General features: G+C 38.6%; 4 protein-coding genes and 1 pseudogene across 7 annotated transcripts in view; 3 read left to right on the top strand and 2 right to left on the bottom strand.

The window, feature by feature from the left end:
* LOC120424552 (serine/threonine-protein kinase GL21140) overlaps positions 1 to 2,417 on the top strand; it is a 100,022-nt gene extending 97,605 nt beyond the window's left edge. For 2 of the 3 annotated variants that reach the window (XM_039588719.2, XM_039588717.2), the window contains exon 9: positions 637 to 2,417. In XM_039588719.2, coding sequence (XP_039444653.1) covers positions 637 to 945 — 309 coding nt within the window. In that variant the 3' untranslated portion in view covers positions 946 to 2,417. The remainder of the gene's footprint in view (positions 1 to 636) is intronic. The other variant, XM_039588718.2, reaches the window with a different exon arrangement.
* Positions 2,418 to 14,723: 12,306 nt separating this feature from the next.
* LOC120424556 (peroxidase) lies at positions 14,724 to 17,144 on the top strand. Its single transcript, XM_039588723.2, has one exon. The coding sequence runs from the start codon at positions 14,919 to 14,921 to the stop codon at positions 16,932 to 16,934; it is 2,016 nt and encodes a 671-aa protein (XP_039444657.1). The 5' UTR covers positions 14,724 to 14,918; the 3' UTR covers positions 16,935 to 17,144.
* A 5,014-nt stretch (positions 17,145 to 22,158) lies between these two features.
* On the bottom strand, positions 22,159 to 52,849 carry LOC120424553 (uncharacterized). 2 transcript variants are annotated; one of them, XM_039588721.2, is made up of 8 exons: positions 52,166 to 52,849; positions 43,193 to 43,356; positions 42,936 to 43,125; positions 42,777 to 42,880; positions 42,551 to 42,714; positions 36,065 to 36,207; positions 32,329 to 36,002; positions 22,159 to 23,530 (listed from the first exon to the last, which is right to left on the bottom strand). In XM_039588721.2, exons 1-8 carry the CDS (start codon positions 52,221 to 52,223, stop codon positions 23,228 to 23,230), a joined length of 4,800 nt encoding a protein of 1,599 aa, XP_039444655.1. In that variant the 5' UTR covers positions 52,224 to 52,849; the 3' UTR covers positions 22,159 to 23,227. The 2 variants fall into 2 exon arrangements, with proteins under 2 accessions (XP_039444655.1, XP_039444654.1); XM_039588720.2 differs by having other exon boundaries at positions 22,159 to 23,533; positions 52,166 to 52,847.
* A 3,240-nt stretch (positions 52,850 to 56,089) lies between these two features.
* LOC120424551 (60S ribosomal protein L7-like) lies at positions 56,090 to 56,884 on the bottom strand (annotated as a pseudogene).
* Positions 56,885 to 60,964: 4,080 nt separating this feature from the next.
* LOC120424559 (stress-activated map kinase-interacting protein 1) lies at positions 60,965 to 63,178 on the top strand. Its single transcript, XM_039588727.2, has 2 exons — positions 60,965 to 61,330; positions 61,410 to 63,178. Exon 2 carries the CDS (start codon positions 61,415 to 61,417, stop codon positions 62,891 to 62,893), a length of 1,479 nt encoding a protein of 492 aa, XP_039444661.1. The 5' UTR covers positions 60,965 to 61,330; positions 61,410 to 61,414; the 3' UTR covers positions 62,894 to 63,178.
* The last annotated feature ends 8,911 nt before the right edge of the window (positions 63,179 to 72,089 follow it).

Here is a 72,089-nt window from a genome sequence, read left to right as displayed (position 1 = left end):
TGCTTTTTGATTTCTTCAAAAATATTTAGAGAGGGCCGAATGGTTTTTCTCTGAAGTTAGTGCAATTTTTTTTTTTTTAGGCCTGATGGGTCATATATGACCCAAGCATGAAAATTTTCAAAAGAAGCCTAGAATTTTCGTATGGTCATAAGAATCATTTTCCCATAATTTATTCATTTTTTTTTAAATTGAGGCTTGAAAGGGTTATATGAATTTAATTTTGAAAATAATTTTAAGAAAAAAAAGAAAAGAAAAAAAGGGAAAAAAAGAAAAAACATGAATATAATTTCCAGTTTTTGCTTTTTGGGTGTTTTTGAAACAGCCGTCAGGAGTATTAAAAAACACCCAAAAAGCAAAAAAAAAAATGAAAAAAAAACTCCAGATACAAACTTTGGAAAAAAAACATTCGACTCTGTCTAAAACAATTTTGAAAAATTCAAAGTGCCCCAAACTTCATGCTTCCACAATGTTATTCGAAGTTTCGATCATCCGAAATGAAATGTTGCCAAAGCCTTCGGATAATCGAGTCTCTACTGTACCGGAAAATCTGCCATTATTTTTTTCTAATAAACAATTAAAAACACATTAAAAAAACGTAAACAACTACAAATACTATATTGAATTCATCCTCCACAGATTGACGTCTGGGCGGCCGGCATCATCCTGTACATTCTGCTGTGCGGCTTCCCGCCGTTCGTGTCGCCGGACAACCAGCAGGAGCAGCTGTTTGACGCGATCCTCAACGGGTTCTTCGACTTCCCGGCACCGTACTGGAACAACATCGGGGACAGCGTGCGCGATCTGATCATCAACATGCTGCAGTCGGACCCGGAGCTGCGGTTCTCGAGCGAGGACATCCTGGACCATCCGTGGCTGACGAGTGACGTCGTGGACGACACGCGGGATCCCAACGGGTATCGGATCATCTCCAATCTGGTCTACTAGAGGGATATTGCTATTCCACAAACACACTCACACTCACACCTCTCCTTCTTTCGTTTGGCCTAGTTTTAGTTGAACGCACACACCGTAGACACTTCTGTTATCTATTGATGATTTTTGGTTCGTCTCTGTAGCACGCGCACAACATCTTTTACTTTACGCTCTTTGTGTTTAGAGGGTAGAAATATTATATTATTTTCTGTGATTATTTAAAAGCATTGAACTTAGCAATTTTCCTGTAGCTTTCGGTACTGCGCGTTACGTTTAGTTGCAACATTAGGTAGAACCAACTGAATAGTGTACATATATAGCATGGCAAATAGTCGATCCCCTGTCTCTTTCCCCCCTCACCCTCCTCTTTGTGTCGTTATCTCTAGATTATTCAAATTATTGTGTTTTTTCTTTTGTCTCTTCCCAATAATTTTGTCTCTCCAAACTTCTTATTCCATATCAAGTACGGCATGAATGTGAAAAACAAGCGTGTGAATGAAACGTACGAGGATGAAGCGCGCGCCCGGAACAGTTTAGTGAAGACAGAGAACGCCAAAAAAGTGAGTGAATATCATTGTTTGACGACGACGACGACCGTGAACCGTGTCGTGACGGTTTTGTGGCATCGAATTCCAAAACTCTATTTAATTAATCAACACAAAATGAAGCTGCATATTTATACACTACCCACTTCTGTCCCCCTCCTGCTCCGCCCCCAAACCCAACTTTTGTAAATAGACATTTTAAGATATTCTTAAACCAAGCAACTGCTGCTTAGAGCTACTGTGTAACTATTAAGAAAACAACAAGAATCACACACACACACACATGATTGGTATTATTTGTCCTGATTATCATGAACTACTAGCGAGAGAACGAGACGACAAGGATAATCACGTTTTGCAGAGGTTTTATTCGATTTGAATAACGTAAGCAAGCTTATTTAATTAGTTTAGTTGATGGTTAGCTCAATTGTTGGCGCGTCGAAATTAGTCCCGCACACGAGAAGCGTCGCGAAAGCAAAAATCAATTCCTATTTATTACCCGTTCTTTGAATTGTGACTATTTTGTTTTCATTTACTTTTTTTTTGTTTGTTTTCGTATGCGTAAGAGTCACCCCCCTAAACCACAACCTTCCTGGAAGATCAAATAAGCACCGCGTGTTGAAAAGAAAAGATAGAAAAAAACTGTTTATTGATAGTGTAACATTTTTTTTCGTTTTCCTGTTTGTTTAAGTTTGATTAAGTTAATGCATTCGCACCGAGAAATAACCGCGAGAGAGAGAGAGAAATAATTAAGTAATACAATCAGAGTCGAATGATGGAACGATACACTCCTACACACAAACACCCATAAACACAGACACACATTCTAGAGATTAAGGCGAGAGGCAATGTCGGAAAATTTGACGATCAGAGCTAGTTTGGTTTATAAATTATGATAGAGAGAAAGAGAATACACACACATTATACACAACAAGCCTGCCTACAAATGTTTGGTTTATTGGTTTCATTACGAATTCTTTCGAAAACTCCCTCATTAACCACCACCAGGATGACTCACAAACACGCACACTTGCCCTCCAAAAATTTTCGTTTTGATTTCTTTAGGCCTTTGATTTTAAATTATAATATAATCAATCTTTTACTTACTTACTTTCCTTTTACTGCTCGAACAACCCATGAGTCTTCAGATGCGTTGCCATCTAACTTGGTTCTCGGCTGCTTCTCTCCAATTCCGACACTTTCCGGATCTTCCTCCACCCTGCACGTCCGGCATTCTTGCGACATGTCCGGCCCACCGAATTCCGAATACTTGGCTTGCCGTAGAGTTGCGCCAGCTCGTGGTTCATCTCCTCCGAACAGTGATCTCACGCACGCCGCTAAAGATCGTCCAAAGCACTCGCCGTTCGAAAACTTCAAGCGCTTGCAGGTCTTCTTCGAGCATCGTCCACGTCTCGTGCCCGTAGAGAACGTTCGGTCTTATAAGCTTTTCGTACATGGTGTACTATGAACGGCGAGAAAGGGTACCAGACCTTAAGGACTTGTGGAGTCCATAGTAGGCACCAGGCCTGCAAAATGTTTCCAACCCAGCGTACACATGAAGCAAACCAAAATGTCAGTTCACTGCTAGCATCTGACTGTAAGCCTACTGTGTCCGTTCAACCACTGCCGCCTGACTCGTGCCGGTCGGCTGCTGGAGAATGAGAGACGTGAAAAAATGAGCTACACTCACTCAATTCGTGTCGTATGACTGACTCGTAAAATCCTCTCTAAACACTATTTTGACTATTTTTAAACAATTGAATGGTTCTAGACTATGCAAAACACTTAAAACAACCATAACTTATATTCAAAATTACATTTCCACGCATAAATACCAACTTTTTGTGTAAAAACTTGTTTCTTTATGTGTGTGCATGCAACGTCGAATGAGCGTTGGTCGACTACTGCCTCGCATTGCAGCTGCTCAGTGAGCTAGGGCACTCACGACTGAGTCGGGTTTGTTTATGTCACGGTTTTGCGGTTCAGTGAATGGATCTGAAAAAATCGTGTATGCGTCGCCGATTTTCGTGTCAGGACCCCTGACATTTTCAGCTCTGGTAGGCACGACTGCCGGTGACGCCTCCAAATTTCTCTGCTGCAGTTGCTGTCCAACGTCACCAACGATCCGAGGTACCCAAAGTCCTCCACGACCTCGAACTCGTCCCCGTTGAACGTCACGCTCGGTCTTATGCGAGTCGGGACTCGTTTTTTTATGCCAGCAGATACTTCGTATAACAATTTCAAGCCAAATGTTGAAACAGAAACTGGAGATGTCGTCGCCTTGTCGCAGTCCCTTGCGCGATTCGATCGGGTCGGAAATCGCCCCCGAGATATTCACGCTGCACCGTCCATCGTTGATGTCACCATTCTGATCAACTTCCCGGGAAAACCGTTCAACCGATAGAAGATGATCTGAGACAGCACTTTGTAGGCCGCGTTGAGAATAGTGATGGTACGGTAGTTCTCACATTCCAACTTATCCCCTTTCTTGTAGAACGGGCAGATAACTCCCTTTTTCCACTCCTCCGATAGCTGTTCTGTGTCTCAGAACATGAGTATCAGTATCATCTTGATGAGTTCCGCACCAATACCATCCTTACCCGCTGCTTTGTTGTTCTTCAGCTTCTTGGTGGCATCCTTAACTTCCCTCATCGTGGGTGCTGGCTCGTCCCCGTCATCCACCATACCGCAGACATCGTATCTTCCGTCGTCCTGGTACTCCGCTTCTGTGCCGTTCAAGTGTTCGTCGAAGTGCTGCTTCCACCTCCACCGATCACCTCACGCTCGTCCGTCAAGATTCCCCCGTCCTTATCACCGCGGCATGCAGCCTTCCGGGTTTGGCTAAGTTTCTTGTAGAACCTACGCGTTGGAGCGAATCAGCTGTTCCATGTCCTTGAACTCCAACTCTTTTCGGTCCTAACCAGGTCCCAGTACCGAAAAGGACCTAATAAAAGTAATTTTATGAAAAAAAAAAAAAAAAAAAACTCCAGCTCTTCCAATCGCCGCTTCTTATACCGTGAGAGATGGGTTGTTTGTACGACTCTTTGTCCCCACGGGTGTTATGCAGCAGCTACTTGTCCCGCGCTGCTTTCTTGCGGTCTATAATCGCCTGACATTCCTCGTCGAACCAGCCGACCCGTCGAACTCGGTCCACGTACCCGTGCGCGGTGTTCGGAATGGCTAAACTAAGTGGAATAAATTGATAACTCCTTTATTTGACGTCCTAGCCAAATGGTGTCTTCGGAAGAGTTGTTGTACTTGATAAGGGCTATCTTTTGAAGTTAGTGACATACAGGGTGACGACCTTCCAGGGTGTCAACCAAAAACTAACTTTATTGGAGGACGTTTAAGGGCTTTGGTGTCTTCGGCAAAGTTGTAGAGGAGAAAATTTCATGAAAGTCTGTCGAAGACGTCAAATTTGTAGCTCTTTATCTTCTCGAGATATATGCCATTTTTGCAAAAATGGTCCTAAAAAGCACTTTTTTGGTGATAACTCAAAATGTTAGCATTTTAGCGGCCTACTATGTTCTGAAGAGTTGAGTTGTATGACATAAAATTACATACCTTTGCCGAAGACAGCAAAATGCTTTGAGCCTTTATTGAGGAGTTATAACCGTTTTTAAGTGATTTTAAGCCTATTTTCAAGTTGGTATGGTTTCAAAATGGCGCATTTTCGCGCAAAACCGAACAATGCACCTGAAAGTACACACTTTCAACTACATTCCCTGAAAATATCTCCGTGTCTTTTTTTAGATATCTTAATTTAAATTTGATGGTTCAATTTATTTATAAATGTTATTCGAAATCATATCTAAAACGAGTTGAAAATTGAACTTACTTTGATTGATCGATTTTTATAGAAAATACATTGTCCATGAAAAAATACGGCAACCAGTGTTGCAAATGAGTGATAGAAAAGCTATCAATTGATTATCTCTGCACCAAAACATCCGAGAGTATAGCGGCCGTCACTATGGCTTGTGAGATCTCTTCTTGTGTCTCGTGATTCCCAGCGATGTCATTCTCTCTCTATCACTCCTCCCCTTTTCCTCGACTATGCGCTCTCACCGCTGAGTCTCTCAATCTCTCCGAAAACTGCAATGAGAGAACGCGAGATGGCGATTAGGAGCCGACCACGCATGACGTCTCGTTAAACTGCGTTTGCGAAATTGGTTTTGTGGCGGCTTTTGTGGTTAAACGCTGTTGCGGTAGGATGATCGTGGAAGCGGGAATGAGAGAGAAAAGGAAAATGTATTGTCAATCGCGAGTGTGTAAACACGAAAACGTGTTCGGCTATTTTCGGCGTGAGCTAAACATGTTTTATTAATTATTTTGGAAAGTGTGTCATAGTTTTAAGCATAAATAATGTATTTTCCATAAAAATAGATCAATTTACTATTCAATTTACCCATTTTCACCTCGTTTTTGATATGATTTCGAATGACATTTATAAATAAATTGATTAAAAACCGTCAAATTCAAATTGAGATATCTAAAAATAGACACCGACAGACACGGAGATATTTTCAGGAAATATAGTTGAAAGTGTGTACTTTTAGATGCTTTGTTCAGTTTTGTGCCAAAATGCGCCATTTTGAAAACAAAGCAACTTGAAAATAGGCTCAAAATCACTTTAAAATGGTTATAACTCCTCAGTAAAGGCTCAAAACATTTTGCTGTCTTCGGCAAAGATGTGTAATTTTATGACATAAACAATTCTTCTTGGACCATTTTTGCAAAAATTGCGTATATCTCGAGTAGATTAAGAACTACAAATTTGACGTCTTGGACAAACTTTTATGAAATTTTTTCCTCTACAACTTTGCCCAAGACACCAAAGCCCTACAACGTCATCCAACAAAGTTAGTTTTTGGTTGACACCCTGGAATGCCGTCACCCTGTATGTCAATAACTTCAAAAGATAGCCTTTATCAAGTACAACAACTCTTCGGAAGACACCATTTGGCTAGGACGTCAAATAAAGGAGTTATCAATTTATTCCACTTAATTTTGCCATTCCGAACACTGTGCCGTGTGAATTAAATCTGCACCGGTTTGGCTGAAATTTCACAAGGGTTATATTATAACGCAAAAAGAAACCTACCTTGAATCAAACAATGGTTTTTGTTTTTTTTTTATGTTTAGTGCGTTGCAAATATTTTTTATGTAAACATTGAAATTTATGAGCCATTGTTTTAGCATTTGAATAAAAAAAGTTAGAGGTGGTCAAACCGCTATTTTTAAGAATGGTGTATTTTTTAGTTTCTTTTTATTGGACTTTTAGGCTGATACAAATTTTATTTGAAGTTTTTTTTAGTTATATTAGTTTGAAAACATTTAAGTGGTGTTCAAATATTGGCATCGATGCTATTTAGAGTCCTTCAATATATATTAATGAGAAAGTTACAATAGACCTCCAACGAAATATGATGATTCAAAGCTTTAAAAATTTCGGGAAAGCACTTGAAAAAGTACACCGTGGGACAATTTTGGAATTATTTTAATATTGGCATTGAAATATTTGAAATTGCATTTTCAATGCTAAAAACAAATTCAATACTACAACTTTTTGGTAATTCAATGAATTATATTTATAAACATAAAAAAAAAACAAGTTTAAAAATCATTCCATCTAGGAACGGTTCTTTCAAAAGACCGGAGTTTAAAAAAGCGGCTCTTTTTTCTGAGCTATGGTTCATTCACTCTTTTTAGTGAATCGGCTCTTTGAGCGGCTCGCTCTTTTTTTTGCCCACCTCTAAAAAAAATTGTTTTAAAATGCTAAATACACTTGGCTAGATGTTTTGCAATCATTCGTTTCCAAAATTTCTAAGTTTTGAGGATTTTTTTTTCGCTGAAAAAAGTTTTTGCGGTGCTGTTTTTTTTATAGGGGAAATATGCCCATTTTAAGCCTAATAAGCGGTCGTGTTTGAATGATGCTGGATAATCTGGATTGTTCCTTGAAATTTACTAAAACCAAGTACATCAACGAGTAGAGCAACTTTTTGTGAACATTTCTGTTTATTTTCACTTTTATTAAAAGTTATGCTATTCCTTTACAAGCATTAAAAAAAATATTTCAAAAATGAATTCTAATCAGTCGAGTGCAGTGGGTCACGTCCATTTTTCTATTTTCAGTTTAGTGCTTTTTTTCTTCCAGCGCTCTTTTGGGTCTGCTTAGTGCTGCCAAAATTGATGAAATTTTAAGCGAACACTCACGAAAAGTAGCATTTATAGCGAATGTTTCCTGGCAGCACTTGCTCACTCCAACAGGCGCTGCACCAGAATGTTGGTGGTGTTGGTGGCCATCCTTTGTTCTTTATTTGCCTTCGCTCCTCGCTCGGTTTTCGATTGGAATGGGTATTCAAAATTCAAACGTCAGAAGACTTAGCGCGTTTGTTTTTTTGATGGTGCTTGCTAATCAGTTGCATTTTTCGGGATTATTTTTGAAGTGAGTGACTAACTAATGTGCAAAAGAACATGTTGCCGGTAGTTGGAAGCAATTTTATATCTTAAGCGCTTTGAAATCGTTAGCGCAAGTAAAAAGATATTGATGGCGACTTTCAATAAGCAGTTAACCTCTGATCTTGCGTTTAGATGTGTGTGCCAACAAAATGATGAAAAATGGTCTCGCAAAATAGAAATTATGATCAAAGTGCATAAATTTGATCTTTTTGGCCAGTAAGTGGCATACATTTGCGTACTTACTCGAGGCGGTGCTGTTGCTGGTAAGTTTATAGCCTAAATAGTATTTTTGGAGCTTTAATCGAGCATCAAGCTCTCCATATGACGAAGATAGGTGTTTGATTAGAAAGGGTATATTCCCCCTACATATTTTTAAACGATCCCAAACAAGACAATCCCACTGTCTTTGCGACTGAATACTAATATTAAACGTGACAAACATTGAAGGAAAAGCTCCAGAAGGATAAGGTGGGAATCGAACCCGTGCCCCATAGCAACTCGGCAGCCGAAGCCGCTAACCACGGAGCCCTTCAAAAAGTATGGTTTCAGTTGATTAGACTTCTATTTTCAGTGAAATGTTGTAGTTTTTTTTTAATTTTTTTGCCCCCTGATTTTTTGAACGAATTTTGTTCGAATACTTTGTTCAGCAGCCGTTTAATTCGTTCACTTCATAGTCATTACACAACAACTTACGTAGCAGTTCAGAACACTAGCTGCTAATTAGATGATTGTTGCGCAAAACCGTTTCAAACGACCATCGAGGGAGTATTTGCATGTGCCTCGGAGGAGGACACCAAACATCAACAACAACAACAATCAAGACATAACCAGAGAAGAGAAAACTGTTTAGCTTTTGCTAAATTGATAAATTGTTACAACCGACACAAAAATTAAAATCTATGCAGCTTACTGACAGGACCAGCAACAGCAAATGTGAGTGAAAATTTGAATGAATGCATCGAGTGTCAATTATTGCTAAATAAAAACAAATCGTAGGAATTTTCGCTTTTGTCGCAATGCTTCAGGTTGCAATTCGGAAATAAAAAAAAAAACAGTTAAGAAACAGCATAGGACAATAATCATGAAACGAAACACTCTCTTCATGCTTCAAATCAAAGCCACTTCATCGCTGAGCATTTCTTCTTCTATAGCAATAGCTCATTCATCCTATGCATTCGATTCCTGCCAAGATTGAAACTGATCATAAACAACATAGAATCATTTAATAGTAAACGCACGTTCTATTAATCGTCACGCATAACAGCGCATAACCAAAGTATTCTAGCTTCCTTCCATTACCTGTAATCACATAATCATCAGTAGATTAAGCATGCATTTCACACACACACCTAGAGGATAGGGCTTAAACGCAGCGCAAAGTAACAACCATGATAGATAAAGGATCAGAAACATGTAAAAGTGCAACAATATAAAACAAAACCTGGTTCAACGAAATTTTGATAAGGGAAGTTGGAGAAAATAATGGATGGAAATCAGGAACACAAACTGAAAGCAAGCAAAATTGAACAATGAATCAGAATATATGTTATTATGTTTACTGAAATATACTATACATAGTTTGTACAAAAAATATACTATACACAGTAATAATATGAAGCAAAGCTAATTTATTTTTATCACCCTCCATTGTTGCACGTAAATAAGATTCTCTTACTAACATCAAGTAGATCACCATGTCATCGAAAGTAAGACTCACCTAAGGACTCAACGATTAGCAATGCGCTAGTAAACTTATCAGTCACGTAAAATGTCTAGTTGTTTACTGACAAAGGAACTGGATCAATTTGTCAATTATAAAATAAAAAAAAATGTTTTTATTTTTTTATCAGACTACTCAAAATAAATCAAAAATTTCAATCAACTTCGATCAACGTGCCACAATTGCCAATCTCCCCGGATCGATTATAACGATTGTGTGCCCTGTGTCATTTCTAGAAAATTAGCATTACTCGATACTCGAACCACAACAAATTCCATGCCGTCCGTTGTGATTCATTCGAAATGCAACGTGCTCAAAGTGCACCTCCAGCCGGCAAGAACAGCAAAGTGCGCATCCATAACGATAAATAAGGCAATTTTCATTATAACGATCAGGCCGCGGACTCCCCCCCTCCCCTCCCCATGTGGAATCGTTTAAAAGTTCGCTCATTTTTTCTCTCTCTCTCTGCTGATGAGCAGCCGATTCTCCCAGCCAAGTCACGTTCGCAATCGCGCAAAGCTTAACGTTTAGCGAGGCGACGTATTCAAATCACGCACATACACACACATACAAACGCGTCTTCGCGATGCGAGAGGGAGAGACAGGTAAGAGTGTGTGACGACACCGATTGACGCACCTTGCTTTGGGGAAGATGTTAATTTCAGTGGACAAGGCGCGTACGGAGATGGCTCTCCTGATGGGCGGTACCATATAGTGAGTTCAGGTTAAACAGGATTGAAGTGCCAGCAGAAAGTTATGTTATGTACTTCTAGACTGTTGTAAACTACACAAGATTGCGATTTGAATCGATTCAAAAACGTTATTTCTTGATTTTTAAATTATATTCTCAATTACTTAAAGATTACAGGGAAAATTTTTCGTATTTTTGGCATGTTAAGGATTCGGTCCTAACTTCATCCAATTTGCAAGTTCTCACTTTTCAACAAATTGTTTTGCAAAAAAATCGATGTAAACTTGCTTGCTCACTTCCCATTTATCTATTAATTGCTTGATATGGGATGAAAACGCTTTTCAGAAGCTGTAATCGAACGCCAAGTAATCTGAAGTCCCATACAAACCTTCGGATAATCGAGTCCAAAGCCCAAAATAGCACAATTTTTCTCAAAATCAAATTTTCACTTAATTTTGCGACCTGTCTATATCTCGGGAAGGGATTTTTTTTTATCAATTTTGTGTTTTTTGCAAAGTTGTAGGCCATGATAATGATTATTCAGAAAAAATAAAGACTAAAAAATTACTATTACTAATTTTAAAATAATATCTTCAAATTTTAAAAAGACCAAAATAAATATTGTAGCCTTTTGGAAATGTTATGATTGATTTTGATGCGAAAATTTATTGAGGTTTCATTTTGAAGGCTGATACGGAGCTCGAAAGGAACGCAAAACTCCATATAAAAAACGCCCAAGAAACAGTCAAGGAAAGGGTACCGATTTTTTTTTTCTTAAGCGGTACGCAGCTGAAAAGGAACAGAAACAAAAGTGGCGTTTAACGTTTTTTTCCAGCGATGCTTGATTGCAAAATGTTTTGATGAAAAAATAAAATAATTTGGATTTTCTTATTTGAATGCCACTAATAATCACAAACGAATCAATCATTTTAAAAATTCGGAATTGCCTTAAGATGCCAAATCTCAAAACACAGAATTTTAAAATTAAAAGGAAAGATTTTGTTTTTTGCTCAAAATGAAGTAAACCAGATGGAAAAGCCTAACAATTTATCTTTAATTGTATCAACTGACAAAAAAATTAATAATAAACATACACTTTAAAATTTTGAATCACAAATTTATAAATTCAGAAATTTAGACATTTTAAAATTTCTATTAAAAAATTGATAATAGGTTAGAAAAAATTAAAATGAGGAATTTAAAAATGAAAATAACCAAATTAAAAAAAATAACAATTAAAAAAATTAATATTGAAAAATTCCGAAATATAAAAAACACAAGTAACCAAACAATTTGAAAACTAATAAAATCTCAATTTTATAGTTTTGGCAGTTCATAACATCAAAAACTCAAATATGCTGCTACAATTGAAACCTTTAAAAAAAATCATAATTTAAAGAAAAAAAAAAAACAAATTAAAATAAAAAAAATGAAATTATGGTTTTTTTTAATTATAAGGCCGTTGCAAATATTTTTCAAAGTTTATGTCCCTTCAACATTTGTCCGAAAAACCAGGGAGCAAAAAAAATTGTTTTCCAAAAACTTCAAAATTTCAATGAAAATAGAAGTTAAATCAACTGAAAACAATTTAAAATGCATTTTTCTGCATTGATTATCATATTTAGCATGTTTGGGCGGGATTAAAAATATTTTGAATTGTTATGAAATTCCAATGCACCGCAAAAACTTTTTTTTTCGCAAAACATAAAATTTTCGTCAGTATAGACATTTTAAAAACTAATGACTGCAAAACGACTGGACAGGTGTATAATGCATGCAAAACAATTTTATCATTCAAATGTTGAGACCATGGCTCGTAAATTCAATTTTAAAACTTTGTTATTTTTGGCAAAGGCCTAAATATGACTCCAACAATGTCTGATTTTCTTGCGGAATTGAGGAATTTTAAAATTAAAAAAAATCAAAATTCAATAAATTTATAATTTAATAATGTTATAATTATATTTTTTTTTTACTTTAGACTCTTATAATTTTAATATTTTAGAATTTGAATTTTTTTTAATTCCCTTATATTAGAATTCAAGAATTTCATGATTTTTGCATTTAGAAATTTTTGAATTTTAGCATTTTCTTAATTTAGAAATTTAAGAATTTATGGATTAAGGAACTCATAAATTTGAGTATTCAAGGATCTTTAAATAAATAAAAAATAAATTTTGGATTCGGGCTTTCCTTTTTTGCCAGAAATATGTTCTTGATTTGGCCGGAGGTACCACTGTAATGTATACCGTCAGTGGGGGTGACTATGGGTCAAAAAATACACCTCTCGTAATTTCTTAGTAACAAAAACAATTTAAATAACATCTAAAATCTTTCAACGTAGATTTGTTCTTAGATAGTTTACTAACATTTTCCCAAAATATTGTGGATCTTGATGAACACTACCTTAAATGCAAATAGTTTGAAAATTGACCCAATCTCACCCCTTAGAGGGGGTGACATTGGATCAAATGAAACTAAAATGATCCTCAAATACAACGATGTGGTAAAAACAAGTCATCCAACAGTGTTTCTTGTTCAAGGGAATCGTATTGACACGCTACAATGTTTGAAGTGGAGATTTTCAAACATTTGGGTAGTTTTCGAGCAATTCCAACAAAAATATTAGAAAAATGATTTTTCGAGAGGTCATTTTTGGCCAAAAACGTACCTCAACTTTGGACAGCTGCCAAAATAACAGGATTTGTTCTAGGAACGAGATTTTTTTCAGAGAAGTCATCTTAAGATGTCCCCTACACAATCCTTTTAAGGGGTTACATACATGTAAATCGTCAAAAATGTCCGAGGTTGGTATGAGCACACATTTAAACTATTTTTGAAATCTTTTTGCAGGGCATTAAAATATAAATTTTCATCTAATAACAAAATAAATATGAAGATATTTGGATATACCTTTGCCGAGATATAACTATTTTAAGTTAGCAGTTTCAAAAAACGGGTGCCACGATATCTCAACACTGCTTTGACCAAATCGGCTCAAAATTTTGGTGAAGACTCATTAAACCGGTCCTGTGTGCATGACGAAGGCCGATTTTCAAAAACTAAATTCTAAAAAAAAGATAAAATATTTTTAATGTTTTTCATATAAAAAGTCGTCAGTTTTTGATTTTTGTATTTTTTAAAAAAGCAAAATTTCAAAATCGGGCTTCGTCATGCACACGGAATTTGTCTTGAGAGTCTTCACCTCAAATTTCAGCCAATTTGGTCCATCCCATCTCGAGATATCGTAAACGAAACTATTGGCACTACGCCCCCCGGGGCATGGCCTTCCTCTAACGTGGGATTTCTGCTCCAGCGCCTCTGACGAGACAGGAGAAACCGGGACCGACGTTTTACTTCACCATCCGATAGAAGCTCAGTGGATAAGGCGGGAATCGAACCCGCGTCTCATAGCATCATCGGGATCGGCAGCCGAAGCCGCTACCCCTGCGCCACGAGACCCACGTCGAGATATCGTGGCACCCGTAAATCAACTCGGTGTTTCGAGAAAAACGCTCAGAAAGTTTGACAGTTCGCTTTGCGCACGGCAAAATGTTGAGCTTAAATCGTCTCTAACTCAGTTTATGCATGTAATATCTTCATGAAACTTTCAGGAGTGATTTAAAATTATCTTTTTAGTGAATTAAGTGAATTTTCTGTAATATGAAATTTTGTGATTTTCTACATGTATGTAACCCCTTAACAGAATTTAGTTTCATTGAGAAGTACCTGAGAAATGGTAAAATCCGTAAAAAAATACTTTGACCCAATCTCACCCTCCAGACCCAATGTCACCCCCACTGACGGTACGTGAAGATTTATCTAGGAGGCTTATTTTAGAAGTACATGTTTCCTCAATGAGGGAGTCTATGTTTTATAAAAACAAGTACACTCGATTGTAAACTGTTTGTAATGCATTTTTAACATTTTTCCATTTTTAACTAAATGTGAGTTTTAAAATTTTCTCTAAGATTTTGATTTTGGAACGCAGCTGTGCACAGATTGGACAATAATGTTAAACAATAGTAAAACAATATTCCTCTATTCTTTCAAATTGATATTTTTGCAATCATGCCATAGGCATTTTGTGATACCTAATGATTGATTTTTTGAAAATAGTGATTGAAATTTGTTTTGTTTTTGCCCTCAAGACAATTTGAATTCAATTCAGAAATCAAAATAAACACCTTTAAAATTATTCCAAACAACTTAATTAAGAAAGCTAAACAAAAAGCTCAAACCTTCACCCATTCCACGGTTATCACCAGCCGGTCGCGTGAAAAAAAATCACATCTTTTAAAAACAAACAAACTCCTCACACAGTGCCGGCTCTGAGATAGCGGCGCTACTCTCGCGACTTGACTCAGAGCCAGACAAACAGGCCGGTTTCGTTCGATCGATCGTTCAGTTCTCCGAGCGTCGTTCGAACGGCGAGAAGCAAAAAGCAAACCGCGCAGTTCCACAAGTCGATTCAGCGAAGCGCCCCGATTAAGTGCGATCATAAATGTAAATTTCTTTATTTTATTGGTGCAAGAACGAGTGTGGAATCCTGAGATTTTTTTTGAGGATGTTGGTTCGAGTGATGTTGGTGGCGGCCTGCCTTGGGCTGGTGGTTCAGGGTAGACAGACGCCTACCGGAATCGATGGCAGAGTGCTGGCCAAGCTGGACGGGATGGCCACGGAGCAGCACCTGGCGGATGCGGTCCGATTTGGAGAGGATGTCGTCGAGATGGCCAAGCGGATGGAGAGTATGATCGCGGGATCTCGGGTTAAGGTTGTGAAGGGGTCGATAACGCACGCGCAGATCATCGATGGGTCTTCGACGGCGAGTTCGCAGAAGCAGGACTATGTGGCGAGGACGGTGCTGAAGGCGAGTTCGTTCTTTTTGAACAGTTACTGCAAGCCGGGGGGGATCCCGTCGGGGGATTGTGGTGCGTACTTGGAGGGTGAGACGATTCCTACTAGTAAGTTGCTGGACAAGTGCCAGAAGATCGTCGATCGCAAGACGTACAACGATGAGTATCGTCGACTGTTGGCGGCGAGCTATCACGATGGAATTTACGAATTTAGGAAGAGTGTGAAAGGTGGAGAGTTGCCCGATCCGAGGAGTATTTCGAGCAAGTTTCATGGGGCTAAGGAAAAGAAGGACTCTACGCGTACTGTTGCGTTGGTTCAGTGGACGCAGTTTATCGAGCAGGATTTGGCCAAGACTACGGTCCAGACCATGCACGATGGGACGGATATTGAGTGCTGCACTGGTGATCATAGCCCGGTGCTGCCGAGGTATCGCCATCCTGCCTGCGCACCGTTGATGATCGCGGAAAACGATCCTCACTACAAGACTCAGGGCGTGACCTGTTTGAACTACGTACGCAGCGCGCTGTCTCTGGGAAGTTCCTGTCATCTCGGCGCGGCAAATCAGCTGAACCAGGCCACCAACCGGTTAGATCTGTCCCAACTGTACGGTAACCACAAAACGGAAACGATGCCCCTCCGTACTCTACGCGGTGGTAAGCTCAAGTCCCAGGCATTCGACTCGACGGAATTCCTCAGCGAAAGTCTCGATCGCAAGCTTTGCATGACCAACGGAACGTTTGACGCGACCTGTTACCTATCCGGCGATACCCGCGTCAACGTGAACCCGTACGTCACCCTACTCCACACCCTATTTCTTCGATCGCACAATCGCATCGCCAAACACCTGGCCCTCGCAAATCCGGCCTGGACCGACGAACAGCTGTTCGAAGTGGCTCGAAAGGTCAACATAAAGATCTATCAAAGCATCGTTCGCGACTGGTCACGGGCGGTTTTGGGCAGTTCGATCAGCACCGTTGATCACACGGCGGAGCCACGCGTAAGCAACGAATTCGCATCGGTCGGCATTCGTTTCTACAACACGATGATGCCCGGAGAAATCGCCAATCCGGTTGCGTCCGGTCGATACGAGTTGGACGACCTGTTTTACAAACCGAAAGACCTCCGCAAGAAGGAGTACTTCGCCCATCTGATCGCTTCCGTGCTGCAGCAAAACGCCATGGCCGTCGACACCAGCTACGTTGACGATCTCGCCCAGCAGCTGTTCAAAACCAAGAACGTGGGAACCGACGGACTCGCGCTGGACATCCAGCGAGGTCGCGATCACGGCCTCAGTCCCTACACCAAGTATTACAACCTGTGCAACGCTCCTCGATCGATCAACTCCTGGTCCGACCTATCTCCCCTCATGACCCCGGAAGACATCACCGCCCTACAATCCGCATACTCCTCCGTCCACGACATCGACCTGATCATCGGATCACTTGCCGAGAAACCAACCCACCCAGAAGCAACCGTTGGCCCAACGCTGGCCTGCATCATCAAGGACCAGCTCGCCAACTCCCTCACCCCAACCCACAAACAACACCCCGTCGACGACGCCGTGGCCAACTACTCGCCGGCACGGTTCCTCTGCGACACCGCCCAGCTGAAGCAGGTCCAGCGGGACATCTTCCGCCTCCCGTCCGAATCCACCAACAACCCGATCGTACCCTGTTCGCAGCTTCCCGCGCTCGATCTGAGCGGTCTGCGAGACGCCAAAGTGTGAAGATCAATAATTTATGAGCGACGACGACGATCGCGCAGTCAACAACAACAAAACAATTTTCTCGTTTGTTTACGCGCGTTCACCTTCAAAGCATTTTTAGAGAGTAGCGATCATGACTGCAAGACAACGTGGTGTTGTCTAGAACTTAAGCTAGCTTTACGAATTTAATTTAAAGACATTTCAAATAAAGCCCGTATTGTAATCTGTAAACCACCAAACTTGTTTGCTTGTTGTCCATCTTATCGTCGATTGGCGATCGCTTGTTGTGGATTCTCTCTCTTCTGTGTAATTGACGGCATTCGAAGGTTCGAAGTTTCAAGCTGATAAGGGAGAGGAGGTTGCTTGCAAACAAATCACCAAACACGTCGTCGCTCGGAGGAAGCTGATAGTTTGGTGTGGTATGGTTCACTAGTTCTTCCACCACCAGCCACCAGGTCATTTACGTCAATGGCCCGGGAGGGGGTTCCGGTGAAATGCGCGCGCGAGCGCACAGACAACACGGCTAACCAACTGCATCCGGATTCGCCGTCAATCAAGGGGAGCGAGTTGTTGAACAGATTTTGTGGCAAACAAACGTGAAACTAAACTTAAACAACATAAAATGTTGAAAAACATTCGTTTTGACAACAATCGAGATTATCATGAAATTTTTCAAGCAGAAATTATGACAAAACACTGTTGACACGATGTTTTTTTTTTTTCATTTTGCAACATGTTGCATAAACTGCAATTTTAAAGTAATTTTTGCCCTTTATTATTTTTATAAAATTTTAAAGAAACAAAAACTTAAAAATATTATATTTGACCTAAAGTAGGTCAGTAAAAACTGTCAAGATGAGCAATTTTTTGAAACTTCGGACAATGATTGTCTATTGCATTTTTATTTTTTTATTTTGATAGAACTTTTTGGTTACTTTTTCTGTGACCAAAGAAGTCATTTTGCATTAGTTGTTCGTTCATACAAGTCTCCATTCAATTTAGGCAAGCGTCTATACAAAAAGGCTTTAAAATATTTAAAAACCTGTATCATGAGAACACATTTTAAGATCAATTTGGTGTAGGCTGAACTTTCACACAAAAAAAACACAACAATTTTTTGGCAGTGTTGCCTTTTTTTTATATGCTTAAATCTAATTTGCAATCGAGACATAAATTTCAATATCGTGCACCGTTTAAAGCCGTTGCAAATATTTTTTGAATTTTATGTCCCTCGACTTAAAAAAAAATAAAAAAATAAAATTACATGCCATGGTCTCAACATTTGAATGAAAAAAGTTTTTTTTTAAATGCATTTTACACCTGCCCAGTCATTAGTTTTCAAGTATTAGTTTAGTATCCAAGTATTGAAGAGATTTTTTGTTTCATCGAAAAACATTTTTTTTTGCGGTGTACAATATCATAAAAAAATAAAATATTTTTGATCGATCCCAGACCTGCTAAATCTAATTTTAAACGCAGAAAAATGCATTTCTTATTGTTTTCAGTTTGTTAGACTTCGACATCCTTTAGAATTTTGAAGTTTTTCGAAAACAAAATTTTTGCTCCCTTACTTTACGGACCGATTTTGAAGGAGGAGCGACATAAACTTTAAAAAATGTTTGCAACGGACTTAATTTTGTTTTCAATATTTAGAAAAAATGTAAGCTTTTCAATGATTAAAAAATTATGTTTTTTAATGTTGAAATTTGTAATGTTCTTAATTTTTTTAAATTTTGAAGTTTTAGACATTTTTGGATATTTAAATTTGTTTACAAAATATAAATAAAAAAAATTAAAAAATTTACAAAAATTTGTTCAGTTTTAAACATTTGCAGCTGATTTTTTTTATTTTTTCCAGTTTTTGAAATTTTTAGCTCCTTAAATTTAAAAAAAAGTTGAATATTTGAAAACTTTTCATATTCCGTTATCAGGGGTGACATTGGGTCTGGGGGGTGAGATTGGGTCATACAAATTTCAGCATTTTTGTATGACCCAATTTCACCCCCCAGACCCAATGTCACCCCTGATGACGGTTCTTTAAATTTTGAATAGAAAAAAAATGTCTTGTGGTTTTTAAATTTTTTTAAATTTTTGAAACTTTTAAAACTTCTTAAAATGATTCAAAAACGTTTAGTTTATGATAAGGTTTTGTATTTGTTTATTTAAAAAAAATGGTTGTTTTTAGAATTTTTGATGTATTTGAAATTCTTAATTTGTTTTATTCTTATTCTATAAAACGTTTAATTTTTGAAAAGTTTTCACATCTTAATTTTTTTAAGTTTTAAGGGTGCACAGCAACCAAGGAAGTTGTTGTCTTCTTATTCCAAAATTGTCAAACTTACGGACCCAATTCTGCAACAATCTGATTGTAAAAATAGTCAAACTTTGCTGTAAATTATTCTGTAGACAGTACTTTAGGGGATGAATCAAAAATTATATCGAGTGCTCCCGTAGTTTTGAAGATACTAAAATGTCTGTAACAAAAATCTTGGTGCAAAAGCTCTGCGTGATGTGTACCGTTAAGTTTAAAAACTGTTTTTGAAAGTTGTAGACCCTTTTTTAAACGTAAATTTTTTAAAAAAATTACATACTTTAAACTTTGAAATAAAAGCTTTTTTGTTGTTTTAAAAAAAATTTAAACTTTTAAAACTTCTTTTTTTAAACGTTAAATCATTTAGAAGTGTTGTCATTTTTAAATTTTATTTTTTTTATGTTTTTGACATTTTTGAAATTTGTAAATCCTTTGATTGAAAAAACCCTTAAATTTTAAGGATGTTTTAAAATATTTAATAATTTATTTTAATAAAAAATTTAACTTATTTTGAAATTTTTCCCGTTATTGAAATTTTTAGATCCTTTATTTTATAAATGTAATTTTTTTTTAAATTCATATGTTCAACATGTTCAAAAATTTAGAATTTTGTTAAGCTTTTAGATTTTTAAAAATTTTTCGTTTTCGTTTTACGGAGCAAGGTGGGGGACGCGGCCTCAAGTCAGTCCAAGTCCGGTTTCTTGTGGAAAAAAGGGTAGTGGCCGAACTAGTATTGCATACAAAATGAACACCACCGGAAGATATAGGGGATCAGGAGGGGGAAGGTGAAAGAAAATTAGTGTAGGTGTGAGTAGTAAGAACTTGGATGACTTGAGCAGTTACGTTAATCTAACTTTAAAACTGAATAAAGGAAATATGAAATTATGATTCAATCAAAAACTAATTTGAGATTTATACAAAGGGAACCTATAATGTATTTCAAATCTAAAGGAAATCAAATAAATTTACTGGAAAATAAAAGATGAAAATTAACTTGTCAAGGGAACATAAATCTTGAGGCCTTTATTCTGGCCCCCGTTCTGTCGCGTCCGTCAGTAGTCTTGTCGTACATTACAACTAGAAGCAGATCTGCCAATGAAATAGTACACTTTGACCAATTTAACTAAACATTTATGCCCAATTATTCATTTCAGGAAAGCTAACTAACTTGAATCAACAACCTCAACTAAACTGTCCGAAAGTAACTTGAATCTCAAATCCCCGAAATTTTAATTACAAAGCCAAACATTCTTATACCTAGTTTTTAAACCTGTCTTGCCGCCTCAAAACCAATAACCATAAATTAACTGTTCATATTTTACAAGTTGAACACTCGTCGTTAAGACGACTATTTCGTGCCTTCCATTTTATTAGGACACACAAGCTTTGCAAACAGGAGCGTATCCCTATCATACCTTATGTAAACTGTTATTTGAGTGGAAGAGACACACTCCTGTTTACAAATCCCATGTGTCCCTTTGAAATGTTAGGCTCCATTTGATCGTCAAACCTCCAGTAGATCCTCGATTCGCAACAATGGTCGATACAACCATAATCCGAAAACCGTTAGTTCAACAGATTAACGAATTTTGTCCGATATCATTTCATTATTGATTGATCGAGACTCTATGGATTTTTTGACAACTCAAAATTGGTAGTGTACCACTTCAATTGAAATCAGTGATTTTGATAGCATTACTAAACTGGCTTACACATAACTGGAGTCTGGAATTATAAAACAACCTAAAAAAAGTTACAAAAACTACTAACTATTCCTCCCCATTATCAAACAGATTTAAACCTGTTCCTAACAGATTTTACGAACAAGAATATTGAGATTCAAATAAAAAAATTCAATATCTTGCAATTTTACATATTATAAAAGCTGTGATTTCTATCAACACAAGTATATAAATATAAAATAAATGTGTGATATATATCAACATCGGAACCATCTTGGATAAAAGCCCTGAAACGACGGCAACGTGTGGCTCCATCTCCAGGGAGCTTTTAGATTTTTAAAAATTTTTGATATTAAAATTAAAATAAAAACGTTAAATTTTGGATACTAGAAAAATGCTATTTTTTTCGTTTTTTACATTTTTATGACTTTGTTTTTTTTTAAATTTTGATGTTTTTCAAGTTTTGTTTTGAATTTTTGCATTTTTTGAAATTTTTTATCCTTAAATTTAAAAAAAAAAACGTTTAAAGAAGTTTTCAAAACCTTATGTTTTTAAAAAATTTATGTAGTTTTTGGATTTTTTTAAATTTTTAAATCCATAAACCTTAAATTTTTGAAAAGTTTTTGTATTTTTTAAATCTAAGAAAATCGATGTTTCAGCGAATTTACTTGTTTTGAAAATGTTCGATGCTTTTGAATTTTTTTGAACTGCTATTACAAATAACGATCGTAATTTCTCGATTAGCGATCCCTTTGTTCCCCCTTTCGGCTTATTGTTTTTGAGAAGAAAGAATTTGTTTCCCTGATTTATCTTGATTGTCTTGGCCACCAGCAACAGAGAAATTTGTTCAATTTATGCGTGGCGGTGACGGTTACGCCGAAATGAGTCGATCGCCACGCGGTTGATTTCCATGTTTCGTAGTGATTTTTATGTTTTTTGCTGTTTTTAAATATAGTTTTCGATTGATTGGAAGAAACGCTGGCGAATATGTTTTGGAGTTGATGATATTGCACAAATCATTTTAATGAATGCAGTCCTTCCCATAGCATCGCTGATCGGAAGGCACGCCGACGAATAATTTTTGAAGATTCGCTTCAGAGTCGATAGAATCGGAGTCCATGTCAGCAAATTCCATGAAGCCGTTTCAAAAGCTGCCCGACTCCACAGCCCTGTTGTCTCCCTCATAGATAGACAAAAAGAATGACTAACCAAAAAAGGACTGTCATCGTTAAAATTCACCACGCACCATCGCTAAACTTATAACGTTCAACCACTTTATTTCCTACAGTTTTAACTCAATCACTAATAAGGCACACTATCTGTCTTTAGGGGACACAATCCTACACACTGTTAAATCTAGCCATAAGAAGGTTGTGTGAGCTCGCGGTTTTGCTCGCGCTGTATTAGAATAACACGGTTTTGGCAAACACGTTTTATGCTGTGTTGTTTTAAATAGTTTTATATATAATATATTGGTTCTACTTTCTGGTGTTTCATCGTTTTTCACATCACTCCCACACTCCCTCCCTCACACGGAATGTTTCGGACTTTCCGAGCCGCTCCTCCGTCTCTTACGCATCATCATATCAAAGGGTTCGTGAAATATCGTGTCTGGTTTTTTTGTTGTTTATATAAGTAGATGCTTAATGCTTATACAAATATTATAGAGCGGGGAGTTTACTCTCGCAGCTATTTGTTGGAGGCGTCTAATAAAACTCTAATCAATTAAAAAACTTGGTTTATAATGATGTTTGTTGTTTCTCTCATAAGTCGATGCGGGAATTAGGAGGGGATTTCCCATTTGATTTTTTATTTTTCTACCAATATTCAATAAATTTTAAATTTAATAACTATTAGGATCACAATTGATGTATTATTTTTTGCGGTTTATAAACATGCAAATCATATAAATCTTCGACTTTTGAATTTAAAAAAATATTTTCATCTCTTTCTACACGGCGCTACGAAAATAGTTTGATAAATAAGGGATAATTTTTTTTTCTCGCGGTTTCTATCATACAACTACGCAGTAACAAGTCTTTAAAAATACGTTCACACATACACATTGTACAGCACCTTCTGATCAATCGGAATTTTGTATAACAGATTACAAGATAATATCTTTCATTTTCTTACTTTTTGTTTTGTAGCATGTTGTAATGATGATCACACACCTCTTTCTGCGAGGTGTTTCATGTGATAAGTAGTAGATTTGTAATAGGTAGTAATGTGGCACAAACAAATGTCTTTCTCCGAACTTACCCGCAGCACTCGTGCTCCCGGAGGGTGGCCAGCCGCCGTTTGCCCCGTCCCGTCGTTCGTCATTTCTGGCTGGAGTGATTTTGGCGTCGCTTGAGCAGCGTCATGCCCGGATCGGTGAGCGAGTACGTTTCCGCCTCGAACACCGGCGGGTACTCCATGTTGGGATAGTCCGGCGAGGTTCCCCGGTTGGACAGGTTGCTGCTGGTTAGGATGGAGGTGGCGCTTCCGGGGCCGCTTCCGCCGTTGGTTGTGGTCGTGCTGCTGCTGGTGGTGGTCGTCATCATGGTCGACTGCAGCCCACCGACGGTGATCGTGCTGGTCATCGTCGTCGAGTTGGACCGTTCGTCCGCCGGGAGGTTGCTCTGCTGTTGGGGAAAGGGAAGAAGAGGTATAAAGATTTGTCCACATTATCCGAGGTGTAAATCCAATCATAAAGGCCGTCTCCACAGCTGAAGGCAAACATCGAAGCAAATCAAACTTTTCACCTGAAGGCAAGCTCACCGCGTAACCTGTGGTGGTTGCAAATTAGCACCCACTTCATCGGGACTTTGTTAGCCGGTATTCTGCAACTATCACCAGAAATGGAATCTAAGGGGTCTCCCGAGCACAAATTTACACCCGAAAACTTCACTTAAAGAAGAAATGGCCTATTTTATTTTAAACTACCTTAACCTAACTGTTCTCATTCTCATATGGTATCTCTCTAGGTTAAAGTCACGTTAATAAAATAAACAACAACAACATATGGTAGTCCCAGTTTTGATTTTTTAAACATTAAACTATTTTTCCTTAAAATGCTTTCTTATAACCTTTCATTTGCGTTCAAGACAGCTGAAATCGGTTGAAATGGCGCGTAGTTATGATTTTTAAAAAAATGTGGTTTGGCGAAAATCGACGAAATTGGCAATTTTTCGTACCACCCTAACGCGGCGTAGGTCATCCTAATGGCTTATAAAAAAAAACGGGTCTAATTATTTCGGCCAAGAAACCTCCAGAAAAATGTTGAGCCTGTTCGGAAAACTTTGTAAAGTTAAAAAAAAACTACTATGCAAAGCTCCTCCTTATTCTGGCTTGTTCTCAAGTACAGTTGAACCAAAATATGGCATTTGCGGCTGATTGTGTAGCTTATTTCATGCAGATTCTACAGTCATCATACCCATTGTTTGTGTAACTCTTATCAATTTGTTATCACAGCTTTAAATTGATAAATAGTTTTTGGCTGTATTTTAGACCTGAACAGAACAAGTTGGACCTATTGTGGAGTATCAATTTTTCTATTTTGGGCCCACCATCTAACACCGTGTGCTGAAAACAATTGACTCTACCGTTAATTTTATAATGATAATTTCTTAATAAAATTTGCTTTATCTCTGTTTAATCGGGGCTAATTAGGATATGGGTCATTCCATCTGAAGCGGAACAGCATTTGAAAATTACCCTCTCCGATCCTGCTCAAATTTGGCAGGGCCGTTGATACTATCAAAACATGCAAGAATCCCGAATTTCATCCAAATCGGACTACCCCCTCCATTTTTGTACCCTCCCAAAAAATCGACTTTTTGCCGATTTTTGAGCAAAACCCCTATCTTCAAACGGCGATAACTCAGGAACCACAAATCTTAGAGGGTCGGTCTTAGACTCAATTTTGAAGGAAATTGGACGTCGAATCCATTTCCGTGATCGAAATGTTGATTAATTTATTTTTTCTACCTGTATTGCGCAATTGAAAACTTTAAACGGCCGTATCTCAAAACACTCCAACTTATTTTTTTGATTTGACCTCACCATCGTGTTCCCCGGCCAATTTTACATAAGAATCACTTATCGACAGAAATGAATATGTTTCGTTCCAGAGTATTCGAATTTTAAAGTTTAGTGTTTTCGAGGTTATCTACATCAGCTTCATTCGCCGCATCTGCTAGAAGCACACAAGCGGGCTGATCAATAACTGCTACCTGGTCATTTATTGAAATAATATTTCATCATAAATAATCTTTATCAAATTGGGCAAAAAGTAACTGTATAACACTGTAGGAAACTGAAGTTTAATCGCTAATGTTTATTTGCTCAAAAAAAAAAATAATAAGTGAATTTGAGATCGAAGCAATCTGTGCCCGTGATCGGACGCGTTTTTGATTGCTGTCATTTTTTTTACCTTTTTAATTGTCTTCAAAAGTGAAAAGTTTCGCAAAATCCGGAGATCTCGTTCCTATTTCCGCTTCAAGACATTTGTAGTTAAAGTGGTGGAAGTGACAAACAAAAATTTTTGTGAATTTTTTGAAATACGTCTTCCACGACTCGGAAGAGTTGCTCCACCGGAAGGAGATGTCAGCAGCAACAAGAAAGACAGGAGCTTATTAACCTCACGAAGTGGCCATCAGCTTAAGCGTTCCTGTGGTTCCAAGTCTTTCAAGAATTGTCGAAGCAGATGTGGGTGACGTTCATCATCCAGCCACTTTAATGTTGTGGGTCGCTTGCAGTCATTCGTGCGGTACCAGGACTGCTGCTGGAGGTTCTGCTGATCAAGGCAGGAATTCAAGATTTGTGAAGTTTCAAGTGTCATGTTGCGAGACGATCGGAATTGAGCTGATTCCAAAATTCTTCGTATTTGGTGAGAGCTTTCCATTTTTATTATCAATTGACACTTTCATCCACTCTAACATCCATACACTTCAGTAAAGACAAACCACGCCAATATTACTAAATACGCGGTAGGGTGTTCCTTTGGTCGTTCGCTGTGAGTTGTGGATTGCCTGCTTCTCTAATGAAGGTTCGACTAGGGGGGCATGCTTATTAATTTCTCGTCGCTCCATACCCTCAGTGACGTGATGGGAGCAAGGGCGTCTATACAAAGTGTCCCTACACCCGCTACCAATTTCCGGTGCTTGGGGAGGGGAAAGGGCTTTCTTTTTATTCTTTGCGCCGGTATTTGTAGCACTAAAATTCGTGCAAAAAAAATTATGCACGTGGGTGTACAGATTACGGAGTAAAAGATGATCGAATTGTTCACCTAGCGCTCACATGTGTTTCGGGACCAAGTTGCCTGCGGGTATGGGGATCATACATACATACATACATACAAAAAAAAAAAATAAGTGAATTTCTGTGCTAACCCACAGGACAGAGCAATAACGACACACAGTAAAGGGCAGAATTGGATTCTGACGAAGCGAGCAGGAAAATGCAATTAATCTTGTTAGTAACACTGAACAATAAGTGCACGATACATTATTGAGTAAAAAATATGAATTAAAATGAATAAAATTTGTTGTACTCTAGTGAAGGACGATCACAAGGAGTAGGAAAAGGATTTCTGGAAATTATAAAACTGAAAAATGTAAGAAAATCACAAAGTTTGATCTGCTGCAAAGCGGCTAATTCCCCTAATTTAGTTGCGATGATTTCGACACCGTCCGAACAACAGTTTTTTTTTCTTCTTTCATTCTTGGATTCTTGGAACACAATACGGCTGCTGTCCTCACGTATAAGGATTTTTTTTTAATTAAATGTACCTTGACCAAAATCATCTTTTAATCAAATGAAGCTGGCTCACAATATAAAAATTGATTTAATATGATCAATCTTTTAAACCATAAATCAGATTTGCCAAATTATGGTAAAGTGTCAATAATAAACTTTAATAATAATAATAATAATAATAATAATAATAAAGCAGGTTTTGGGGTTTTTGCTGAATGGCACTATTTTGCTACCGCTTATGATAAAGGCCCTAGTCATGGCCTCGGAGGTACTCTAAAACGGTTAGCAACATGTAAAAAACGGTGCATTCAAAATAACCCAATAAATATTCCTTTCACAAAAATAGATTGATCAAGGTAGGGGAACAGCATCTAATTCCAGCGTTCCTCTAATGTTGCCATATCAGCGCTTTGGCATTCAATTACAGCTGATTAAAAGCGTTTTCAACTGAAATCGAGAGATAAATAGCTCAATAAGAAGTGAACAAGCAAGTTTCTATCAAAAGTTTTGCAAAATTTGTTGTTTGAATAGTGAAAATGAGCAAATTGGACGAAACTAGGAGCGAGGACTTAATCTGCCAAACATACGAGAATTTCCCCTATTAGCCATTTGAATAAATATTTGCGTAAAATTATAAAAATATAAATTAAATTAATCATCTCCCAGAACACCAGGTAGCAGTTATTGATCAGCCCGCCTGTGATGCGGCGAATGAAGCTGATGTAGGTAATCTCGAAAACACTAAACTTTAAAATTCGATATCTCTGGAACGAAACATATTCATTTCTGTCGATAAGTGATTCTTATGTAAAATTGGCCGGGGAACACGATGGCGAGGTCAAATCAAAAAAATAAGTTGGGGTGTTTTGAGATACGGCCGTTTAAAGTTTTCAATTGCGCAATACAGGTAGAAAAAATAAATTAATCAACATTTTGATCACGGAAATGGATTCTACGTCCAATTTCCTTCAAAATTGAGTCTAAGACCGACCTTCTAAGATTTGTGGTTCCTGAGCTATCGCCGTTTGAAACTAGGAGGTTTGGTCAAAAATCGCCAAAAAGTCGAATTTTTGGGGAGGTAAAAAAATGGAGGAGGTGGTCCGATTTGGATGAAATTCGGGATTCTTGCATGTTTTGATAGTATCAACAGCTCTGCCAAATTTGAGCAGGATCGGAGAGGGTAATTTTCAAATTTGCATTTTTTCGTGCACAGTTGAGATGGAATGACCCATATCTAAAGATTTAATTTTAGTACCAATATGTCGTTTCACCCACCGTCTATCGATTTTCGCGAATGATCAAAAAAAGGTTAGAAATTGATGAAATCACCGTAATTCTGCCGGTTGGGTCCAAAATAGGTACAATAGGTACACTGGCGCTCTAATCGAGTCCGTCCCATATTTAAAAACAGCAAGCCGAGAAAAACGCATGTCAAATTTGTCCCGCCATTAAGGCTACGTGTTAGAGTTTCACGAAAAAGTGGATTTTCTAGAACAAATTATAAAATTTTATTGGGATTTCTGATAGTCTACATGATTTTGAACCAAACTGCATCATTACCTCAAAATTGACGAAATTACATGTGGGACGGACAGCTTCGAGCGGCAGTACAATAGGTCCAAAATAAGGACATTTCTCGAGTTTTTTTTGGAAAAAGGTTCTATAAACAAAATTTTAAATTTTGGCTTTTTGGGTGTTTCTGAAACCGTTGAGTCAGGAGCATTCATAATCACCTAAAATGCAAAAAATGAAAATTTTGTGCATGTTTTTGGTGCACAGACCAACATCTCTACACACACAGACATTTGCTCAGAATTTGATTCTGAGTCGATATGTAGTGTCTAGGAGGTTTTTTTTTCGGGTCTAGGAGGTCAAATAAGGAAGTTCATTTTCGAGTGATTTTCCTCAGTAATATGAGGAAGGCAAAAACTGTATTATGAAAAAATGATGAATTTTCGGGTCTCCTACGAAAGGCCGAATCCCGAAAGGCCTAAATTCAAAAGGCCGAATCAATCGAAAGGCAGAATTTTCATAAGGCCGAATTCCAAAAGGCCGAATGCTCAAAAGGCTGAATCTCATAAGGCAAACCGCTATTTGCTATTATAATTTTCATAAACCATAGTTATACAACAAAAATTGGTTTCGAAATAAAGAAGGCATAACTTTCTAGCATTGCTGCTAACTAAATTTTTAAAGTTTTAGTTTATTTGCCGCAAAAAAATAATTGTAATTATTTGAATTCATTTAAGTACTTGGTGACGAATGATGAAATTTCGATTATCGTCACCATAATTCAATAAACAACAAGATTGAAACACTTTTGAAATGCTTTAATTCATTCTACTCTACTCACTATGCATGGTAACAAAATGATCGGTAAAGATAAACAAAATGTACTCAATATGTACTTATTTCGCTTAAAAATTTCAAAAAAGGTCATAGTTTGTTAGTTTACTGCATCTTTGAACATCATCATAATCAATGAAAATCGTGAAAATATGAACAAAATTCTGAATTCCATAATCATTCTGCCTTTCGATACATTCGGCCTTTTGAGACGTTTTGCCTTCTGAATTTTGGCCTTCCGAGATTCTGCCTTTTGAGTTTCAGCCTTTTGTGGCAATCCCGAATTTTCAGGGTAACCACTCAAATTCCATTTTCAAATTCCCCACTTTTCCAGACTTTTCCAGAAAGCTCAGGCATTTCTTATCTAAAGAATGATTTCAAACAAAAAAAACTCTCTATAAGAAAAGTCAATATCAACCACCGAAAAAAAATCTAAACTAATTTAAAAAAAATCCAACAATTGGCAATTTTTGTAAACACAGAAACTGAACAACAAATACTTCAAAATTGGAAATTCATTATTATGATTCAGAGTAGAAATACAAACAATAAGTCTTTAACGAAAGTTCAACAATACTTATAACTTTCATGTTATTTTTTAAATTGGCAAACGTATAGTTTTTGATACTTCGTTTCAACTGGAAATGGCAAAAAGTTAAAGATAACTGAATTTAAAATTTCATTCCTATTTTTCCCACTTATTTTAAGCAAAATGTTTGAAGAGACAAATTTTTTAAACAATTTTGCAATAACTCAAAATTTCTTGGATTAATTTATTTGCAATTTCAATATTTTCTTCATGTTTTCAAAACGTAAAAAAGTTTTTAAATTTTGGATTTTATTCGATATTTAAGTTTTTCGAAAACAGAAAATCAAGCTTTGTCTATAGAAGTTAATTTACCCATACTCACAAAAAAGTTCAAGGGCAACCTTTGGAAAAAAATATTCGAAATTACTTAATGAATCTAGTTAAACAATTAAAATATTTATAAAAAAAACCATTGCCAAACTCAAGTTGGAATCTTTTTTCAAATATTCAATAGATGTGACAAAATGAAATAGAATCATAACTATAAGCCGGGCATTCGGCTCTATTTTTAATTTATCATTTTTCATTAACTTTACCTCTTGTTGATAAACAAAAATTAATAGAGATCATATGATACATAACAAATATTATGAAAATTTGTGTCAACTGCATCCAATATTTATTAAGATTTTAATTTTTTAAACAGCTTTTCCATACTCAAATATATTGAAATAGTGAAAAGTACCTTAAATTTAAAGTAAGTTACTAAAGCAGAATTGAGTGAATTTAACTCGAAAATTGTACAAAGTATTACAAAATTATTCAAGAGTTAAAATTAATTTTCATACAAGTATGGGAGCGTTCTTATATTTATTACGCAGAAAAAAAAGATTTTTGGACCCCCTCCCTTGTAAAAAAAAATCCATTCACATTTTTTAAATTTTGTATGGAGCGCAACATGGCCTTCGATCACTCCTCCCCCCCCCCCCCCAACTGCGATACGTAATAAAAGAACGCTCCCTATGTTTGGAATTCCCGACTTTTCCCGACTTATTGACCAAAAATCATAAATTTCCGACTTATTCCCGATTTTTTGCGGAATTTGGCGAATTCCGACTTTTTCCCGACTTTCCCGATTTCCCGAATTAAGTGGCCCCCCTGAATTTTGAATTTTTAATAGATAATTTTTTTTTAGTTTCACAATTTCACAATTTTCAAAATATTTGATTTTTGATTTTTTTGAGTTTTTGTTCATGTTTGATGTCAGATTTGATTTGGACCCCAGCCGCACTATGGGCCATCTCCATACAAACAGGCGGCCAAATTCTTTTTTTGCTTTTTAAATGTTTTTTCATACAAATTTGGGTAATTGTATGGTATTGAAATGATATACGTCGATTTTTATGAGTTTTCATGTTTTTCAATAGTTGATTGTTTATAATAAATAGTCTTTTCATATGGTGTTGAAAAACAAGTGCAACAGAATTGCGTATATATTGTATTGCAAGTTTATATTATTAAATTATGAATAAGCTAATACATCCCCACTTTAAGGACACAACCCCTCCCTCCTCTTTCTTTCACCCCCCCCCCTCCCCTCCTCCCCTCCAACAAAATTATGTTAAGCGTAATAAATTCATTTTAAGTCAAATATTTATTATTTACTGCTGTGTGATTCTTTTTGTGAGTCCATGACATATAACTTGAGACCACCCCCCCCCCCCCACCCTTACGGGCATAAATTTCGAAAATTTTAATTGTTAAATCCAATAACAGAAAAAATGATTTTATTCAAAATATAAATTATGAAGTAAAACGATAAAACACAAACCATATTCTTACTAATCCTTATGTTCTTGTTCATGAAAATTCATTTGATTATAGAGTTTCTGACAGCTTCAGGATATGTTAAAGGTACTTTTTATGATGTTTTGTACTAACCAACATAGAACTTAAATGTGGATCAGTTTCATGGATTGATCGCAGAAATTCATCATGCTAAGTCAATATTTTGCTGAATACTTTTTTCGGTATCAAACTGAGATTCTCCAGTTTCGCTTGAGAAATTTCGGTACGAATACCTTATTTTGACTAAGGTACTCAATTTTAAATGTAGGCAACAGAAAATTCCAATAAAGTCATTTCGAACTTCTTGAAATCAGGTATTGATTTTTGATAAAACGTAAATGTTCAAAATGGCATATCTCCGAAAACGCAAAAAATCGCAGGCTGGAAATTTCAGCAATGTTAGATTATGATCCAATCTTTCAAGTGATCTTAGTTTCATGTTTAGCATCGGTTAGCAAAAAAAGTACTCGATTAACAAACACAAAACAATAAGTTTTGTCAAAAAAAAAATGCTCCAGTTATTCGATGAAAACTTCAGTTTTTGGTTTGGAAACAACATTTTATCTATTAATAGTTTCAAATCTTATCTCATTACCTTTCCAACGATGTATAATTGTCCTAATAAAATATTTAAAATGGCTGAGCTATGTTAAAATTAAACAATCTGCCTTGTTTACGAAAAACGCTAGATTTTTAATCCATTTTTTGACTTTCAGCTTGCGTATCTCCGTAATAAACAAACTTAGAGCTTTGAAAATTTGGATTTTTCTTAGTTAGAATGTTTACTTTCGAGAAAAAAATACCAAAAAATATTTGGAGAAGGTCACATTTTTGAAACTTGGCCGCCCAATGTACCATAGTGAGCCGTGGAGACGGCCTAAATGTTGGACTATGAACTTGAAACTGCAAAAAAATGCTGAAAAATATTCATAAAAGTAGATCAACAAATGAGCCTACCTTGGTATACGTAATCGGCGAAAACACCTCGTGATCAATCACGGCCGGCTGCTGATTCTTGCCGAAGAACGCCCGGTGCAGCCCCGGCGACCCCAGCAGCTTCTTCTCCTTGGCCGTCTTCCCACTCGAGGACCCCCCACTAAACGACAGCTTCGTAAAGTACGACGCACTCCGCTCGGGCGCCGAATTTTTCCTCGCGTTCGGCACCTTCGCCGCGTTCTCCTTAAAGTCGGACGAGCACGTGTTGGACTTTTTTATGCCGCCCGGGACGAACCCCGTCGCCGTTGAGCTGCTGCTTGCGATCATGCTGCTCGTGGTGGTTGTTGTGAAGAAGGTGGGCTCGTTGGTGAAGAGTTGGGGCGTTTGGGGGTGACTTTTGCTGATGGCCGCGTTCAACGCGGGCGTTGTTTTGTCTAGCTGTTTTGTTTTGAGCGATTCCTTGTCGTTGTTGCTGCTGTGCTTGAACTGAAAGAGCTTTTCGCTGCTGGCCTTGATGTTGTCCAACTTGGCGATGACGGCTTTGTTTTTGGACTTTTTGAAGCTGTCCCGGAGGGATCGGTCGGATGAGGAGGATTCCTCGTTGCGGCGATCGGCGCTGATCCAGGTGCGGGTCTTCTTTTTGATTGAGCCACCTTCGGTGCGGGGTTTTGGTTCGGTGGTGCTGCTTGCGCTGGAGGTGTTTCCGAGTACGGCGCCGAACGCGTCGTCGCCGGAGATCAGTTCGTAGCCAAAGTCGCGTAGCTTTTGACCTTCCTTGCTGCGCGTGTACACAATGTCCTGGTCGTCCAGTTTGAAGCTTTGGGCGTAGTCGGGGGTGACCGGGAGTCGTCGCTTTTGGATTTTGTTGACGGACTCGGGAACGTTGACGGCGTGATTTTCCGGCTTGGTTTCGGAGGTTTTGGCAAGGTTCTTTTTTAAGCTTCCGCGATCGTCCAGGCGTTCGACTCCGAGGCAGACCCGCTTGTTGTACATGTCTTGCGCTTCTTCCGCTTGCTTCTGCAGCATGAGGTCTTTTAGGGTGATCATCGAGTGGAGGTTGCCGTGGGAGGATGGGTTGCTGTCCCAGGTGGTTTGGAGCATCCCTTTGACCGTCTGGAAGTCGAACTCGACCAGGTTCGGGTTGGACGCGTGGATGAAGTTGTGGGGTGAAATCCGTTTGTTTTTCTTGGCACAATTAAGGAGTTCATCGCTGAGCACGGGAGTGGACGGTTCCGACGGGAGTGGCTCGACGATAATCGGGGTTGGTTTGTCCTCTTGGGGAGTCAGTGGGGGAGGGGGTTGATGATGGATCATTACCGGGGGACCGGTCGATGCTAGGGAAAGATTGCTCGCGGTCATGCTTTCCGAGGCACTGTCCAGTGGTGCGTGTGTCACGTTGGCCGTGCCAATCTGGAGCCCGCCGTTGGAACCGCCCGGGACCTTTCGGTAGCTGCGAAACTGCGACGTCGGGACGGGCATTTCGCTCGAGTTGGATTTTTCTACGTGTTTGTGAGAGCTAAAAAATCCGAAAAATTTGCTCTCACCACTTGCGCTGCTGCCCGCCGACGGTCCGTCCGAGCTAAAAGGATTGCTTTTGGTGAATTTCTTGAGCGAGCCAAAGTTCAGGTGGTATTTGTCGGACTGCTTGGACGACGTTGGCGTGCCATCACCGGAGTGAAACGCCCGCTCGGAACTTCGTCCTAACGAGGAGGACAGCTGCGGCGATGGCGTACAGAGCAGATTCAGCTTGGTTTGGCTGTCCATCAAGCTGAACTCGTCCTCGGAACTGTCAGTCTCCGAAAACAGCTCCTTCACACTGTGGTCCACCGAGCAACTCCCAGGGGCGTTGTTGTTGCCCTTCATCGTTGCCTGCTTGATGAAATCCATCCACTGGCCGAGCGCTTCCTGCGTTTCCGCCGCAAAGTAGAACGTCTTGTTCGGATGGTACACCTTGAACGCGTACGGCTTCGAGTGGACCTCTTTGGCCAGTGAAATCGTGAAACCCGACAGGAAGATCATGCTGTTTGCCTTGTGCGAGTCCTTCGACTTGAACCCGTACAGCGTCGTTTCGATCAGTACAAAGTAATACTTGGCCCAGTACGCCAACCCGCTCCGGTCCTTCGTCCTCCGGTACAGATGACCCTGAATGTCACTGACGCACAGCGTCTTGAGCGAAACGTTGCGCCGCTTCGAAAGCAGCGAGTTCTTCTTCTTCAGCGTGAGACTCTTCGTTTTGTTCGGGGTGAACAGTTCCGACGGAGTGTTTTCGAGCGATCCTTCGAGAAAGTGTTTGGTGGCTGCTGGTGCCGGGGGAATCCGCCGCGGTGGGGACATCATGCGTTCGGCTGGGCGCGGAGGAGGTTGTAGCACGAACGGTTGCTGCTGTTCCGCAGGAGGGGTGGGTTGTGGAGGGTCTTGACGAGTCGGCTTCAAGTCTACCAGGTTGGCGAGTTTGGATTTGTTGTCGTCGCCGTGTTCTGAACCCGACGTGGATGCTTGCTGGGGACTGACGAAACCTAGATCGGCGGGGGACGGCGGTGGTGGCTTCTCCGGAACTAGATTGATGTTTGATTCGAGAGTCTTCTTCGGGCGTGGTGGTGGAACCGGGGGAGCCTTCATCAGGTGCTCCTTGCGGGGTTCGATCGCGGGTGGGATATCGTCGTCGTACGCCGGAGTGCTGTAACTTTTGTCCAACCGGCCACGCTTGACCATTTCCCGGTTGATCAGCACCGTGTTGATGGCCTCGGCGATATCCGTCTCGCGCGAAATTTGCCTCTGCATTGGAATGGGTTTCGTTACCGGACGACCGCTCGAACTAGTCCCGCTACTCGCTGCATTTTCTCTTGGAGGAACCGGCACCGGTTTCGACGGACCTTCCGTGCCATTTTTACACGCAATCGATTCAAACTGCTTGACGCGATCGTTCACCGACTGCCCCACCGGCGGATCCTCGTCCACGTACGGAATCGGCTCGAACGTCTCCAGCACGGTATTGTCCACGTTGCACGTGTACTTCGTGTCCACATGGCACTCCTCAAACTTCATGTTCGACTCGAACCGCACCACCTTAGAAATACCCGGTTTGTACTCTTCACCATCCTCACCACCCTCAACCTTCTCCCCCGTCCCACCCTTCTCCGACGGAACCATATCCGGCAAACTCCCCTTCAACCCTCCAAAGCTGTTAAATTTCCCCTGCCCGCCAACTCCACCCACCCCACCGGCCCCATTCACCATCCCCAGGCAGGTCGTCGGCCGCGGCAGCGACATCTCCAGCCCGAACCCGAACGAAACCGACTTGTCGCGCAGGCTCTGCGGATCCGCCGACAGCAGCTTGCTCTGGCGCTCGTGCCAAAACGAAACGCTCACCAGATCCTTGAAGCTGGACAGGGTGTGGCGCCGCTGGAGGACGGCCCGCGGCTTCGGCAGGTACAGCCGGATGTCCTTGTCGGATTTTTTCACGTCCGTCGGCGTCAGGATGTCGCTGTTTTCCGACTCCGAGTCGGACGAGACGGGCTTCTCGGGGACGCGCGCCAGCGGCAGGCTGAAATCTTGCAGAGCTAGTGGACTGGGCAGACTTTCGCCCCAGCGGTACGGCAGCGAGCGCTTCTTGCTTGGGAGGCGGTAGGGTTTGATGTAGATTTGGCCGTAGATTTTTGTGTGTTTGGGGCGCTTCTTGAGTGTGAGGAGGACGTCTGGAGGGAGGCATAAGTTGAGTAAACACGACAACATGACTGAGGACTTGAGAAAGTATTACCCGGTGGAGATTCCTGGAGCTGCACCAGCACCTTTTTGTACTCCCAACCGACCACGGTTTGGTAGTTGATCTGGACGATTTCGTCGCCCTCCTCCACCTTGCCCGAGTTGTGTGCAGGGGAGTTGAACTTTATCTCGGCGATTCTAGAAAGAAAGAGAAAGAGAAAGTTTAGAACGGTTGAATTCAGAATCTTAGAGGTAGGTGGCGCAGTTCTTGTCTAAAAATGTTCAAGTTTTAGATTCTTGTAGTAAATTAATTTTTTTACAACTTTGACGAAGAGTGCAAAGCGATCCGAGTTGATCCTGATTGTTGGTGATTTTTAGCAAAACATGATTTTTTTCCTATATACAGCAATTTTATTTCTGATCGGGCTCATTATTTTTTTCTGGTGGTTCCTTGGCTGGAATTATTAGACCAGTATTTATTTTTTTGTTTTTTTTTGCCACAAAGATTTTCTGCGCCGTGTTAGGGTGGTCCAAAACATTTGTCATTTTCGTTGATTTTCGCAAATCGTAACTCCGCGTCATATTAACCGAATTTAGCTTTCTTGGTGGTTGATTGATAGCTTGTAGTTTCAAATATCTAACTTTATAGCCAAAGAGCCTTTATCTAAAAATCAAGGTTGTTTTTTTTTTTTTTTTTTTTTTTTTTTTTTTTTTTTTTTTTTTTTTTTTTTTTTTTTTTTTTTTTTTTTTTTTTTTTTTTTTTTTTTTTTTTGGGAGGGTGTTCCAGCCGCACATCGTTGATGTTGAAACCTCTAAACTGGGCCCTCGTCCTGTCACGTCCGTCAGTAGTCTTGTCGTACATTACAACTAGAATCAGATCTGCCAATGAATTAGTACACTTCGACCAAATAAACACTGACGCTGTATGGATCTGACTCTAGAATAAATGCACAGTTGTGTGTTATTCATAAGTCCAAAATGTTCAACTATTCATATAAGTCCAAATATTCATTTGCTAACTACTTTGGATTGAAAATCTAAACATAAATCTAAAATTCTCTAAACTTAATGTTCAAAACTAAGCGTTCCTTTAACTGTTATAGTACAACTTCTATCAAAAATAATAAAAAAATATGAACTGATATACAAATAGGATAGCAATCGCGATTTGAAAAAGAAATGACCATTTACGTCAAAAGATCCGTAGTTCCTCGATTCACAACAATGGTCAATACAACCATAATCCGAAAACCGTTAGTTCAACAGATCAACGAATTTTGTCCGATATCATTACATTATTGATTGATCGAGACTCTATGGACAATTTGACATACAAGAATGCCTAGTATTCTACATCAATCAAAGTTTATTGACAGCATTACTCTAACTTAACAATTGCAACTAAATTTATCATCAAATAGATTTGGAAAGCATACAGATTTATTTTAAATGCTAATGCTAAGCAACAAATCAATTGTACTATCTTGCAGTCCCACCTAAATCCCACATTGTGATAGTGAAAAAGTCACAGAAGCAGCGGTGTCTTGTGCAATTGTGATATTTTCACTATCGGAGAACTACCTAGTTCACGAAGACAGCTTATCGGTCAACGCTTAAGCCCTGGGGCTGCGCCAAAGCGAGTTCTCGTAGCATGAAGTGGTGTCCATAGTGCTTATAAAAAAGAATGTATACCCAAATTTTAACTAATGCACTAGGATCAAATCATGCCCCTTGACTTTACAAGGCCCAGGGTAAAAATCAAGGTTGTTTATGATAAAATTATCGAGGCCAGATAATCTATCAAGATATTTTTCCGTATTTTTTCGAAACAACTGGAATTTTCATAATTTTCAATATGGATATCAAACACTAGCGTGCACAGGGTGGGGCAACATGGGGCAGTTGCCCCACCATCCTCAGAAATTTGTTCTAAAATTGCTAAGGGGGTGTCCATAAACGACGAAATTTTCAAAACGCTCATATTGTTGCCCCACCTTCCTTGAGGATCTGGGCACGCTAGTGATATCAAACGAACAAAATTTTGTTTTCATTTTCACTTTATTATTTTTTTGTAAAGCACTAACATTTTCACAAAACACCGTAATTTTTCGAAATGCACTCAAACCCCGTTGGTTTGACATCAACTGTTGAACGAACTGGGTCACTTTTTAGTTTGGCACCCCTTTTACACGGAGTTCATACATACTACCAAACGTTTGTTTTGATAGTGTGCGTGAGCGCCGTGTAAAAAGTGACAGTTCGTCACTTTTTAGTTTGACTTTGATCAACCAACGGGGTACAAACTAAAAAAGTGTCAAACGAAAAAGTGAAAATTTGTAATGCGGGTATCAAACGAAGCAATGTTTTATGGAGCATGTAAAATTTCGCTAATATATTCGAAAAATACGGTATCTTTGTGAAATTTGTAGTAAGAGAAAAGCATGCAAAATTTTGTAAATTTTAGAATTTTTTTAAAAAATAATGTATTTTTTGAAAATTTTAGTATTTTTAAAAAGTAATGTATTTTGTGAAAAATGTAGTATTTTCAAAAAATCGTGTATTTTGTGAAAATTTTAATATGTTCAATAAAAAACTCTAATAAAGTGAAAATGCATATAAAATTTCGCTTCGTTTGGTATCCATATTGCAAATTATGAAAATTAGAGTAATTTTGAAAAAATACGGTATTTTCTGAAAATTTTAGTATTATTAAAAAAACATAGGTAAAGTGAAAAAGCATACCAAATTATCACTTCGTTTAATACCCATTACGCAAATTTTGAAATTTTTCAGTTTTTTTTGAAAAAAAATAAGTTATCTTGTTTTACGGTAATATACGATATCTAAGTTAGGGTGCATTTTCATAACTCCAGAATTCATGTTCTTGAATTCATGTTACCGGTTCGATTTTGACAAGAATTATTTTTCGGTTACTTTCGCATTATTTTTGACGAAAAATCTCGCAAACATGCTTGCTTACTCAAAACTAACTGACCTACATAATTTTTTTATGAATTTACCATAAAATACTTGAAAAAACTGATGTAAAAAATTTGAGGTGAGCGGAGCAAAAATTGAATTCTTGTTCGACAAGAATTCAATTCTTGTCGTACAAGAATTCAATTCATGTCAAGCAAGAATGAGTTATGGCAGGCAAAAAATCGTGCTATAATTCTGTTTGACAGTTGTTTGTGTACATTTTGATTTCTTTTCGATTCGCTTTGATTCTAATATTTTTTGGTTGCCGGACAGAACTGGTTTAGAAAAAAGCAGGTGCCCTTTACCACGCGCCGGATTCAACGGTCCTGATCTCCGGATTGCGCCATTTCCGTCAGCATCGCGTACGACATCACTTCCACGCCACGATTTAACTCCGCGAGCTGGCTGTTTTTCATCTTTGGGTCGATGGTCAGCTTTTGACAATTTTTCCGCTTTGCGAATCCGTTTCGATACCCGGCGAGCGCGTCCGGATAGCCACCGAGGAGGCCGCGGTAAATGTGGAGGCGATCGCCCAATGAGATGAAATCGTGCTTGGGCTGGTCGGCAGAGAGTTGGCCGAAGGCGATGCAGGCGGCGTGGCCGCAAAGCTGGACAGACTGAGCTGGATAGTTCGTCAATTTGGAGGAACCTAGCAAGTTTGGAGAAGCAAATGATGCACAGTTGTAGTTCTGCCTCCTTTGGGTTTGGAACTTTTATTTCTTGTTGGCGCAGATCTGGACCGTGGGCTTGACGCTACCGGTTATTCAGGACACGAACTGGGTGCACGCAAGTGATTCGGCTTGGGGGTTGGGCAGCGTTTGCCCGGTGAAAATAATGCCAAGCAGAAGATCGTTCGCAGGAGAGAGAACTAGGTATTTCGCGATTGTCTTAACAACGCGTTTTTTTTCTCTGGCCGCTGTCCGCAATCTAGTTTTTCCCTTGCATTAGAAATTCTGGTATCTGCCAAACCCCTCTCCCTTCAAGTGACCCCAAATTAAAATTCTCTGAAAAGCCTCCTTTATCTCTGCCACTCAAAAGCTCATCTTTGGTTATGATGTATGGGATCTTGTTTCGGAATATAAATTTAGAAATTGTATTTATTTCGCATTTCATCAAAGTGAGGCAATTTGACTTGTTTTGTATAAAACTTCTTTTTCATAAAATCGCAACTTTTTGTGCGGTGTTTTTTTTTTCACTAGCTGACATTGACAGAAGCGTGACATTTCTCGGCATTTTTTACCGGAAGCAATCCTTTTTGGCTGCGTTGCTATAAAATTGCATGCAACATTGCACCGGTTTTTTAACCGGTTTGACAAGAATTCAGCAGCAAGAAACAAGATTTCAGGAGTTATGAAAATGGACCCTTATAGTCAACAAAAAAATGCATAAATTTTCACTTCGTTTGATATCCATTTTGCATAATATGAAAACTGGAGTACTTTCGAAAAAAAATACGGTATTTTGTGAACAATTTTGAGTATTTATACTCACTTAGGTTTGAGTATTTATATTACTTAGGCCGATGCAAATATTTTTCAAGATTTTTGTCCCCAGGGGGGGGGGGGGATAAAAAAATATAAATATTGATAAAACAAGCCATAGTTTCAACATTTGCATGGAAAAGTGTTTTAAAATGCATTTACACCAGCTCAGTTGTTTTGCAATCATAAGTTTTCAAAAAAAAAAAAAAATGTAAGATTTGACGAAAACAAATTTTTTATTGAAAACAAACTTTTTGCGATACAGAGAACCTACTTTTTACGCAGTGCGTTACGTTTTTCTCATTTCTCGATTTCTCTGGAACGACGCAACATCTTTGCAATCTTTTAAAAACAAAAGCATTAAATAAAATTTGTTCCAGCCTTACTGAAAAAAAATCTTAGTGAAAGCATTGAAAATTTTGACAGAATTTGGTTCAATTTATTGGTTTTAGAAAGATTTTAAGGATTAGTTATCGTCCGTTATCGGCGATAAGATTATCGCCGATAGAATTTTCGATTAACAACCTTGCTGAAAATATATTTATCGGATTCCTCGGACAATTTGAAATAACATATCGCAAAATGGTGATGTTTCACAGATATGATTTTTTGAAAATAAAAACTGGGTTGTCGGACGCGGAAAAAGTTGATTTTTTCAACACAAAAACATGTAAATTTACATAAAACTCGTGAAATTTTCAATTAAGTCAATGTAAATTTACATCATTTAGCATGATACCTTTCGTATATGATAAATATAGTTAATCAACAACAAATTTAGTTCACTCAATTCACTTTCGCACAAAAATAAAACTTTTTATACATTTTCGTTACTTAAAATAGTAACGTTTCTTAATCCAGCATCAGGTGGCTGGTGCCTTCCTCATATTTACAAAGTAATAATGAAAATAAGTTTACGAAAAAATATATACCTGATACAGACTTTTCCAGAAAACATGCAGACTCTCATTTGAAGCAATTTGGCACCGGGCGTTTCGCATCTGGCGCGACCCGGCGTACGTGCCTCGCCACCCGGCCTTTTGAGGTTATGCAAAAAATAACCCTTTTTTGCAGATACAAAATTCTTTTTCTTAGCATAACTTTTTAAATACTTTACTAAACAGAATAAATTTAAATAGGGTCTTAGGGGACCCCAAAACGAATCGAATAAGGCTGACCCGGCCAAAATCGGTTCAGCCAGTTCTGAGAAAATCGTGTGGAAAAAAATCATGTCTAAACACATCTCCACAGACATTTGCTCAGAATTTGATTCTGAGTCGATATGAATACGTGAAGGTATATCTAAAAGGTATATTTAAGAAGTTCAATTTTCGAGTGATTTTATAGCCTTGCCTCAGTGAGGTGAGGAAGGCAAAAACGTTAATCTTTACTGATATGTTTTGAAAATGTAATCAAAATCAGTCAAATATAAAAAAAAAGATTGTTCATTGAATATTCACTTTTACGAAAACTTATGTAAAATTTGACGCCCAATTTGATGGCGTACTCAGAATTCCGAAAAAACGTATTTTTCTTCGAAAAATGCTAAAAATTCTGCCATTTTCCGTTACTCAACTGTAAAAAAAATTGGAACATGTAATTTTAAGGGAAATTTTATGTACTTTTGGAATCAACATTAACCCAGAAGGGTAAATTTTGCCTTACGATCTTATTTTAAACTTTTAAGAATGGTAGGGGATGTTGGTCAAAAACTAACCCCAATTTTTTTCCAAGACAATGGCCAAGTACAAAGCTAAGTAAAACAAGTCATATTATCAAACCCATCAATGTCTAAAATTCGAGTAGTTCTTCCTTCGAATGCTCTTAGAAGATCAAAAATAGGATTTTTGGCAAATGTTTAGATCGAAGCCCGTCTAGAGGCGGATTTCAACGGATATCGGACTTCGCCTGCACCAAAAATTTACAGTGTTAAAAGTAACATTCTTTGGATTTCTTGTTTTCATGCTAAACATTGCTCCAGTTTTAACATAATATTGAATTGAAAAGTAGCCTCATCGTCAATACTCGAATAAACCCAAAAGTAATTACAAAGTGTAGAACCTTAGAACCGCCGAACTCACCTGTGAATCCCGTTCAGGCTGGGCATAATCAGAAAGCCCAGGTCGGACTCGCGCTTCTTGAGCGTAACCAGCTCGAGCGAGGCCGGCTGCAGCACCATCGGGTCCGAGATGTCCTGGATGATGTAGTCCGCAATCTTGCCCAGCTTGTCCGCGGTGCTGCAGATCTGCGAGAGAGACGAACATTATTACGGACTGTTCCTAACCAAAGACTCCCGGTTCTACCAACCGATTCAACAGGCTTGACCGAGAACCGATCTCGCATCGCCATCGTGGCCATCTCCAGCCCCAGCTGCATGATCCTCGTGCGCAGCTCGTCAAATTGCTTTTGACCTGTTAAGAGAGACAATAAGTATTCTAACGCTGCTTGGCCAGTAGTTCGAGGTACCTCTAAACGGAACCCGGTCCAGCCATCCGATCAACGGTTTGAGCGCCGCAACCGTGCGCGTAATATCCTTCAGTATCTGAGTTTCGAGTTTGGTTTGGTCCGAGTATTTCAGTTGCTTAGACAGGGACTGCGACGCCGAGGCCACGTGCAACGCCAGGAACTGCAGGTTCTCCTTGTCCAGGTTGTAGTTCTGCAAAACGATTGAATAAAAGACGTTAAAACATCTTCGTATAGCATCAGTCAAGATCGTAACTTACAAAGTTCTTCAGATACTCCACCGCTTCCAGCACAATCTCCTGGTGCCCTATCGAAAGCATCCCGAGCTGTTCGAGCTCGTACGGTCGGATGTTGAGCAGCTGCTTGCCGCCGACCTCGTTGTTCGTGAAGGACTGCACGTAGTGGTACATTGAGTTGTCCAGGCCTGTGCAAGAAAGAGAACAGAGAGGAAAAAAAACGTTCTGATAAAACAAAGTTACAAGCTTGGTGTGGGTGTGTGTGTAGGATTGTAGATTATGTAACGAAAAAGTTGGATGCTGCTGCTCCCGTTTGTTGACCCAGTTCTTCGTGCTTTGATAACAATAATGCTGTTTTTTCATTCATTCATTGAATGTGCTTTCTTCGTCCTACACAGCAGCGACATTCGCTGAATTGTGGTTGGGCGAACATTTCCGTCTGCCGTTCGTTGATTGGCGTAGCGAAGCGTAGATGTCCTTCGACTTTTTTTTCGCCCCAGAAGAAGAAAGATAGACAGTACTGAGTGGCTTTGCGAGGAAGATAAATGGTGGGATTTTCTCCCAGGATTGAGATGATTTTGGGTGCACGGACGACGGAGAAGGGGAATCAAAAAGTATCTCTTTGATGGGTTTTCTTTACTTCTGTAACATACTGAGTATTACCGACCCGTGGAAAACAATTGCTTGAAAATATATAAAATTTAAAAAAAAAACCGTGTATACAAAAATGCTTTTAAATCATCCAAAAATCGGTAGAGGGGATTTTCTAATAAATTAGGTGTCTTTCTCAAACTTGAACCCCCTCCCCTTCGTGGACAATTGTCCATACAAAAAAACCTTTATTGTATGGAGCGTGGACAATCGCCATACCCCCCCCCCCCCCCCCCTAAAGTGTCCACGTGGTTTATGGATGGCCCCATAAGAAGAATTGGGAAATAACCACGCTCAGAAAAATATGGACAATAGGGTAAATTTCAATGTACAATGGTAAAAAACACGATTAAAAACCAAAAAAATAATAATTTCACAAGCCAGCATTTTACGATGGATCAACTAAGGATCCTTGGAAGTCGGGGCAAGTTTTTATCCGCTATATCTCTGCAACCAGAGGTACAACCTTCAATGTTTCTTAGACAATTCTAAAAAAAAATATGTGAACTTTTCGAAAAAATATATTGTTTAAATTGTGTGGTTCATGTGTTGCGGATTTGTATCCCTTTTAAAACATATTAAAAACCAGATACGAATTTTGAGAAATTGTTTTTTTTTTTTGTGAAAAAAGTTAATTTAAATATCGGAATTTTTTTCCTTCCGTGTACCTATTTTTTCATTAGAGTTAGTGAATTTTCACGATTTCCGTGAAATCCCGCGATATTTAACATTTTTTTTTTAATCAATATTCAGTTATCGCTATTTGGAGCATCGATATAATTTTTTTTCGATTTTTTTTTGAATTAAATCATATTTAAGGGTGCACAGCAACCGAAGAAGTTGTTGTCTTCTTATTCCAAAGTTGTCAAACTTACGGACCCAATCCTGAAAGAATCTGATTGTCAAAATGGTCAAACTTTATTGTAAATAACTTTGAAGACAGTAATTTAGGGGATGAATAAAAAATCATATCGATAGTTCCCGTATTTTTGAAGATACTAAAATGTCTGTAACAGAAATCTGGGTGCAAAAGCGATGGTTGATGTGTACCGTTAATTCATTTTCATAGTAAAAATTTTACTATTATTTTATTTTGAAGGCAGAATTATAAAAGAAATTCGAGAATTAGAACTTGATTTATTCAAAACTGAATGAATTTAGCTTCATAATATTATGTTTGATCTTGATATTTAATTTTATCCCTGAAATTTCCACGATTTCTAATGATTTTAGGTAAATGGTACCCGTTGAAACCGCAAATAAAATAAACTTTTTTTGTTTCAGTTTTTTTTTTAATTTTTGAACTTTTTAACATAAAAATTCTTACTTATACGGTTTTCATAAGTCTTGAAGGCAAGACTTAAGGTTTTTACTTGTAATTGAATAGAATGTATAATATCCGTACTAACTTTTCAATAGGGCGAATCCGTGATGTAAACAAGAAGCCTATCCATTTCATACTCAACGTGAATTCGAGCCAAACATTTCATTAGGGCACAAAACCAAAACGGAAACATTCGGGATTATTCCACTATTCCATTCATTAGTACACTCCCTACATGCCCTCCAAGAACCAGATTGATAGCAAACAATTTCCTATTGAAACAATCAAAAACACAAAAGGGCACATAACAATGTTCACTCCAAACCAGAAAAAAGTTCAGTTGTGCCTTTTTCTTTTTCGTTAGTTTTTCCTGGTTAAGGAACTTTCTATGTTACAAAGTGAACTTTTGATACATTCTTAACACTAATTCACTTCAAAACTAAGTTTTGTTTACTTTTCACCAAAGATTTCTGCAGAAAAAACTTCGTCGAAACACAATATTTAATACGGCTCGCGGCTGTTGTTTAGTACACTTTTGAAGAATTTTTATGTTTCACATACCTTATCTACACCATTCGATCACAAAACTTCACCAATTATCAAAATTTCCGCTGAATTCCTCATTATTTCTAATTGAACAAAAAGGCTCATAAACATCTTTAAAAACAACAATCAGGTGACAGCGCTTTAGTGCCCTTTCAGTTCTCTTCGAAATTGCATTTAGAAAGGGCCCATTATGAACAACAGTTGGAAAGTTAAAAGGGCCCAATAACGAGATTTTTTAAAATTATGAGTTTTATTGCGAAAATCAACATAAATTAAGAAGCATTAAAGCAGAGTTGGAGCCTAACATTTCAAAAGGGCACATAACTTTTGTAAACAACAGTGTATCCCTTTCATTCGAATGACAGTTTACATAAGGTGTGAAAGGGATACACTCTTGTCTAAAAAAGTTATGTGCCCTAATGAAATGGCAAGCACGAGTTGAGGATAATGATGTGTTTTATCGTATCATTAGTAAAAAATACCACCAGTCAAGCTTTCTTTTTAAATAGGAATTGAAACTAGTTGTCCACTTTTTGCCAGCGATATTCTCGAATCGCGGTTTTTGGTTTTGTGCCCTAATGAAATGTTTGGCTCAAATTGTCACTAGAGCAAATGGGATAGATTGTTTGTTTACATCTACAGATTCGCCCTATTGAAAAGTTAATATAGATATATACAATAGAAGAGAAGAGAAGCGAATAGAAGAGAAAACTGTTTAACTTTATAAAATGTTAAGGGAAAATATACAAATAATGATCATGCGCGCCCGATTATCTTTTGTTTCAAATATATATTTTTTTGAGTTACTGTTTTATTATCATAAAGATCAAACTTTTTTTGCAAGCCATACTATTAGTTAGTTTTACATAATTCATTTTAAATCTTTGCTGTAGTTAATGATTTAGTTATATTCGATTCAGTTAGATTAATGAAAAGATGAAGAAAAGCTGAAGCTTATTGAAAAAACAATGAAAAATAAAGTATAAAAAGAACTTTGTGTGATTTTAACATAAGTTTTAAGAGGTTATTTTAACATTTTTACGTTCTCATCAACATCTACAACTTTGATGAAGACGCCAAATAGAGTCAGAAAATTCCTCCAAAAGAAACAGATCTTTGAATATTTACGTATGAACATTTACGTATTTACGTATGATTTGTGAATATTTACATATGAACAGCTGCCAAAATTGAATGAGTGATCCAATGACACAATATGGTCATGGGGAAGACCACTACACAGTTCGGGCTAAATCACAAAATACAAAAATAAAAACGTTACTTAATCCACCAGAAGGTGGTTGCTGCCTTCCTCCTGAAAGCTTTGGCTAACGCTTACTTAGTAAAGACACTATAGATCTGAGTGCTGCCATCTATGATAAATTTTTATTATTCATTTGAAAGCACTGCAGTGTTTGTGTGCGTGCACGGCATGCACTGAGCGGAAAGTTCCGACAGCTATCCGCTGGAGCTTTCAAATTATGTAAATAATGACCCTTTTTAGTATCAACCAAAACAGTTTTTCTAACATAACTTTTGAAGTACTGCACCAAACCGGATGAAATTAAAAAAAGACTTAAAGGACCTGAAGGCGAATCTAAAAACATAGATCCGGACAAAATCGGTCGGGCCAGTTCCGAGAAAAGTGAGTGAGAAAAAAAATTCTACGTCCATCCACACGCACAGACATTTGCTCAGAATTTGATTCTGAGCCGATATGTATACGTAAAGGTATATCTAGAAGGCTTATTTAAAAAGTTCAATTTTTGAGTGATTTTATAGCCTTGCCTCAGTGAGGTGAGGAAGGCAAAACGCGTGAAATCGGGAGAACATAAATTTTGACAAAGAACTTCGTCTTAGGGCTCTATACAGGGTAGCAATCCAAAATTTCGCGAAGCGAAATGAAACCGAATAATGAAACGCCTTCCCCAAGCAGAGGGGAAAATCACAGAAGCAGCGCGGCCGACGGTTTTGATATAAATATAAACGCCACTCCCTCCACAGCATTAGTTTAGTCGGTGGTCTACCACCGAAGCGAGAGGAGCTCAGCTCTCAGCAAGCGCCACCAGGAGCTCAGCTCCTCTCGCAAGCGCCACCAGGTGGCGTTTCAGGAACTGGCCTTCCCGCTTTACTATAAAAAAGCAAGCGCCTCAAGGTGATGCCTTCTCTAAATACCACCTAGCCTTCCTCACATAAAGTTGAAAAATCAAGAATTCAGCTAAATGTTTCTTTATTCGTTCTTCGTCATTTTGGTTATGCCTGTTACATTACCACTGCACCTTTTTGCCTTCCTCACCTTACTGAGGAAAGGCTATAAAATCACTCAGAAAACGAACTTCTTAGTTTTACCTCCTAGACCCACCTTCATGTATACATATCGACTCAGAATCAAATTCTGAGCAAATGTCTGTGTGTGTGTGTGTGTGTGTGTGTGTGTGTGTGTGTGTGTGTAGGGATGTGGGTCTGTGCACCAAAAAATATGCACTCGATTATCTCAGCACTGGCTTAACCGATTTGGACCGTTTTAGTCTCATTCGATTCGTCTTGGGGTCCCATAAGTCCCTATTGAAAATTATGAAGTTTAGTAAAGTACTTCAAAAGTTATGCTAAAAAAACGATTTTAACAAAAGTCCGGAAGATTGTAAAAAGGGTGGTTTTTGTAAGAAAACCCGTCATGCTATACATTTTTAGAAAGGTAATAAAAAGACCTTTCCAATGCGTCAAAAACATTTAAGATCTGACAACCCTATCAAAAGTTATAAGCACTTAAGTGTTATTTATGCACTTTTTGGAGGCCGGATCTCGAATATTTCGATGAAAACGTTGTCCGGATCTCTCATGCGACATATCGTTGGATAGGTAATCAAAAGAACTTTCCAACGCATCCAAGACATTGAAGATCTGACAACCCTATCAAAAGTTATAACCATTTAAGTGTTATTTATGAACCTTTTAGAGGCCGGATCTGATATATTTCGATGAAAACGTTGTCCGGATTTATCATGCGACCTGTCGTTGGATAGGTAATTAAAAGCCCTTTGCAACGAGTTCAAAAGATTGCAGATCTGACAACCCTATCAAAAATTATACGCACTTAAGTGTTATTTATGAACTTTTTTCAGGCCGGATCTCATATATATTGTTGAAAACGTTGTCCGGATCTATCATGCGACAGGTTGTTGGATAGGTAATCAAAAGACCTTTCCAACGAGTTTAATAGATTGCAGATCTGACAACCCTATCAAAAGTTATAAGCACATAAGAGCCCTGAATTATGAAGATCTGACTATACCCAATCTGACGGTATGAATAATGAATCAAGTTGATAGAACACTGAAAGGTCCGCCCTTTTGTATCTATTTTGGATAGCATTACCCTCTAAATGTGAGGAAGGCACCAACCACCTAAAGGTGGATTAAGTAACGTTTTTTTTGAAGTTTAGTTTTTTTTTAATATTGTGGGAAAGATTCAAGCACAAATAAACGTTCACTTTTAGATTTTGCGTCAGGTTTCAGGGCTAATACAGTAACAAATTCATGTTTCTAAAGATAAAATTCCTTAGTGAGTAAGGCAGAAACACATCACGACTAAGAATGTCGAAACCGTTTAAATTTACGCAAAGTCGACTATCATTAGTTTCTCGGAAATGTGTCATCGCGAGTTTCTTGTTTTTTTTCTATTATGCGGCTCAGTTTTATGAAAACGATTCTGCTTCGAATGATAATCCAACTTGGAAATCAAATGTAGGTAATAAAAGCAATTCCTCTGGATCATCCTACACTTACTACTATGGACATGACCATAATTTTGATATCTAACAAAAAAAAGTAACAAACGCATTGTTACGCGGGCGGCCTACCTAATCGCGGAATCCACCTCGGTTAGTAGTCGATTAACGCCGACGACGACGACGCCGACTAGCCAAATTAGTTGCGCCAAATTCGTCATCGATTATTATCTCTCTCTCGCCTCTGCGAACGAGACCGACTCCCCCAGATCTGGCCGCTTCCGAAAACGGACCAAAGACAGGAAACCGGTTGGCCAAATTTCGCGGCATTTACCGCCCCTGCTTGAATAGTTAGAGGTCTTTAACTTTGGCGCTCGAACCCGACCCGTGTGTGTTACTACATTGCATTTTCATTTTCCAGTCAGAGCCAATTTTACGATGATGAAATTTGATTTGTCGGCTATTATGATCTGCGCGCTTGGTGCAGTGTGAATCACGGAAGAGTAACGCAAAATTAGCCACCAATTAGTTTGCGTCAATTTGGTTTCGTCACATGTCTATAACACACCTGCGCTAGGGTTGGATGACTTCAAATGTTCGATAGTTTCTGTAATATGAACTACCACTATTCTCACAATAGACGGACCTTAAGCCAAAAAGTTGAAAAGTAAAATTTTAATTCATTTGGGATATTCTATAAACCACGTGGACACTTTTTTGGACGATCCACAGTGATATTCTGAGCAAGCAAATGTATGTGATGATGTGTGTAGACATGAGTTTTGTTCACCAGAATTTCTTGGCACTGGATGAACAGATTTTGACCGGATTTGTTGTCTGGTTTGGAGTCCCTTAAGTCCCTATTGAAAATTTCGAAGATTAGTTATTAAAAGTACTTAAAAAGTATACTTAAAAAGATTTTTTGGAGAAAGTCCAAAAGATTGTAAAATGGGTGTTTTTTGTAAGAAAACCAATCATGTTATATATTTTCAGAAAGGAATTTGAAGGACCTTTTCAACGATTCCGAAAGAATAAAGAATTGACAACCCTACAAAAGATATGAGTATAGAGCAATTTCAGGAATTTTTCTGGTACTTAGTATCAGTAATGTGAAAATTTCTGTATCTCGAAGCCGTTGTTGCATCGTATCAAAAAGTGGTCAAAGACAAACTTGTAGGAAATTGGACGGGCTCTGAAAAAATACACTAAAAGAAAAATACACGCCACTTCTATGAGATTTTTCGATTATTAAGTCTAAAAATTAAATTTTAGCCCTCTACAACCGATCCTCGCCTTTAGACGGGCTTCGATCTAAAAATTCGTAAAAAACCCTTTTTAAACAATTTTTTTATGTTTAAAAAGCATTGGAAAAAAAACTATGAATTTTAAGAAAATTTACTGTTTGGAAGTTGAATTTGTTTTATGTAACTTTGCCAATGTTTTTAAAAAGGATATTTTTCTGGGGTCAACTTTGGCTGTATTTCTCACTAACATTTCCTCGTTATTATGTGAAATTAAGTACAGTCCAGACTCGATTATCCGAAGTTCGATTATTCGAAGGTTTATATGGAACTTCGGATAATCGAATCACGAACAAAATTTTTTTTTCGTATTTTTTCCTTTTCTTGTTTCTAACATAAAATTCGAGTTCTTTTAGTCAAATTTGAATTGTTGATTGCCTATTAAAAAGGAAAAAGGGGGAGGAAGTGTAGGGTTGTTTAAAATTCCAAGATTGAAGGCCACGTGGTTTATGCACGATCCTAAAGCTGCCTTAGAGTTTCAAAAAATCAAAATTATTATTTTACTTTTCTGATTTGTATAAGGAAACATGACCCGCAACTTAGATCCTTAATCCGAGAAATGATAAGGCTCGGACAACTACTGCACCCTCCACAAGTTGAACACTTTTTGCTTTTCTTTAAACATTTTAATGATTTTTCCGATACAAACTTAAAAAGTGTAGAGGGGAACGGTTACCGTGGTTAAATCGAGCTCAAGTTTGAAATTAAGCCTAATGCACACACTTACAGGGAACCCCTATTAAACTTGATTATTTTCATTATACACCTCGATTATTTTTTTTCAAAAACCTCATGTGCTTATAGTTTGTGTTACAGGGAACAACTATGCCCAAGAATGAGAAGCGATTTGTCTACTCTCAAAGGGTCGGGCAGAAGAGCTAGAAGAAATATTTGGAGTTATGATAGGGTTTTAAATAAATTCTGTAACATTCTTCGTAGTGGACGAATTTTTGTGCAATTTTCCGAAATCAATTAGATTTCGTGTTTGATGCTAAATTTGCTATTGTTAAAATGAAAGAAAATTTGAAACAACACGAGCAATAAAAGGATTAGATTACCGTTGAAAATTAATTTGGTTTTGTTCGAAAGCAACCAAAATGATAGGTTCAAGTGGTAAACTGAAATAAATCTGGGTTTGTATCAATGAAGTTCTTCAAAACACGTTCTAGACCTGACGCTACGCTGGCAGAAAAATAGTGTCCTTAGAAGGACCATTTTCTTCTGAATGAAATAACCGTTAGTTAAACAATGATTCTTTAATAGAAAATAAATTATAAATAGCTTTTTATGACATTCATTAGGCTTGTATTAGAATGTTTTATGAAAGAGTATTGTTCAACGACCGTCAAACAGATCTAAATGTATGGAAACACCTCTCAGATATTGCGTTTTCTCCTCTCGAATCAAACTCATTCGCATGCCCATTCGAGAAATTCCGAAATTCTTACCCTTGAGCCAATCCGTGACCTGGTCGCTGCTCCATTCCGCCACATTGATGTAAGCCATCTTTTTAATCGCTCCTTCTCGCCGCCCCTTCCAGGGAAAGGTGGCTCAGCCCGCTCCGCTGCGAGAGGTCAACGATGCTGATCCGTGCTGGGGGAAGATGCCTTTTACTCTTCTTGTTTGGGGGGCACTCTTCTAAGCCCAAATTACACAAACACACATTCACACAGAGGGCACAACACAAACTTTCTATCTCCTTCTCGGGCTCCCAAGGCTCACTTCACTTTGCACGACCTCAGATCTTTGACGATGCTGCTGGGGCAAATTCCTTCAAACTCTTCTCGCCGTCGTCGTTGCCTCCGTCCGACCGTCCGAAGGATGACTAATTTTTTGCTTCTCTTTTTTTTTCGAAAGGGGCCTTCTTTTTCGCTGCTGCCTTCCTGCCAAGGCCCCCTCGTTTTAAATCCGGATTGTACCGTCGAAACGCACCGATTCCGGACCGCACTCCGGTCACACCCGCTGCACCGTCGCGGCCACTACCGGTTGAGCGTATTTACAGGTCGCGGAACGCACCGAAAGTGTTCGAAATCCTAACTTTTCCGCGAGATGAGCAGCCTGACGACGTTTTTGTTGCTGCTGGCCATCTTTTCACACGAAATCTGCTCACGACTGACCTGACTGGTGTTGGTTGGTTGGTTCATCGCAGTCAGTGTTGACAGTAGGCACAAACACACCCGTAGCAAGTGACAGTACGCGAGATAAACACGGCCGCCGAAGCTGCAGCGAGCGAGATTGTGTGCGGCGGCGGACACCGTTTTGCGGAATTTTATGAATGAATTCGGGCACCAATACAGGCGCGAACGGTCGTGTGTGTGTGGGGTGGGAGGGTGGTGTTTCGATTGATTCGAGCAGCAAAACACTACACCCTTACCAAAAATCATGATTTTTTGAGTTCCAAATCCCACTTTTCATACGAATTTTTCAGTTCAACCCATATAACCATTTTTATGGTTATAGTACCTGAACTCAAAAAATCGTCAAAAAAGTGGGATTTGGAACTCAAAAAATCATGATTTCTAGAGTAAATTTTCAAAAGGTCCTATGTGCAAAATCCTCATTCTGAGAAATTTCATGTCGAAGTTTTGTGGAACATTTTTAAATCCTATTTAAACACGGTTGACTGTTTATCAATTCTAAAAACGCCCAAATGAACCTAAAATGATGCTTTTTATGTGTGTTTAACGGAAATAATCAAAAGTGTAGTTTAAACTGATCTCTGAAGCAATTTGTTTCATACGACCTGTTAGTGCACATAGGACACGTTTCATAGGACAAATTTTGCACATAAGACATAACACATTGGACCAAACTCGTGTAGCATTGTTCATAGGACTTTTTCAGATTAACTTTAAATCCTGATTTAAAAATAACAACTTTTTTATAATAACTATGATCACACAATCCTGGCGCATCGTGTAGGTAACAGCTGATTGATAGCATGAAATGTTTCAATGCTTCCAGCGCGAAAGAGAGAAACCGTTAGGAGAACGAAACAACCAATCAGCGCTCTCGTCCACAACTGTCAGATAGGTTCCTGGCAAATCATCCTATCCGGCAATGTAAACAATATTTTGCAGAGTACGCATAGGACTTTTCGTGTTTTGAAAATTGTGGTTGTTTTTTTTTTTGCTTCTTGCCGTTTTTAAGTGTTTTAATGTTGTTAAGCTGAATAACTAGTGTTAAGGTAAGTTTTTTTTCGAGTTTACGGTACGGTGACAGCTCATTATTTGTTCGTTTTTTCCTGCTTAATTTTTATTACAGATCTCGTCGGAAAACTACTAAGCATGTCCAAATCTCGGTCAACAATTTACAATTCCATGACGCAACGATAAGGATGATTTTGGGCGGGTTCGCGGCCACGCAATGCATCACGTCGATTTAAATTTTCCAAGCAGGGAGACGATTACGACTTGGCAAAAAATTAGCCGGACGAGCGGAAAGCCTCGAACAAGATGACCATCAACAAGTGCCGTCAACAGCCACAGGTCGTGATTTTGCTGTTCAGTGGGAAACTGATCTTTAACATGGACTTGGAAAAGCTATCTACTAACTGCTTCAAGTCTGGTTTGTGGAATCGTTTTGAAAACTACCAAGACAATCTTTTAATTCAAAAAATCTCTTTCCAGAATGGTCATAACCGAGTACACCGAGCGGAAGAAGATGTCGAGCGACAGGATATGCCTGGTCATTCCAAGTCGGTGAACAGGGTCAAGGTCGTCGGTCTGGCGAGTCAGTATCATTTTGCTCGATCCGATCCGATTGTTCGGTCCATGCAGGCGTTTCCATTGATTGAATCATTCTGCATTCCGAGATGAGAACTGCAAAAAGCATCGAGGAGGGAATCGTCTCCACCGCGACATGCTTAAACCTGAACGGCGTCCTGTTGAAGACGGTGCTGGATCTAGTTTCCCACACTGGTAACCTGTTACGGATCAACAACGGATTTAAGTTTTGATCGTGTCCAGACTTTTGAGGCTGAGCACCTTTGTGTTAGAAACTGTTAACCACTAGCGTACGCGTGCAGTGCGCCAAAGATTACATTTTTGACCAATATTTGATTGACGACGTTGTAGGGTCTAAATGGCGGAAAAAGAGTGCACGTTTCGTGATGTTGTCCGGCATGGTCGGAATGGTTCCGTTTACAAGTCTTGCCAACAAACAAAACCCTCATCTTTACGTTCGAGACCATCCCCAGTTCCTGTAGGGGATTTGGGGTCTCAAAAAGTACTTTGATGCAATTATTGTATAAATAAAATGCATTTTTTTTCATTTAACATACTTTTTTTATTTATTTTTTTCATTAACAAGAATAAAAACATACAAGAACATGAAATTTTATGAACTGCTCTGCATTTTAATTTTATTTGGTGTTCCCTATTCAGCGTTGTTTTTAAATTGTCTTATTGCAATTCCGTCGCGAAACTACTTACTTTGCCTGTCATTATGCCTACTTTTCTGTACCAAAAGAAACAGAATCAAATAGTAACACTTTTCAAAATAAATGCTGAAAAGTTCTAGTGAACTTTTCAGCACTTATTTCTAAAAGTAATACCGTTATTTTTTTTAATTGAAAAACTACATGAATACATGGAATTGCAAAAAATGGAATACATTGCAAAACTTGATTTTTCAGAACGAGTCGTACATTTATACAACTCGGTGAACCTCGTTGGGTAATGTACGACTCGCTCTGAAAAAAAAGAAAAAGTTTTGCAACTTTTTGCATAAATTTCTATTTCGGATACCTCAACAAAGGCGGTTTCTTGAAACTATATTAGATTTTGCATTATTATCGCATTTTTGACAGTATTACATTTAAGTTATTTGTCCACGGAGTGAGCACCAGCATTCATCGTCGACTCTTGTCATTCCGGAACCGCTTTTTTGTTCAAATTGATCATTCATCCATCCAACCTGCGAACCTGCGCTGACGGACAACAATTTCTGGGTGGTTGTAAACTGCGTGTTGAGAGGATCTGAACCCTGCTTTCTAGCTAATTACGTCAGGTTGCAGGTACCGGTCAATCTGCTGGTCAATTTGATCGTCTCTCCTTTGTTTACCATCGCGCTCCTAGTTGTGCCGTCTCCGGTGATTATTGCCATCCAGCGGTTTGTTGACGCAAAAGTTAGAATTTAGAATGAGCGTTTTCAGCGGGTTACTCAGCTGGTCTAGTTGGCGTCCCCCTGGAAGATGGAACACCAGCGCTTGAAACACGCGTGGCAGCTAGACGACGGACATGACCGCGCATGTGTGTCACGCGATTGCTGCATAAATGAAGTACTAAACATACAGGATATTCTCAAACTTTTTTTTTTATATTCATGGTTTTGTTTTATTCAACACTCTCCCTCAACGCGCTATTTATCACTTAAACCATACGCTTGATCAGCTCATTGATCTTTTCCTTGCGGTTGCCAAAGTCTCCGTCTTCGACGTAGTGGTTGTACTTGCGCCAGTCACCGGTCGGGGTGTTGAGGCATGTACGCGGCAAGCAGCATCCGCTCGATCACGAAGAAGTCCGTAGTCGGAATCCGGTTGTGTCGGTGCTTGACGAACTTAAGCAAGGGGTAGCCCTAGGTGATGTCGGGGCGGTGATACGCAGTAAGTTCTTGGTGACTTTGTTCAGCTTGATAATGATACCACAGATACGCATGACGAAGGCAACCTTCGGCTCGCCCGGAATGTAGATGTTTCCGGCCTTCTTAACCTTGCGCACCTTGTCCACCACCTCATGCTCCATGCGGGCATACTTCTTGGAGTACTAGGCCGCGCGCAGCAGGTTCTACCTAACGCAGAGTAGCTTGACGGCCTGCAACTGGCGGCGCAGATTTTCCGGGTGGGCCAACAACTTAGCCTTCGTTGCCTTCAGCTTGGATTCTGGCACCGTCGGCATTTTTAGGGATGGAACGTAGACGATTGCCTGCTTCCAACACTTCGTTCCACTCATTCCAGCATTCCACTCGAGTTGATCCGAATCGGCCACCGTGCAAGGCGGAAATTTCGTTCGGAATGTGCTGTTTTTGGAGGTGTGAGTTTAGCAATTGTTCACAGTAGGAAAATACTGAGGAACTTACCACTAGCGGTGCGATCAGCGTAACATCAAGAAAGAAAGTCGGTCTGACAGCGGACGCAAAACACACGTAGTCCAAACTGATGAATGATGTCACTAAACTCCGCCAGCAACACTGCTGAGTGCAATTTCGCACCTGTACAGCACCCGCGACCTACAGCTGGAGACGGCAACATCCGGATAAGTATCTTGTTCTAGGCTACGGTTCCGTGCCGGACATAATGAGGCGTTTTAAAAACCACCGGTGGAGCACACCTCGACACTTCTGGGAAAAATTAAACAAACAAAAATTAATGATCACTCTCACCTTAAAAGCTGTTAATAATCTCTCCAAATCACTCCACTCCTCCAAAAAAAAAACTGGCTCATCTATTTTATGAAGACTTACCTCCATCAATGAAAAATCGCCTTTAAAAACAACAAAAAACTAAACCGTACAAAACGACCTATATGCACAAATTTTATGATTTTTTATGCTGCCTTGTTGGTGTTATGCTCCCAAGTTTTTGGGTGGCGTATCTGTCAAATTCGAGAGAGTGCAGATAGGAGGGCTTTTGTTAATTTGATTTGGTTAACCGCGGTGGATTTTCTTGAAATAATTCGAACTGTCAAAAATCCACCAAAGCATCTACCGGTGGATACTTTTCTACCACAGATTTTTGTGCGATCAATGTGGTAGATGCTTTGGTGGATTTTTGACAGTTCGAATTATTTCAAGAAAATCCACCGCGGTTAACCAAATCAAATTAACAAAAGCCCTAGGGTGAATTGAACTTCTCTCTTTTACTTTGACAGCATTGAAACATTTCATGCTCTCTTCCAGCTGATGACTACACGTTGTGCGTGGATTGTACAAACATGAAGATAGTTAAATATTTATGTTTTAGAATTTCATTAAAAAACGACTCATACATATTTTCAAATAAACTCAATAAACATGTACATAGGTCATATTGATATGAGCGTATATGCATCAGCATTAAAAAAATATATTAATGGTCCATAGGTTGATTTGCTACGGTTCTATGTGCACGTTTCACTCGATTGCACATAGGACTCCCGTGTGGTAAAACGACCTATATTTATTTGGTGTAGAATTTATTAAGAATGCTTTTAGGTTGTTTTGTATTTTATCAATAACTTTAAAAATAAAAGGCTTTGAAGAAATTGGGTCAGCGGTGAGTGTAGTTTCCAGCTTGCAGAATGTAATGCAATAAATAACTCAGTTTGTTTACTTTTGTCGCATAGGACCTTTTGAAAATTTACTCTAGATTTTTGGTTAGAGTGTAACAGATGAGGACGAGGAGGGAATGTTGGCAGTGGTGTCAGAAAATTTGGTTTGGGTGATTAAATAATTTATTTTATTTATTTTTTCGGCACATTTCACGGAAGAAATCCCAAAATTATTTTGAAGATAGAAAAAGGCTTTTAATTTATCATTTATTTATTTATTTTTTTCTGGCAACGCTGCTGACTCCAAATTTTGAAGTTTTAAAGGTTCGTTTCCAATGTCAAGCAGTCTAAAAATTCACCACTGCATCACAGAGAAATAAATGTGATCAAAAAGTGGTCAAACATTATAAAAAATCTTTGTATTTATCCAGATTTTTAAGCGAAGATGGCGTTCGAATGGTGACCGCCCGAAATGTCAAAATCTCGCAGTAGTACCAACATTAGAAAAAAAAGTGGCTGTCATGCCATGGCACACTTTTTCCGTAATGTTGGTACCACTGCGTGATTTTGACATTTCGGGCGTTCGCCATTCGAACGCCATCTTCGCTTAAAAACCTCGATTAAGTTCTTAAAATACTGTCACTGGTTTGAGCGCGTGTGACGGAGGAGCGTTTAAAATTCATGAGGGGATAAATAAACACATTGAACTATATTTAAAAAATATTAATATGTAAAAATCCAACATTTCAAAAAAGCACATAACTTTTGTAAACAAGAGTGTATCCCTTTCACTCAAATGACTGTTTATATAAAAGTGTAAGAGGGATACACTCTTGTTTACAAAAGTTTTGTGCCCTAATGAAATGGAAGGCATGAATGCTATAATTTAAAAAGTAACAAAAACAAAACAACAAAAAAACAATCATCTACAAACTTTAGAATTCAAAAATATTTTCTTGAATTCTTAATGGAGTTTAATGGAGTTCCCGATGCAGTTGGTAGTGAAAATGTATTTCTTATGAAGCGAATTGTCAAACATCCACTCGAATCGGATACAGCCAAATCTCTTTTCACGCGAATTTTGGTTCTTCAGTGACCTGGGTAATATGCAACATGTTGAGATGTTCTGAGAAATCCAAGAACTTCCGGAAGTTATGAACTGAATAGAGTTATCTACGTGCGCATGTATTGCGTGTACGTACACGAAAAAGATTGAGGTTAAATTTTGTACCCGCCAGCAAAACAAATGATGTGCTAGTGTACGTGAGAGCAGGCTTAGATAGCTCTATACTAACCTACCTACCTGCCTGTTCAACAAGGGTCTTTGCCGGTGTATTCACGATCACAAGAAATTTTATATGGATTTTGAACAAATTCGTAACGTTCTTGATATATTGTTTATTATATTATTTTTTTGCATTCTTCAACTCTAAAATTTTTAAATGTCACCATTTATGCTAGGTGGGCCTCGTAGCGCGGTGGTTAGCGGCTTCGGCCGCCGATCCCTAAGTTACTATGGGGCGCGGGTTCGATTCCCGCCTTATCCTCCTGGCCTTCTATCGGATGGGGAAGTAAAACGTCGGTCCATTTGCGTAAAAAGAGGTTTTGGGTGACTCACCACACATAACCTTCGGACGCCTAGAAATGAGCAGAAACTTGCAACAGAGACCACAAAAGACCCGGGGGTCGTTAAATTGGATTGCTTTGCTTTTTGCTTTGCATTTTTGCTAGATAGCAAAAATCTGGGTCGAACGGAGAGAATCTTCTGTCTCATTTTACTCGCTATCTCACCAGTTCTCCTTTCTGCTCTCACAACCACAAGCTTATGGAGGTGGCTTGCACGGACAGCGGCTCGACCTCGGGCTCGACATTCTTTCCGCTTGCCTTAGACAAAAATATCAGATAGTTTTGGAGCATTTTTTAGGCACATTTTAGGTAAGAGAATTTTTGAGACAATAGTACAGCGATTCCACGTCAAACAGGAAGTCTGCAAATTAAAAGTGCTCCGATTTGGCTGAAATTTGGCATGGAAGTTTCTTGGTCAAAATGAAAAGACCCTTGTTTTTGTTTGGCGATTAGGGTGCTCCAATCCGAAATAATTTTTCGTCGATTTTCGCAAAAAGCACATTAAAAAAAATATCTCCAGAACGGCTTAATCGAATTCAGAGCACAACGTTTCAAAAGAAAGGTTATTGATTGGGCTTTTAAGGAAAAATATGTCAAGGCTCGAAAAAAACTAGCTAAATATTTGAAAAGGTCCTATTCAAACTTCATTTGCTAATTTGAATGTCTCGGGACCAAAGAGATTATATCTGAAAATATTTTTCCCAATTCCTTGTAATATTTTACATAACATATCCGAAAATTGCGAATATCCATTCACACGATTCGGAGAATTTTTAATTTTTGGAATCTCAGAATTTTAAAATTTTAAAATTTCGTCAACACTTAATTTTTTATCAATTTTTGCTTATTTTTCGATTAAATTTTCGAAATGGCTTATTTGCATAGACAAAATTATACCAAATTTGTTTTTTTAAATTACTCTAGATTTTTAAATTTTCAAAATTTCTGTTTTTTCTGGCAGAAAATTTAACAATTATTGTTATCGCCTTTCCCTCTGGTTTATTTCATTCTGAGTGCCAATATGGAGTTTAACGTTCGTAATTTCAAGTTACGTTTTAATTATAACTCGGGACTCCGGCAACCAAATTCATCCAAACTTCGGTACAATGCATATAATCGTCAGCCACATAATGTGTGTTTTATTGTTTACATTCCATGTTCTTATTTTTGTTTATTAAAGATCAAACATTAAAACGCGATTTTCTTGGAACGTCGAAAAAACGCTGGATATTTTAATCCTCTTTTGAATCCAAGTTAAATCCTTTGCGTCACACTGTGCACATCAAATTCACCACTCGCTCGGATAGGTCCTTTTGACAAAATCTCGAAACTCACCACCGCAACTGTCAAACAGCGTTCTCTCGCGTGAAAAAAAAAATCAAACCAAACGTCAAGCCAGACTCGCAATCCTCAAACTGCTCCGCAAGTCGTGTTTTTGCTATGATCTTTTTACTATAAATCTAATTATAACTCGTAGTAAACTCTTACAAAATAGTGTGTCTAGACGTTAGCGGCCCGCGTACAATTATTACTTGTGAATCACAGTTGTGTCACTGAACAACAGCAACGACGACGAATCCCACCCAAGAAGAACCGCAAAATGCAGCCCAGGTGCGGACGGCGGAGGTCGGCATCGTTGGCGCTTAGATAATTGCGGCGGGGACCTTCGGGTCGATTGTCCTCATTTCGGGTGAAGTCATCGCTGCTGTTCCGCATTCCTGCTTTCAGAAAACGGCGAAAGTGAGTAAACAAATGTGTGTGACCTAGTTTGCTTGAAATAGATTTAGCGGAAGCGCTGACCTCGTTTGAAATTTTCCAGGCGCGATGGCCACCTACAACAATCCGCACTGGCTGCTGTCCCACATCCGGAACTCGTTCATCTCGACGGACGACACGGGGCTGAGCGAGACGGTCATGCTGCTGGAGGACCTTCCGCACCAGTACGCAAAGTTGCACAAGCAAGCGGTCCGGGAGCGGGAGTTGGGCGGGGATGATGGGCGGCAGATGGGTTCGGGGAAGTCGTTTGAGAGCTTTTACTGCTACCCGGGGCTGGACGAGTCGGACGAGGAGGAGATGGACTCGCTGTCGCAGTCGTACGAGATTCAGATGGACCAGGACATTGGGTTTCACCGGCAGCGGTCGAACACGGCCCAGAAGCTGGAGCGGTTGGAAATTGCGCGGAGGAAGGCGAGCAAGGTGAAGAATATCAAGTGCGAGAGTGCGGTGCAGCGTTCGGAGGGTGGAGAAGATGACGAACTGTTTGTGAGGAAGGATGTTCGGGAGGGGGAGGATCGGACGTCGATGCTGTCGAAGCAGTTGGAGACGTTTCCGACGGTGCCGCAGAACAAGTTCCTCGAGTACGCCAAGTACGATGGGACGTCGCAGACGGAAGTGCCGACGAAGATGTTCAAAATATTCCTTATGCTACTGCCGGAGGAGCACCAACAGCGGTCCTACCCGATGCCAGTTTGTGTCACTGCCAAAGCAAATATTCAGGATTTTATCGGTTTAATCTGCTACAAGTGTAGTTTAGCACACCCGGACTTAAGCCTTAAATCGGTCAAACATTACGGACTGTTTATGTCGGAGGAGGACGGCGAGATTGATTTGGACTTCCCCGCGCTGGATGTGCGAGAGCCTTGCTCAAAGTTTTGCTTCACGCATTTGGCGCTCGCCGAGCGGAGACCGTCGGACCAGCGGACGCGCTCGATGACTTCCGATCTAGGCGAAGTCAGCACGCCGATTGCGCTCTCCCCGGAAGAAACACCGCCTTCGGAACCACGCGGAATGACCGACCAACAGCGCGAAGACCTGGTCAAAATGATCGGCCACACCTCAAAGCTGGAAGCGCCCCTCTACCGGTCCTTCCAGGTTCTCATCGTGCACAAAGCGCGCCTCAAAACCGAAGTCCAGCTCGGCATCTCCGGCGACAAGCTCGAAATCGACCCGATCCAGCAGAAATCCGCCAAATTCTGGCCCCGCCAAAAGGCCGCCAACCACAGCATGGACTCGGTCGTGCACTGCTCCATCACCGAGCGCAAGTCCTCCAAAGCCACCATCCGGATCGTGTACAGCGCCGCGCCCTTCTCCCAGTCCCTGTCCGTGGCCGGCTCCGAACTCGTCACCCAAAGCCCCACAATCCGCCAGCAGCAGCAGCAAACGCCGCAAAGTCTGTTCAAACACTACGACATCGAGACGGACCCGGCCGCGGCGCAGGAAATCGTCGAAAAAATCAACAACATTTTAGAAGTCCGCTCGAGTCCCGTCCGGCGCGAATACATCGCCAGCCGGGCGCAGCGTTGAGTCGCTTCGTTTCTCAACCACCCTTCACGCGTTGTGTGTTCAAAATACAGGTTATTTATTCCATTCATTCCCTCCACCAAGCAAACTCAAACAAACAATAGACACAAAGTTCCTCATTTGTTTTTGGGTTTACAATCACCGCCAGCCAACAAATCAATGCAAAATGACCATAAATTGTAACGGAAGCTGCGAAAGCATGCCAACCAACATGCCATTTTTACAAAACGACTACTAAACTAAACTAACTTTTACACAACTCGCAGAAACTTGAAAGTGTTCACATCAGAGGAAAACAAAAACCTAGGATTAAAACAAGGAGAATGAGATTAAAACCGCCGTACTAGTAAATGTGTGTCTCGTCCCCAACCTCCAGACCTCCTCCGCGCGTCAGCAAATCAAAGCGAAGCGATAATGTTGTTCCTGGTTATGATTTAGGGTTTCTTCGCGTGTGCGTATGATTTTTTTTTATAAATGCAGATAGACGATAGAATGTGGTTTGTGTAAATTTTGTGTATAAAAGAAATAAACTTTGAACAAATTCGTTAACTATTAATTGTACATATTGTATGCTTAAGGGGGAAATAAACTTCCAAAGTGCGTATTTTGCTAATGTAAATTGTCTTAGATTTTGTTATGTCGTAAGATTTATTAAGAATAAACAAAAACACGGGAACTCTTCATCATTAGTTCCGGATACGATTGTAAGCGCTATTTAATGTAATATTATTTATTGCAGGTTCTGATTTTTATATGAAATAAATTTAAAGTAACTTGAAAATGATTATTTTTTGGCTAATGCAATCCGAATCCGTTATACAACTTCTAAAAATAACACAAAAACTAAATTAATCCACCAATGCCTAACTCACTCCTAACAAAAAAAAAAAAAAAAAAATGAAAAAGAATTATCTAATTTTTGTGCTCAGAAAAATTGTGTTTTAATATGAAACCAACTAAGTCCATTTAAGATACAACCGGCTCCGTGGCTTAATGGTTACGTCTTCTGTCTCCCAAGCAGAAGGTTCAGGGATCAAATCCCGGTCGGTACCTTTGAAATTAGGAATTAGGAATTTGAATATGGATAAAAACTAAAATGAAGCAGGTGGGATTCGAACTCACAACTTTGTATTGGTGGTCTTGGGACGCTAAGCAGTCGACCATCAGAAGGTTTACACTCTAGCAGTGAATTGATCCGTAGTGTTGAAACATGTTATCTTTTCATATTAAATACGCGCTGATCCCTGATTTGCCTGAGGAGATTGGAAGTCTAAATATAGATCGAGTTTCCTTCAGATGCTTGCTTCTATGTCTAGGCGGGGCCGAACAATGCCCAGCGACCTCGGAATTGGACCGCAAGGAGCTCTGTCATTCTGAAATGGGTCGTTGGAAGCAGCGCGAGGGCTGTCACCACCTAATACCCGGGACTGAGATAAGTTGTATCAGCATTCGGCATATACACAGTCTGATCAAATTATACTTTCTCATAATTTCGCTACCGGTTAGCGGGTATTGGATTGGACCACACACACACAACTAAGTCCAATTAAGATACGTCCTCAAAAAGTACATCAATAACAATAACTTTAGACAGGATTGCCAGATATTAAACTTTTCGTCTCTTAGAAAAGGTCTTTTGGTTACCAATGAGTATTTTGAGTAGGCTTTAGTTCTAATTATTTATCGGGATTTTTAAATTTATTTTTTTGATTTGGTGAAACTTTGTCTATGTATATCCTATGTCAATTTGCATCATTTGTTTTTCATACGAGTCTCCATACAATTTGAGGGGCTGATCATACAAAATTAATGTACAAATGTTTTCAATTCTGTATCTCGAGAAGGGATTTTCTGAACGATTTGGTGTCTTCGGCAAAGTTTTAGATTATGATAGGACTTCTTGGGAAAATAGGTATAGGGATGTTTTCCTCGATTTTTCTTATAAAGATTTTTATCACTGTAAGTAAAATCACCAAAATAAAAATCTTTTTTTCGGAATAATTTAGGAAATCTAGACAAAATTTTTTTTAGACAAAAACTGAATTTGCAATCGAAAAGTACTTAAGGTGAAGCCGTTGATCATTTTCGAAGAAAATTGATCATCACTATAAAATATTCTGTATTAAATTCAATTTTACGAATTTCAGCACCAAAAGGAATCAGCATGTGCCGGTTGTTGCCTTCTTGAAGCCACTGAAAGAATTTTTGATCTAAATCAAATGTGCTTCAAAATTTATATAATTTTGTGGTACAGTCATTGACGTCCTAGTTGGCAATCATTGATTAATGACGATTTCCATAACTTTGCAAGGAATGGGATAATCGTTACCAAAAAGAATCAGCATGTGTAGGGCAGTATTCTAAACAACTTGTAGAAGGAATTTTGTCAAAATATTGATAGGGGCGCAAAATTTATATCTTTGAACGAAAAATCATGGCAATGATGGAAGTCTTCACGTTAACATTCTTTTTAGATAAAACGAAGAGGAAAGTGGCGAGATTTGATCCCTGAGACACTTGATCCCTTGCCTGTATCTCGCCTGCGTGTGGGTGAAAAAATATGTTTTTCTTTGAATGTATAATTCAATGTATTTTTTTATAATTGAAATGTTTGATATACTTATCAACTACAAAACTCATACGCATTTGTTTTTAAATATTTTTCATAATAAACTTTAAATATTTTGAGCACAGCCATACAGGTTTTTCATTTAAATTGCTGTAACTCACAGAAAATCAATAGTTTGCATAAATAAGAAACATGTTACTTAAGATTTCTTCAAAATGTTGTAGGGGGACCAAGTAACCCCTAATATTTTGAAAATTACGGTTTAAAATATTTTATTTAAGGGGTTACATACATGTAAAAAATCTCAAAAAATCATATTTCCGATTATTTATTAAATCCTTTCAAAAGATGATTTCCAATCACTCCTGAAAGTTTCATAAAGATATTTCATGATTTAAGTGAGTCGAAGACGATTTAAGTTTAAAGTTTTGCCATGCGCAAAGCGAACCGTCAAACTTTGTGAGCGTTTTTCTCAAAACGCCGAGTTGGTTTGCCGTGGGGTACCACGATATCTCGAGATGGGATGAACCAAATTGGTTGAAATTTGGAGTGAGGACTCTCATGACGTATCCCGTGTGCATGACGAAGCCCGATTTTTAAATTTAGGTTTTTAAAAAATTACAAAAATCAAAAACTGTTGATTTTTTATTTAAAAAACAGAAAAATAGTTTTTTTCTTTTTTTTTAAATAAACTTTTTTAGAATCGGCCTTCGTCATACAGACGGGACCTGTTTAGTGAGTCTTCACCAAAATTTTGAGCCGATTTGGTCAACGCAGTGTTGAGATATTGTGGCACCCGTTTTTTGAAACTGCTAACTTAAAATAGCTATATCTCGGCAATGGTACATCCAAATGTCTTCATATTTATTTCACTAATAGATGAAAATGTATATTTGAATGCCCTAAAAAAAAAAAATATTTAGTGTGTGCTCATACCAACCGTTGACATTTTTGCCAATTAACATGTTTGTTTTACTTCAAATAACTGAATATTTTTGTATAACTGGAGCAGGTTTTAAATATATATTTTTTCATTTTTTTAGTGCCTCTCAAAACATACACCACAAGTTTTTCAGGTTTATAAATGACTTTGTTTGAAAGTTTTTCCCATAGCTGCATTTAGGTATATTTTTTCCATTTCTTTTCATTTTTCTGCATCTAAAAAAAATTCTTGAAAGAAAAGCACACCAGAAAAAAAGTGTGTGTTTATCAACAAAATTTCAAAATATTTTTAGTTAAAATTGATTTTAAGCAGCTTCATAAATGATCAAAACCAAACCGATCGCAGACTATTTTGAGTCAGCTTTGAGCGACATAGTGCAATCGGTCTCTCTGAGCCATTCGTTGTACTAGCCGATTCGATTGAGAGGGAGAGCAAAGAGAGAGGAAACGGTCAAAACTGTTTTGCGTCGGGTTGACTTGTGCTCGCGAGTGAATGAGTCTTTTTGGAGCAAACGGGCCTTTGCTTTTAGTGATACAAAGTTTTATAAAAAAAGAGTTTTTTTTCGTGTACCCATGTTTTTTTCCTGAATAGTCTTAATAATAACTTATAACTTTGTCGAAGACACCAAATCGTTAAGAAAATCTCTTCTCAAGATACAGATTTTCATACCTATTTTGTATAACCAACCCCTAAAATTATATGGAAAAGCTTATGATGCAAAATGACTTCTTTTAACATAGAGAATGCATGGATAAAGTTTCATCCGAAAAAAAAAACCAAGAAAAGTCGTTTTGCGAAATCGCAGAGAACCACTCAGTTTGAAAATTGAAGTTTTCTTAAAATTTTTAGCGAAATTGTGTGATTTGGATGTGTTGTATTCCGGAAAAATCCGTTTTAATGTTTGTCACCAAATCTTTGCAAAGGAAATTTCCCAATAGAATAGGATATAAGCCATTTGGTATTTTTTTTTTTGCATCGGCAGTCAAAACTAGACGCTATTTAAGTGAACTTCAAGTTTCAGAAGATGAATGCTGCCCATTTCCAACTTTTCATGACTTCCTTCCTTACCAGCACCGTACTCTGGTCAAAGTTGAAAAAAAAACTTGTTCAAACATCAAATTTCACTTCAACATATTACAGAACAATTACATTTCGTGCAACAATGTTTATTGTCAATTGACAAACCGACAAACCTACGTTTAATTCCACCACCTCTGTTTTTTTTTTTTTTTTCTCATAAAATTATTTTTATTAGGTCCTTTTCGGTACTGGGACCTGGTTAGGACCGAGTCGGCTTTTGTAATTACATTTGACTTAATAATTACAGAGGATCTTGTGTGTAAATGTTAGTGGGAGGGGAGCCGATTACCCGCGGCCTACTCGGGGTTAGTAGGGAAGGGATTGATGTTAAAGACAAGGCGTGGGAAGGGAAGGGGGATTGTGTAGGGGTCTTGGTTGGCTCTGCTGGCCTTTGCGTTTTGTCCTCAGCCGCAACTCGGTGTCCAGCTGCTGGGGCGTTCTTGCTTTGCTTCCGGTGCAACCAGAAACGACGGCTTTGTGTGAAGGCGAGTTATACTAACTGAAGGAAAACTAACTGAAGGAAAACTAACTGAAAGAAAAACACCACCTCTGTTGTTGCACTATAAAACCACCAATCCGTGATCAGATTTCACGCTCTCGTGCATCTCCGTTGAGCAGAGCGCAGTACATCATCTCTCGTAGACGCACGTGCTGAAATGCTATCCCACCGGCCAGAGGGCGGTCAAAGTGGAACAAACTCCCCCGCGTGTCGTGTGTTTACATGCAAACCAAACCTGCACTCAGATCTGCCTGCCAACGGGGGACCACAATTCGATAACACTCCACGTGCCAAAAAAAACTCTCTCTTCGTCTATCTCTAGCCCTGGTTTGGAGCCATCATCATTGTTCGTCGGAGCATCATAGAAGCGAAAGTTATGTAATTTTTGGTGGTTTTTTTTAATGGCGGTAGACCTGATTACCGGTCGACAATTGAAGCACATGTGTAAATATCTAGTAATATTGGATGATGAATTTGCCCCAAATACCAACAATGAGGAAAAGCGGTGTGTATAGTGCACGCAACGGTGTAATTTTACTGACATTTTAAAATTCAATACACAGCCACTGTCAATCTTAAGCTGTCCTGCACAACTATTTGACTATTTTGAAAAAAAATAAAAAAAATAATAATGGCAGATTGATTTCCAAAATTTTAAATAGAACTGAATTGACGTTAGTAAACATAAACTTGTAGCTTTTCACTTTCAAAGCTGTCATCGCTGGTGGTCGGCATGAAATTAGTCCAAACGACACCATTCAACGCCCAATTTTTCCCAAAAATGTCCAGGGAAAGCCAAAATTTACAACACGTGCATTCAACGCACAGCTGCAGTGGCCATTCTGATGGTGAGATTAAAATCTCAAACCGACCCCCTTTTCCCACCGCCTGTCTCATTGTCAATTCAAAAATTTCAAACATCCACGCAACGTGTGAAAGTGGAATAATTTAACTTCCGCTGCGTGCAAACTGTACTGCACTGTCAAGGGCATCCCCACGTGGGATCTCTCTCTCTAACGGAAATCTCACGCAGCGTCGCGACGCATCAACAGCAATCAGTGCGACGACGACGACGCGCATAAAGTATCGACTTTTGGCTTACTGACCCAGATGAATATTCAAATTTAGGGAGGGCAATTTGGAAAGAGGTCTTCATAACTCGTTGGGGTGGAATGAAGATGCTGTGGTATAGCATGTGACTGAGGTGATTTTAAGCGTTATGAAACGAATTAATTTTGTACGGGGGGTCATCAGCGGCTCTCGATCTGGAATAGGTCGATCTCGATCGATCGGAGAGATTTTAGATTGGTGGACGAATTTGAGCCATAGAAAATAATAAGCATAATTGAGAAATGTCCTGTGTCTTAACAAAGTTTATATGAGGATATGAAAGAGAAAGATGCTATTTAAAAATGGGGAGTGGTTATCAACATATCGACGTCGTTGTGCTATCTTGTCGCACCCGCCATTTCGGCGTTCCGAGAAAAACGCGTTTTAATGTTTGACCTTGAATAAACAAATACGGAAGCATGCAATTTAAACAATAACAAACACGTTTTGTTTGGCTGGCCATTCTGAGCATTGTCCCGAAGTTTGGTTAAAGTTGGTTGCTGGAGTCCCGAGTTATAATTACAAATGTTTACGGTAGTCTAACTTGTACGTGCGTCAAACGCGTTCTGACCTGAAATCCCTCTGGCCAGTTGTCGCACTTACATCAATTTTCAGGGAGTGTCAAGATAGCACGACAAGATTGAAAGTTCTTTCATATGAACAGCGAAAAACAATGCACGGAGTTTTTTCGGTTTCGGTTTTTATTGAATATCTCAGGATTGGAATCGAATTTTGGAGATCTGTGAAGTTCAAAAGGTGAGGCAAAATGCACGTGCGACAAGTTAGCACGACGGCGACGATATGCCTTGAATAAACAAAAGCTGTTAACGTGATAATGCGTAGAGGGTAAACATTTAAATTATATTTGAAAAAAGATAATTGAACTACTTGGCTGTCGATTGCAAAAGCTAAGTCTGTAAATTATCATATTATAATAGTGGACTTATTTTAACTTAAAAACGTTACTTAATCCACCTTGAGGTGGTTGGTGCCTTTCTCACATTCATGTTGTATTTTTGGTTGTTTTTACAAATTAATTTAAGAGTTTAAAAAAAAAATATTTTTTTTTTATATTTTCATGGCATAACTTTAAAAGTGCTTCACTAAAAAGAATAAAATTTAATAGGGTCGGTTCAGCCAGTTCTGAGAAAATCGTGTGGAAAAAAATCATGTCTACACACATCCCCACAGACATTTGTTCAGAATTTTATTTGATAGGTATACGTGAAGGTATATCTAGGAGGTGTATTTAAGAAGTTCATTTTTCGAGTGATTTTATAGCCTTGCCTCAGTGAGGTGAGGAAGGCAAAACCTTGAAAATTAGAATTTCGACAACTTTTATTAAATTTACAAGATTTCTTAACGTTTCATAACAAAATAATTATGCAATGTTTCTTGTTACGCCCAAGTTATGTCAATGATAAATACAGAATTATTTATTTAGGTTCTTAGCAAACAAAGTTCAAAACTAGCCTAATCAAGCAATATGAACATTGCTTATATTTACACTTCGAAATTGCGATCGCCTTTGGATTCGAACCAGCGACCTTTGGATTGTGCGTCCAGTGCTGGTTCGATTGATCTACAAGGCGGGACAGACATAAAGACATAGCAAGAGTTGAAACAAAACATAACGAAAAAGGAATATGAAAAGTAACAAAGAAAGAAGATAAACACAAAACAAAGAAGTTCATATATTTAACTAAATTGATATAGAGCAATTCCAGTCCAAAACAGGATTTTTTTTGGTTCTTTCTTCTCGACCCTCTCCGAATTCAATGAAACTTTGTAGACATGTTATCCTACGCTTATATAAGCCATTTTTATGTATATGGAGCCAGTTACACTCGATAATGACATTTGAGAAAGGCGTAAGTCTTTTAAATATTTTTGTATTTCGTAATTTAAATATTGCTGTATCTCGAAGCCGTTGCATCGTATCAAAAAGTGGTCAAAGACAAACTTGTAGGAAATTTGACGGGCTTTCCGAAAAAAATACACTGGAAGAAAAAACTCTCCACTTTTATCAGATTTTTTGATTTTTAGGTTTGAAAGTCAAATTTAAAGGTGAGCCCACGATTTTTTTTCGTTCAATTTTTTTGTGAAAATAGCCTAAGATGTTACAAAAAGACTCACGAAAAATGCAGGATGGAGCAACTCACCTAAAAAAATACAAAAATCATTTACTAAAACTGTTTTTTTTCAAAAGTGCTCTAAACACCAACATTTTCAAAAACCGAACACGAGAGTCGATTCTCCAGACAATTTTACATAAAAGTCTCAGTATTGACCAGTTATTGTCTTATGACCAATCCTTGTGAAGTTACAGCGGTTCTAAAAATAAAAATGTTGAAAAAATAAGTTTTTTGATGGTTTTTGGCAATATCTATATGACAGACTTGATTTTTCAGTCTCGAAAATATTTTTACCGGAAAGCTCGTGCAATTTCCCATAAGTTTGTCTTTGACCACATTTCAATTGGATGTATGGGCTTACAGATATAAGCTAAAATTTGTGTTTTTTTACGTGGACTTATTTAATTATAAAAATGATTAAAATTTTCGAGAAACTTGAAATTTTATGTGCTGTTGGAAGAACAGACATTTTTTTAATTGATCATTCTGGCAAACTGATTCATTCTGAGGAATTGGCCATCCAGGCGAATGGATTTCTGAGGAATGTAATTCAGGAAAATGGTCTACTCTGGGAAATGGGATAAATGCAAATGTGAAAATATTGAAGTAAATGCGGTTTGAAATCAGCAAATCAGATTATCGTTCAAAGTTTGGCAATTGGGTACTAAAGCCCTATGTCAATTTTTATGTACAACGGTAAAAAACACGATTAAAAACCATTTCTGATCACTCTTTTTCATCTGAATGCAAAAAAAAAAAATAACAAGGCAACATTTTTTGATGGATCAACTGTGGTCCCCTTGGAACAAGCTGTCAAGTAGGAGCTTTTCTGTCAAGAAGGACCGCGAGGTTAATTTTTCCAA

The sequence above is a fragment of the Culex pipiens genome, chromosome 2, assembly GCF_016801865.2.
Source record: "Culex pipiens pallens isolate TS chromosome 2, TS_CPP_V2, whole genome shotgun sequence".
In the NCBI taxonomy this organism is placed as follows: domain Eukaryota; kingdom Metazoa; phylum Arthropoda; class Insecta; order Diptera; family Culicidae; genus Culex; species Culex pipiens.
This window is presented reverse-complemented; position numbering and strand designations above follow the sequence as displayed.

Bases quoted from the DNA above. Each gene is read 5' to 3' on its own strand.
- LOC120424559 (XM_039588727.2), top strand. From the start codon at position 61,415: ATGGCCACCTACAACAATCCGCACTGGCTGCTGTCCCACATCCGGAAC.
- LOC120424553 (XM_039588720.2), bottom strand. From the start codon at position 52,223: ATGGCTTACATCAATGTGGCGGAATGGAGCAGCGACCAGGTCACGGAT. The intron at 43,126-43,192 runs GTAAGTTACGAT...ATCGTTTTGCAG, and splicing joins TGGAGTATCTGAAGAACTTT to AACTACAACCTGGACAAGGA. The intron at 36,003-36,064 runs GTAATACTTTCT...GCCTCCCTCCAG, and splicing joins GCTCCAGGAATCTCCACCGG to ACGTCCTCCTCACACTCAAG.
- LOC120424556 (XM_039588723.2), top strand. From the start codon at position 14,919: ATGTTGGTTCGAGTGATGTTGGTGGCGGCCTGCCTTGGGCTGGTGGTT.